General features: G+C 39.9%; 2 long non-coding RNA genes across 2 annotated transcripts in view; both read right to left on the reverse strand.

The window, feature by feature from the left end:
- The window catches only part of LOC129486433 (uncharacterized), a 10982-nt gene extending 8662 nt beyond the window's left edge, over positions 1–2320 (reverse strand). Inside the window, exon 1 of the long non-coding RNA XR_008658974.1 lies at positions 1768–2320. This is a non-coding gene — a long non-coding RNA (uncharacterized lncRNA). The remainder of the gene's footprint in view (positions 1–1767) is intronic.
- A 47752-nt stretch (positions 2321–50072) lies between these two features.
- LOC129486432 (uncharacterized) lies at positions 50073–60135 on the reverse strand. The gene is made up of 3 exons (XR_008658973.2): positions 59875–60135; positions 56767–56955; positions 50073–50852 (listed from the first exon to the last, which is right to left on the reverse strand). It is a non-coding gene; the product is annotated as an uncharacterized lncRNA (long non-coding RNA).
- Between the last annotated feature and the right edge of the window lie 11954 nt (positions 60136–72089).

The following is a 72089-nucleotide window of genomic DNA, read 5'->3' on the forward strand; positions in this document are numbered from 1 at the left end:
TCAGTCTTCTTACTAGTTATAGATCTGTTCAGATTTTCTATTTCTTCATAATTCAGTTTTGGTATAGTGTATGTTTCTAGGGATTAATACTTTCTTGTAGATTATCTAATGTGTTGATGTGACTGTTTGAAAGCTGAAACTCTCTTTCATGTAGTTATGTGTAATACTGTGGTTATTCAGTCGACCTCAGTAGGGTGGGGGTGCATCCGAAAATGTGCATGTGTATGTGGGGGGATTTATTAGTTGTCCTGATCACGAGAGGATTTTACTGGCATTTGATAAGTAGAGGCCATGTATTAAAAGTGAAGATGAGGCCAGGTTCAGTGGCTCACACCTGTAATCCCAGCACTTTGGGAGGCCAAAGCAGGTGGATCACGAGGTCAAGAGATCCAGACCATCCTGGCCAACATGGTGAAACCCTGTCTCTACTAAAAATACAAAAATTATCTGGGCATGTTGGCACACACCTCCAGTCCCAGCTACTCGGGAGGCTGAGACAGGAGAATCACTTGAACCCGAAGGCGGAGGTTGCAGTGAGCTGAGATTTCACCACTGCACTCCAGTCTGGTGACAGAGTGGGACTGTCTCAAAAAAAAAAAAAAAAAGTGAAGATGAGTTCCTTTCCCAAAATACCCAAGCATAACCTTTAATACTTACATGCCATAATCCTCAAACACCGAACACTCCAAGGTTGTAGATAAGCCAGAATTTAATGAGAGTAATGAGTATAGACAACAAGATACAACATAAAGAGCACAGGCAGATCCCTGATTTTGTCACTAACCAGGTGTGTGTATCTTAGACCAAATATCTCACATTAATCTCCATTTAATAGAATATAATGTGGATAGAAATACACAGCTAATAGAATCAAGCTGAAGAGTTAATAAGAGGGTGAATGTAAGTAAAACATAGGGTAAGCAATTGAAATTGTACATGCTATTCTCACTTTTTTTTTCTGACATAATTAGCCTTGAGTCATTTCTCCATAAACCTCTGCTCTTGTCCACTTCTCTAAGAACAGGGAAATGGCTCTCTTAAAAATCATATAGTATGTGCTTGAGCACAAAATGTATTTAGTCTGCTTGTTTCTTTCCACTCTGCTGGAAAACTAACAGTCACTTATTACTAATAAAAGTAGAAAGCTTTTGGATCAGGTTCACAAGTAGTGTAGCAAAAAATGAAAATCATAGTTATGATTTAGATAGGAAAATAAGTTCTCCAGCAGGAAGAGAGCTACATACTTGAGTTCCCAGAATGTAACATCATCAGATAAATGAGGCTTATAATGTTATTTCTGATTACCAAAAATAATATCAAATTATATCTTGTATTCAATATTTAACAGAAGCAAACAAGAATGTTGTGAGAAAATGTTAATGTTATCAATAATTTTTAGTGAATTTTTACTAGCAAAAGCTTTAAGCACTAGCTACCCTAGAGATTCCCCTGTGTTAATTACCTCATCTCTTGGCAGGAATACATTAAGGCAGCATTGTCTATATAGGCATACCTTGAATACACTGCAGGTTTAGATGCAGACTATTGCAATAAAAGAAATATTTCAATAAAGTAAGTACCAGAAAGTTTTTGGATTTTCAGTACGTTTATAGTTGTTTACTCTCTATTGTAGTCTATTAAGTGTGCAATAGCATGTCTTTAAAAGAGTGTACATGTCTTAATTGAAAACACTTTATTGTTAAAAAATGGTAATGATTATGTGAGACTTCAGCAAGTCGTAATCTTTTTGCTGATGGAGGGTCTTACCTTTATGTGGATGGCGGCTGACTGATCAGACTAGTGGTTGCAAAAAGTTAGGGTGGCAGTGGCAAATTCTTAAAATAAGACAACAATACAGTTTGCCACATGAATGAATTCTTCCTTTCGTGAGAGATTTCTCTGTAGCATGCAGTGCTTTTTGATAGCATTTTACTCAAAAACCTTCAAAATTAGAGTCAATTTTCTCAAACCCTGCTGTTGCTTTATCTACTAAGTTTATCTAATATTTGAAAGGCTTTGTTATCATTTCCACAATATTCACAACATCTTCACCAGGAATAAATTTCTTCTCAAAAAAAAAAACACTTCACATTTTTTACTCATCCACAAGAAGCAACTCCTCATCCATTAAATTTTTATCATGAAATTGCAGCAATTCAGTCACATCTTCAGAGTCCACTTTTAATTCCAGTTGTTCTGGTATGTCTACCACATATGCAGTTGCTTCCTCCACTGAAGTCTTCAATTTCTCAGTTATCCATGAGGGTTGGAATAAACTTTCTTCAAACTCCTGTTAATGTTGATATTTTCACCTCCTCCCATGAATCACAGATATTTTAAATAATATCTAAAGTGGTGAATCCTTTCTCAAAGATTTTCAATTTACTTTTCTGAGATCTATCAGAGGAATCATTACTATGCTGAACAGCCTTAAAAACATATTTCTTAAATAATGACTTGAAAGCCAAAATTACTTTTTAATCCATGGGCTGCTGGATTTTGTTAGCAGGCATGAAGAGAACATTAATCTCTTTGCACACCTCCATTGGTGATTTTGGGCGACTAGATGTACTCACGATGAGCATTAATATTTTCAAAAAAATCTCTTTTCTGAGCAGTAGGTCTCAACAGTGGGCTTAAAATATTTGCTAAGCCAGTTGGGTGGGGTGGCCTACACCTGTAATCCCAGCACTTCGGGAGGCCAAGGCGGGCAGATCATGAGGTCAGGAGATCGAGACATCCGGGCTTACACAGTGAAATCCCGTCTCCACTAAAAATACAAAAAAATTAGCTGGGTTTGGTGGTGGGGGCCTGTAGTCCTAGCTATTCAGGAGGCTGAGGCAGGAGAATGGTGTGAACCTGGGAGGTGGAGCTTGCAGTGAGCCAAGATCACACCACTGCACTCCAGCCTGGGCAACAGAGCAAAAGCCCATCTCAAAAAAAAAAAAAAAATTTGCTAAGCCATGCTATAAAGAGATGTGCTATAATCCGGGCCTTGTTCCATCTATAGAGCACAGGCAAAGTAGATGTAGCACAATTCTTAAGGGTTCTAGGATTTTCAAAATAACAAATAAGCATTGGTTTTAACATAAAGCCACCAGCTGCATTAGGCCCTAACAAGAGCGTCAGCTTGTCTTTTGAAAGTTTGAAGCCAGGCATTGACTTCTCAGCTATGAAAGTCGTCTTTCAATAAAAAGCTGTTTTCCAGGCAACCTACAGAATGGGAGAAAATTTTTGCAAACTATGCATCTGACAAAGATCTAACATTCAGCATCTATAAGGAACTTAAATGAATTTACAAGTTAAAAAACAAACAGCCCCATTAAAAAGTGGGCAAAGGACATAAACAGACACTTCAAAAGAATGCATACATGTGGCCAACAAGCATATGAAGAAAAGCTCAATATCACTGATGATTAGAGAAATGCAAGTCAAAACCACAATGAGATACCATCTCACACTAGTCAGAGTGGCCATTAATAAAAAGTCAAAAAATAACAGATACTGGCAAGGTTGTGGAGAAAAAGGAACACCTATACACTGTTAGTGAGAATGTAAACTAGTTCATTCATTGTGGAAAGCAGTGTGGTGATTCCTCAAAGAGCTAGAAACAGAACTGTCATTTGACCCAGCAATCCCATTACTGGGTATATACCAAAAGGACTGTAAATTGTTCTACCAGAAAGACACATGCACACAAATGTTCATCACAGGATTATTTGCAATAGCAAAGACTTGGAATCAACCTAAATGTCCATCAATGACAGATTGGACAAATAAAATGTGGCACATATATGCCATGTAATACTATGCAGCCATTAAAAAAAAGAGATCATACCATTTGTAGGATCATGGATGGAGTTGTGGCCATGATTAAACTATTACAAGAACAGAAAAACAAACACCACATGTTCTCACTTATAAGTGGGAGCTGAATGATGAGAACTCATGGACACAAAGAAGGAAACAATAGACACTGAGGCCTACTTGAGGATGGAGGGTAGGGGAAGCAGAAGATCAGAGAAAATAACTATTGAGTATTAGGCTTAGTACCTGGGTGATGAAATAATTTATACAACAACCCCCCGTGACGTGAGTTTACCTGTGTAACAAATCTGCATATGTATCCCTGAACCTAAAATAAAAGTTTTAAAAAGCTGTTTTGTCTGCATTGAAGACTTGTTGTTTACTGTAGCCACTGTCAATAGTCATCTTAGTTAAATATTCTGGATAGCTTGCTACAGTTTCTACATCAGCACTTGCTGCCCTACCTAGGCCTTTTATGTTTGGAGATGGCTTTTTTTTCTTAAATCACATGAAGCAATCTTCACTAACTTCAAACTCTTTTTCTGCAGCTTCCTAATCTCTCTCAGTCTTCATATGATTAAAGAGAATTAGAGTCTTTCTCTGGATTAAAATTTGGCTTAAAGGAATGTTGTGGCTGGTTTGATCTCTCCAGACCCGTAAAACTTTCTCCATGTCAGCTATAAAGCTATTTCTCTTTCTTATCATTTGTGTGCTCACTGGAGTAGCACATTTCATTTCCTTTAAGAACTTACTGTTTGCATTCACAACTTAGCTAACTGTTTGACACAAGTGGCCTTGCTTATGGCCTATCTCAGTTTTAGGCATGCCTTCCTTACTAAGCCTAATCATTTCTAGCTTTTGATTTAAAGTGAGAGACACGCAACTTTTCCCTTCACTTGAACACTTAGAGGTCATTGTAGAGTTATTAATTGACCTAATTTCAATGCTGTTGTGTTTCAGAGAATAGGGGGGCCAGGAGAGAGTGAGAAATAGAGATATGAAGGAATGGCTGGTCATTAGAGCACTGACACACAAGACATTTGTTAAGTTCACAGTCTTAGATGTACATGTACATCTACATGTATACAGGCTACATTGTATACATGGGTATACAACTGCAATGGTAACATCAAAGATCACTGGTCATGTATCACCATAACAGATGTAAGAACAATGAAAAAGGTTTAAATATTGCAATAATTACCAAAATAGGCACAAATACACCAAGTCAGCACAAGCTGTTGAAAAATTAGTGTTGATAGACTTGCTCAATGAGTTGCCACAATTCTTCAGTTTGTAAAAAACACAGTACCTGATAAGTGCAATAAAACAAATCACAATAAAATGAGTTATATTTGTATAATTCTCTTTCCATTAAAATTGAAAAGAGCTTACAATGTCAGAGAACTGTGCACTATGGTTAGTAGTTCTGTATGATGCATATACATGGTGAAGTTTAATAATACTGAGTAGCAAAAGCCCAAGGCATTATAAAATTAAGTCCAATTAAACCAAGTACACAATTAATAAAGATGACTGCTTATCCTGAAGGAATAAATAAATTACAAATGTGAATAAAGAATCTGAACCTTGACCCCCTCCCTCCCTTAGAAGCAAAGATGAAATGTGAAAAAAAAAAAAAAAAGATTTGAGCTGATGGTTTAAAAGGATTAGCTAGCCCTCAAAGTTTAATGCAGAAAAATATGAAGGATTACTTTTTTAGATATCAAGAATATATTGAGTATTTTAAAGAACTTTCTGACAAAATTAAATTTGTACTTAAACAAATATTAGTACAGAACCAGATACAGTCACTGACAAAATTCACCAAACATTTAAAGAAGAATTGATACCAACCCTTCTCAAACTTTTCCAAAATGTAGAAAAGGGAAAACTTTCTAGCTAATTTTATGAGGGCAACATTAGCCTGATACTAAATACAGACAAAACAAATCACAAGAAGCCACAAAACTACAGACTAATCTTCCTTAAGAATCTTGACATAAAAATCCACAACAAATTATAAAACCAAATCTAACAATACATTAAACACTATGACCAAGTGAGGTTTACACAGAAATGCAAGGTAAGAACATCAATTAATGTAATATATCACATTAATGGAATAAGGGGAAAAGCTACATGACTATCTCGATTGATACAGAAAAAGCATTTGAGAAAATCTAACATTCTTTCATGATAAAAAGACATTTATGAAAAACCCACAGCTAACATCAATTTCAATGGTAAAAAAAATTGAAAGCCTTCTCCTTAAAATCAGGAACAAGACAAGGATGCCTAGTTTTAGTGCCATTATTCAACATCTTACTGAAAGCTCTACCCAGAGCAACTAGACAAGAAAAATAAATAAAAATCATCCAAATTGTAAAAGAAGAAATGAAACTATCTCTATTCACATGACATGACTCTTAATATAGAAAATCCCCCAAAATTCACCAAACAAAAGATTCAAATGAATAAACAAATTCAGTAAAATAGCAGAATATAAGCTCAACACACAAAGATCTGTTGTATTTTTAAACAAAAGCAATAAACATGATAAAGGAGAAATTAAGAAAATAATTTTGTTTACAATAGCATTCAAAGGAATAAAATACTTAGGTGTGTGTTTAACCAAAAAGATTAAAGATTTGTACATTGAAAATTATGAAACATTGCTGAAAGGAATTAAATAAAACCTAAATAAATGGAAAGACATATATTTATGAACTGGAAAATTTAATATTGTTAAGATGGCAATAATATCCACAATTTTAAAAAGATGTAATACATTTCATATTACATTTTAATGGTCTTTTTGCAGATATGAAAAAAGGTGATCCTCAAATTCATATGGAATGTAAGTGTCCAGAATAATCAAAATGATATTGAAAAAGAACAGCCAATTTGGAAGTCTCACACTTCTCATTTTCAATACTTACTACAAAGTTACAGCAATCAAGAGAATGTGGTACCAACATGAGAAGAGTCATACAAATGAATGAAATGGAATTGAGAAGCCATAAAGAGATTCATACATCTATGGTCAATTTAATTTCGACAGGGGTGAAAAGACTGTTTAATAACGGTAAGAATAGTATCTTCAACAAATGACACTAAAACAAAAGGTCACTCTCATGTGAAATAATGAAGTTGCACTCATATATATCATATAAAAAAATTAACCAGAAATGGATCAGTGACATAAATATGAGGGCTAAAATTATAAATCTCATAGAAGAATACAGAGTACATCTCTATGATCTTATTTTGACCACGAATTCTTACAAATGACATAAAAAGCACAAGCAAGAAAAGAATAAGTAAATAAATTGGGCTTCATCAAAATTAATACTTTCTTTCATCAAAGGACATTATTAAGAAGGTAAAAAGATAACATACAGAATGGAAAAAAATTGTAAATCATATCTAATAAGAGCCTAATATCCAGAGAGGAACTTTTCAATTCAATAACAAAGTCTATCAAGTTCAATTTAAAAATGAACAAAGACTCAAATAGACATTTCTTCAAAGAAGATATATAAAAGGCCAACAAGTACATGAAAAAATGCTTAGCATCATTAGACTTTGGGAAAATATAAATCAAAATCACAACGAAATATCACTTCACATCCACTAGAATGGCCTTATTTTTACCAAAAAAAGTGAAAAATAACAAACATTGAAAATGTAGAAAAATTAGAATACTTGTACATCACTGGTGGAAATGTAAAATGGTTCAATTGCCGTGGAAAATATTTTGACCATTCCTCAAAAGGTTACACATTAAATTACCATATGACCTAGGTTTCCACTGCTAGGTGTATACCTAAAAGAAATGAAAACAGGCACTCAAACAAATACATGTACATGCATGTTCATAGAAGCACCATTTATCATAGCCCTAAATTAGAAGCAATACAAATGTCCATTAACTGATGAACAGGTAAATAAATTCTAATATGTATATATATACAATAGTTCAATGGTTTCAGTGTTTTTGTCCCTCCAAAATTCAGGTTGAAACCTAATCGCCTCTAAAATGCAGGTGAGGCCAATGTAATGATGTTAAAGGTGGAGGAGACTTTAAGAGGTCATTAGGCCATGAAGGCTTTTCTTTTGTTAATGGGATTAAGAGATTAAGGTCCTTATAAACGAGCCTTCACACAGTTTTGGGCTAGCTTACAAGCCTGACTTTTCACCTTATTCCATGTGATGACACAGTAAGAAGGTCCTTACCAGACCAAATGATGGCCCCTTTATCTTGGACTTCCAAGTCTCTAGAATTGTGAGAAACAAATTTCTGTTCTTTATAAGTTACCCATTTGGTGGTATTCTGTTAAAGCAGTGCAAACAAACTAAGGCAGAAATTGGTACCAGAGAAAAGGGGTATTTCTATAACAGATACTTAAAGATGTGGAAGCGGTTCTGAAACTTGGTAATGGATAGAAACTCAAACAGTTTTGAAGTGAATGATGGAAATAGCCTGTAATGCCATGAACAGGCTATTTAACGTGTAAACATTAAAGGCCATTCTGATGAGGCCTTGTTCCACACGGAAATGTGGAACAAGGTATTGGAAACCAGAGGAAAGACCAACCTTTTTACAAAGAAGCAAAGAACTTGGCTAAATTATGTTGTGTCCTAGAAAATTTATGGAAGGCAAATCTTAAGAGGATAAACTAGCTTTGGCAGAAGAAATGTCTAAGCAGCAAAGCATTCAGGCTGTGATGTGGCTTCTTTTGATTGATTGTAGTAAAATGCAAGAAGAAAGAAATAATTTAGAGACAGAATTTATGACTAAAAGGGAAGAAAGATGTAAAGCTGTGAAAAATTATCAGCCTAGCTGTGTAAACAATAAATATGTATAGGAGAGAAAGCCAAGAATGTGGCCATAAGGAGATTATTATGGATAGAAACAAGCCATATGGCTATTCATTAAGAAAATGAGTCAATGACACTGAAGATGTTTCAAAGACCTTTGAGGCTGGCCCTTTGATCACAAGTCCAGACTGTCAGATCCTTGAGGACAGAAAATCTTAAAGAGATGGGTGCAAGATACCTGTGAGAACACAGGGCTCTCTGCCTAGGGTCGCCTCAGGTCTCTGCTTCCCACATTCTAGTATAGTGTATTTTGGCCACCCAGCTGTGGCTCAAACAGGCCCAAGTTCAGTGAATTTTGGGAGCATCCATGTGGTGCTAATTCTACATGCACACAGAGTACAAGAGCTGTGAAGATATAGCTTCCTCCACCTAGATTTCCAAAGATGTTGCAGACAGCCTTGGAACCCAGGCAGAGACATGTTGCAGAGGCAGAATCACCACAGATAGCCTCATTAGGGCAATGCCCAGTGGAACTGTGGGGCTGGTGCCATCATAGTGAGTCCTCACTAGGGCAATGCCTAGTGGAACCATGAGAGTGGGGCTGCTCCTGAGACCCCAGAAATGTGGAGCCATCAGTATGCCACTCCAGTCTGGAAACACTACAGGCAAGCAACCTCAATGTGTGAGAATTGCAGCATGGGCTACACATGGCAAAGCCATGGGAATGAGGCTGCTTAAGGTCTTGGAAGCTGAACCGCTACTTCAGTGTGTCAGGCAGGACATGGAAGTCCAGATTATTCTCAAAACTTAAGATTTAATGTTGTTTGCCTTTTTGGGTTTTAGACTTACTTGGTGCCTGTTACCTCCTTTCTTTTTTCCTTTTTCTCCCTTTTGGAATAGAAATGTCGATTCTATGCCTATTGCATTGATAAAGTATGCCACAGCTGATAGACAAAATGGATTCTTCATGGCTACTGAGGTGCTTAAAGTTAAAACATAACCAGATGGCCATAGCTGGGTGAGGGAGTGAACATATACTCTGTGTTCTCAGAAAGATATTTTAAAAGTGTCATAGGACCTCCCTTTTCACAATCAAGCAAAATAAGTTCCTTTTGTTGATGCCAAGATAAACGGTGCCTAAAAAAGCCATCCCCCACTGGCTGTTTGAAAGGAACATCTGACAGAGACTTCTGGAACAAGTCTGAATCCTTCATTTGCATAAGTGAACCTGATTGAAAACTGGGGTGAAAACTTATTCTATATAAGCCAGACCCTCCCTTTTTCTTTTGCAGATCTCATGATCTGTTGTTGATATCACCATTGTATTTTGAAAGCACATAATTTGTTTAATTTCAAAGCTTCCATGGGAGAATTTGCATCAGGATGAAATATATATTGAGTCTCACCCATATGATGTTTAGATAAGACTGTACTTAGACTTTAAAGTTTATGCTGAAACTCATCAAGACTTTTGGTGCTATTAGGATGGAATCAATGTATTTTGCATGTGAAAAGACCATAAAAATTTGGGAGGACCAAGGGGTGAAATGCCAAGGTTTAAATATTTTTGTACCCTAAAAAATTCATGTTAAAACATAATCCTCTCTAAAATACAAGTATTGCCATTGTTATAGTGTTAAGAGGTCAGGACTTTAAGACATGATTAGGCCATAAGAGCTCCTTCCCCATTAATGGGATTGAAGTCCCTAAAGAAGCTTCATACAGTAGCATTTGACTAGCTCGCTAGCTTGTCCTTCCACACTCTGCCATGTGAGAATACTTCCTAACCCATTCTATAAGGCCAGCATTACCCTAATGCCAAAACCAGACAAAGACATTACGAGAAAAGAAAACTATGGATCAATATATCCATGAATGTGGATATAAAAATATCAATGAGATATTAGCAAATCAAATCCAACTGCATAAAAAGTCTTATATGCCAAAACCAAATGAAACTTATCCCAGGTCTAAAAGACTGATTCAATATTAGAAAATCAATTAATGTAATCCATCACAACAATTACTAAAGAAGAAAAAAACACACCATCTTATTAATAGATCCAGGAACAACATTTGACAAAACATAACATCTCGTTTTTGATTACAAACTCTCAGTAAACTAGAAATAGAAAAATAACTTTCTCAACTTGATAAAGAATATCTACAAAAATCTTACAGCTAACAAAGTTATTGGTGAGACATTTGAAGTATTTCTACTCAGATCAGGGACAAAGCAAGGATATATTACTCATTACTGATTTTAAACAGTGTAGTAAAAGTCCTAGATAACGTAGTAATAAAAGAAAAGGAAATAAGTTATTCAGATTGGGAAGGAAGAAATAAAACTGCCTTTGTTCACAGATGACATGATAATCTATGTAGAAAATCCAAAAGAATTGACAAAAATCTCCTGGAATCAATAAGCTAGGTTGCAGGATATAGATTAATATATAAAAGTTAATTGCTTTCCTATATACCAGTAATGGACAAGTAGAATTTGAAATTAAAAACACAGTGTCATTTATATTAACACCCTCAAAATGATATATCTAAGTATAAATCTATAATATATAAGATCTATAAAAGAAAAACTATTAAATTCTGATAAAAAATAAATTCTAAACTGAGATAAATTTTATGTTCATGCATAGGAAAACTCAATAATGTCAAGATGTCATTTCTTCCCAACTTGATCTATAGATTCATTCCAATCCCAACCAAAATCCCAGAACATTATTTTGTAGATATTGACAAACTGATTCTAAAGTTTATGTGGAGAAGCAGAAGACTCACAATAGCCAACAGAATATTGATGGAGAAGAACCAAGTTGAGAGATTGACACTACCTGATATGGTTTGGCTGTGTTCCCACCAAAATCTCATGTTGAATTGTAGCTCCCACATTCCCACCTGTTGTGGGAAGGACCCAGTGGGAGGTAGTTGAATCATGGGGGCAGCCCTTTCCCATGCTGTTCCGGTGACAGTGAATAAGTCTTACAAGATCCGATAGTTTTATAAAGAGGAGCTCCCCTGCACAAGATCTGTCTTCCCTGACACAATGTAAGATGTGACTTGCTCTTCCTTGCCTTCTGCCATGATTGTGAGGCCTCCCTAGCCATGTGAAACTGTGAGTCAATTAAATCTCTTTCCTTTATACTTACTCAGTCTCAAGTATGTCTTTATTAGCAGTGTGGAAACAGACTAATACACTACCCAATCTCAAGACTTACTATAAAGCTATAGTAATCAAATGAGCATAATATAGCTAAAAAATAGAAAAATAGATCAATAGAGCTGAATAGAGTCCATAAGTGGATGCATACACATACAATCAACTGATCTTTGATAAAGGAGCAAAGGCAATATAGTGGCTCAAAGACAGTCTTTTCAACAAATAATACTGGAACAACTGGATATCCACATGCAAAATAATAATACTAATGATAAATCTAGACATAGACCTTATATCCTTATAAAATTTCAATCAAAATAGATTTTATTCCTAAATTTTAAACACAAAGCTATAACATTTCTACACTATAACATAGGAGAAAACCTAAATATCTTAGGTATAGCAATGACTCTTAGATATAATACCAAAGGCACTATTCACAAAAGAAATGATAATCTGAGCTTCATTAATATTTAAAACTTCTACTCTGAAAAAGACAATGTCAAGGGAATGAGAAGACAAGCCACAGACTGGGAGAAAATATTTTTTGCAAAAGACGTATCAGGTAAGGAAGTGTTATCCCAAATATATAAAACTCTAAAATCCAAAAACTCTAAAAACTCAACAGTAAGTAAGCAGATTAGAAAGTGAGCCAAAAACCTTAACAGATACCCCACCAAAGATCTACAGATAGAAAACTAGCACATGAAAAAATACCATACATCTATCTCAGAGAAATGCAAATTAAAGTAAAAGTGAGATACTACTGACATCTATCAGAGGGCCAAAATTCATAACATAACATCAATAACACCAAATGATGGTGAGGATATGGAACAACAGAAACTGTAATTTATTGCTGGTGGGAATGCAAAGTGGGTTCAGCCACTTTTTAGGACATTTTAGTGGTTTCTTACAAAACTAAACATATTCTTACTATACAATCAAGCAATCATACTCCTTAATATTTACCCAAAGGAGTTTAATTCTTATGTTCACACACAAAAAAACTACACATGGATGTTTAAAGTAGGCCTATTTGTAATTGCTGAAACTTGGAATCAATCAAGATGTTCTTCAGCAGATGAATGGATAAATCAACTGGTATATCCAGACAATGGAATATTATTCAGCATTAAAAGAAATTAGTTATTAAGCCATGAAAATACATAAAAGAACCTTAAATGCATATCACTAAGTGAAAGAAGCCAATCTGAAAAGGCCACATACTATATGATCCCAACTATGTGACTTTCAGGAAAAGGCAAAAGCCATGTAGACAGTTAAAAAAAAAAAAAAAAGAGTAGTGTCAGACTGGGATGTGGAGGTGGGAGGAATGGATATGTAGAGGATTTTTAAGGCAGGGAAAATACTCGGTATGATGCTAATGATGGATATGTGTTGTTAAACATTTGTTCACCTCATAGAATGTACAACACCAAGAGTGAACCCTAATGAAAAACTATGGACTTTGGGTGATTATGATGTATCACTGTAGTTTCATTAGCTTTCAAAGATGTTCCACTCTGATGGGGTATGTTCCTAATCGGGAAGGCTATATGTGGGAGTTACTCAGGGCACATAAAGAAATCTCTATATTTTCTCTCAGTTTTGCTCTGAACCTAAAAGTGCTCTCAAAAAGTTGTGTGTGTGTGTGTGTGTGTGTGTGCTTCTATTTGCTCGTTGCAACAAAGTAACATAATCCCACATATGTTAAGGAAATGTAGAAGGAATGTTTCCTCACTTTAATAGTTTTAATTCAAGAATTCCAGACCTAAAATCTTAGTTTGAGAAAGAACTTCAGTGTCCACATATTGGCCCACCCATTCCACACTCCAATCCTGGCTGCTCCAGTCTTTCCATGTGAATCACTCAGACTCTGTTCTTGGACTCCAGCTGGGACTTGCTTCCTTGAGCCAGACCATTCCTTTTGAGTAGGTCTATTAGAAAGTTCTTTCATGTAATCAGCTAAGATAGGCCTCCCTGTGTCACGAATATCAGAAATAATGAACTTAATCTCCAGATACGAGTGGGGTCAGCCTGGTAACCCCCTGGGGTGGCACTGATGATACAGTGTGCAAGTACTGTTAACTGTGTCTGTTATTCAAAAGCAAGTTCACATTCAACAATAATCACTCTGACTTTTTTATCAGAGTTTGACAGATTGTATTATACATATTCAGGTCAACCAGTGATCAAATTAATTATTTGATAATTTATTTTTAACTTAAATTCTCAACAGTTGCTCTGAGGACTCTCACTTGGAAGCCAACTCCAGGCATCACCTCTGATCAAAGATGAGACTGGAAAAATAGAGGCATGAACCCTCACATTTGTAATGTGAACTATGAGTTAAGTGAACCAGCACACCAGATACAACAGTAATGAAAAAATTACAAAACCTCCAGTGAACACACACACTTTAACCTACACAAAGATACAAACAAATGCATTCTACTAAGTGCAGTACACATGCTATTTCATATAATCCTTTCAACAATCTCATGACGTAGATACTAGAATACTCCCATTTTATAGGTAAGGGAATTGAGGTAGATAGATTTAGGAATCTATCCAAGGTCATACACCTAGTAAGCAGCGAACTGTGACACAATTTAGAAGTAAGGATTTTCACTATTGTGATATCCTGCCCGGCCATGGAAAAGACAAAAATGAGGAGTTACAGACCCTAAATTCTAGTTTAGTTGCTGCTATTTGCTTTGTTTCCTTTGGATGAAATCACGTATTTGCTTCTTTGTGCCTCTCCTTCTCCCCTCCTTTCTTTCCTCCTCTGTCCCCTTCCCCTCTTCTCCCTGGCTCTTTCCCTTGTCCCCTCTCCTTCCACTACATTCTCCAGTTCCTTCTCCTCACCCTCCTCCTTCTCCTTCTCCCTCCTTTTACTCTAAAACAATAGAAGTGCATTAGACTATCTCTTTGGTCCAGCTTTAGCTGACATGTTCTGTGAATCCATGCTACAAATAAATACAAGAATATGTATGGGGCAGGTGTCCCTGAGAATATTCTTAGAAGTCTTCTTTCTTAGGGTGAAATTATATATATAAACTGAATTCTAATGGTTTACTGTTTTTATGCAAAGAGGAATGCAAAATTGCAAGAACTTGTGCCATCTTTGACATTCCCTGATATGTGATTCAATTACATTCCAATATGAGGGTAAAACAAGCAAGCAAATTGACTGAAAACAATATGCTGATGTTATTTTGGAAAGTAATTGTTTTAAATTCATCTCAAATAAGCTCTACTATTGATGGACATTGTCAGTTTCAGTTCCCATTGCATAGCTTCTTCTCAGGAACGTTACTGAATATTTTTGTCTCCTTTTCATGAGAAACAATTGTCCATCACACAAAATGAGCACCACCCTGACTCAGTGCTATGGCGGAGTGGTTGAGTCTTCAGTTCTCTTTCATAACTAATAACCACCATTATCATTTAATACCTATAGGGACGAGCCTCAAAATAAACATTCCTCCAGATTTCTCCATGAGCTATAATTATATTTCAAAATGAAAAATCACATTTTCATTTTGCAATATAATTGCCTTTGCTAAGATGTGAATAAATGATCAAAACACAGCTGTTTCTAAAAGCATATAAATGTATTTTCATACTTTTCTGTAGCAGTACTCTTTTTTCCACCTAACACATTTTTCAGTCACATCTCTTTAGTGTCCACAATGCCTTCTCATTGACACAGACACAAATTCCTCTGATTTGCAAAGAGAAAAGGCAAACTCTTCACAAAGTTCCTTTGCAACAAATATTGCTATTAATGTCTATCAAAAAAATCTGTGCACATAGTTAAAGCTGTAAAAGAATAAATTCCAAATCATATTTAAAAGCAAAGCACTAAATAAATTGTCTGTAATTGTTGAATGAAGATGGACACTGAGGGAGGAATTGTGTATATCTAGCAAATGCAGAGAACCAAAAAGATAATTCCAAACCTTTTAAACACCACCTTCAAATTGTCATTGAAGCACTTCCAAACTGCTTAATCATGCAGTGCTGTAGAAAGAATCAAGCTAGAAATTACACACAGGTGCAAAAAACAAGATAGAGGCAAGAAGCTGAGTAATGGTGTGACTACAGAGGACTAGGAAGACATTTTTTGTCTCCTCAAAATAACAGTATTATAAAAACACTGACCAGCTATTGCTTCTGCAACACAAAAGAGTATTTAGGTATTTATTGAATAAGTGATTGGCCAAATGTCAAAAGCTCAGTTTCCTTGTTATCAAATGGAGTAAAAATTTCAATCCTATTAGATTACTTTGAAATTAAATTAGGCAATAAATGTTTTTAAGAATACTTTGTAAATTATAACATGTCACAACAAATGTAAGGTGATGGAATTGTTAAGATGTTAAATTACACATTTTATAATGTATGTTATATTAGATATAAAATGATTGGCCAACACTACCTGGGATCCGTCTCCTCCATACCTTGAGCCAACGACGGATGAATAATATACACTGACACAGATATTATGCTTGTCAGTCCAGCTGAGAGCCCAGGCCACTTAGAGACTCCCAGGAGAGTACTGTAAAGAGTTGCAACCATGGCCCCAACTCGCTGGCCTTCCCGGCATTTATTCAGCACACATTAAATGACAAAAGTCTCAAGTAAACACCACTAGAAGCAAATCACCATTGCCGATCCCCTGAGTAGACAGCAATCATGCACCTGCAGGTGGTCAAAGGTTAGTCATAGGTCCACATGAGTAAACAAGCTATTTAGATAGACTCCTCTACATTCCTTTGTTAATTACCCTTGCTATAGCTCAAAGAGGATTAGGCTGCCTTTAGCCATAACTCTATCCTGAGGCTTTTGCAAAAACCTTCTGGCCTTCCAGGAAGGTTTATTTTACAATTTTTCCCACCATCCTGACTGAACCCCTCCATCTCCCCCTTTTCTGTTTTCCGCATCAGGCCTTATTGATTGGAGAGCACAGATGTATGCAGCAACAGGTTTGTCAGGCATGGTGGTCATTGCTCTTTTTCTGGCTTTGCATCCTAGAATTAGCAAATAATGTAAGACAATCACGAGTATAATTAGCTCTGGCTGACTACCACAGTTACTACTTGAGACTGTCATTACAGCAGTTACTACTGTTACTGCTTGAGACTGTCATTACAGAAGTTACTACTGTTACCACTTGAGACCATCATTATGACTGAATGAATGGACAAATGTAGAAATGAAAACCAAGGAAAAAAAAACTGTTTTAAAGGAAATGTAACATGGGGAGAAAAGAGCTCCCTGCTTCTAGAGAGCAAAGGCAGCCCCTGAGCTTCTACTGCCCTTTGTATTTATTGGGCAGAATGAGCTGGCAGGAGGAGGTAACAATTGGTCAGTTGCTTAATTGATCACAGGTTCATATTGTTACTGACAGGCTTTAATTATGCCTAATCATAAGAAACATTTGTGTGGCTTCCAACATCTCCTTTGTTTTTAAATTAATTGAGCAAGGCAATTGCAGACTGTGCAGCCCTTAATTGCCAGTTTGTGATCCAGCTTCATTTTTCTTATCCCTTATTGAAAATGGTGTCACTCTGGTTTGAATGCTTCTTACATATTTCCCCCTTCCCTTTTACAAGAAGGCCCTTAATCCTAAGGGTTGCAGAAGGATGAAGGTCTGTCTACTGCAACTTCTTCATGCTGAATAGGGGTGATGATATTTCCATGTAACTATTAGTGTCTCTTGTATTCAGGGTAGAGAGGAACTCAGAAAGCATTGGTCTCTTAATCATTGATTATACCTCTGAGTTCCAGCAAATGGTGAAACCCTGGCATTCCAGCAGTTGCTCAGCTTCCTGTGTGGTTTTCTTGATCTGTCCCCATGTTATGGGGGTTGACGTCAACATGACTCCAGTCTGTCCTTGTTCTGTCTTCACATTCAGATTCAACTGGCTCATAGCTTGTACTGGGGTAACAAGGCCTGTAGTTGGAATCCATGTGTCCCTTCAGTCTCCATGGTTGCAGATGTCTTTGAGGGCACCCACATGGCTTGTTCATCTCCTGCAAAAACCCCAGCATACCCTCATCCCCACATTAGTAAATCTACTGAAAAAAAGGAAAAGGCTCTTGCGGCTGTAGCCAGGAGGCATGCCATTGCTGAGCATTTGTTCTACAAGCTGTAACTCAGTTTCTGCCTCTTTGGTTAATTACCGTGGGGTAAAACTTTCCACTGATAATGAGAGACAGGCTCTTTCTGATTAACAGAAGACACAAAAAAAGCAAATTGAGGCTTATCCTTCTCACAAGCAATCCTCAAGATATATTACCACAAGAGACCCATCTCTTGCTCCTGTATCCATAAGCCCACAAAACTTTTCTTCAATATACACTGCACAAGTGAGTCTATGAGATGCTATGAGTTGTGATGGATAAATCTCCTATTCGTACTTCCAAATCCCTGACCTCCTCACTGCTTCTTACGTAGAAAAGGGTACAATTTACAGGGAACAAGCAATACTTGAGCAACATATTCTCCCAGTTTAAAAACCCAAAGATCTTGTGAAATTGCCACTACCTGAATTTCTCCTTCATAATCAAAATCAACAACTCCTGGGCCTGTACGTTAAGAGAGTTTTGCCCAAAATTAATCCCATGTATACTGTTGGCAAAAGTCTCTAAATACCACTGTGAATCTTGGTGAGTTTGTTTCTTCCAATTAACATAGCCTGTTCTCTAACTGGGAGATCTAATCCTGAGGTTCTAGGTGTTCCTGGGAAGAGGGAATCAATATGCCACCAGAAACCCACCCCTAAAATGGAGTTGTGGCCTGGACAGTGAATTCCCTCATAGTTTGAGGTGCTCAGGTCCAGGCTCCTTCTCGTTTCCAGACAGGGGTGTGCCATTTTGATGAAACTTTGAGTGGCATTGATTAGCTCAATGATTTCCTTTATTGCAACAAGGGCAAAGTCCTGGCATTTTTTCTGTTGAAAGGGGAACTGTGTTATAAGATCCCTTCTTCCCAGAGGTCTGATGGCATACAAACATCTAATTTTTCTACACTTATAACACTTTCCCACTTTAGGGCTTAACCCTTGGCTTCTTTTAGATCTGTCAGTTATCAAATTAGCCATTGCCTGAGTCAATACTGCAGAACAATGAAGCTCAGTTCTGACATCTTGACAAGCTTTGAGAAAACCTTCCAAGTTCTCTGTACAACTCACAGGTGCCAGTGCACGTTTACAATCCATGAAAGCCAAAGCTAAAGTTGGCCTTTCTGTAGCCACAAAAGATGGTACAAGCCAATTTTCATCTTCCCTTTCCTGTTCACCACCCTCAATAATTGCTCTAGGTAGGGCAAAAAATTTTCATAAACCCTGAAATAAAAAAATGGTATGTACCAAACTCTAAACAAAAAAGAGAAAAGAAATAATCAAACCCTTCCTCATGTTACCCTGATTCAAAAACTTCCCGTTCTTTGTACCTCTAGGGCACTGACCATTGCCTTTTTAGAGCGCTGACCTTATGATGCTGCCGGCAGACTTGTAACAGGGTTTCTTGTTCATCTGGTTGGCTTTAGTTTTTTCTGGGTTTTAGCTTTTTCTGTTCCAGCAGACCTTCCTCATTCAAGTCCCGATAGGACCCTATCTGTGCCTGTCTGTCCCTGCAAATCTCTGCTAGTCTTTGCTAGTTTCTACTTTTGTACCTCTTTAGGGCACTGACCAGTACCTCTTTAGGGCACTGACCTTATATTGCTAGTCTTTGCTAGTCTTTATCTATCCCTAACTGTCCCTATCTGTCCATATGGTACCCATTAGTTCCTGGAAGTCCCTGTCTTTCCCTACCTATTTCTATTTATCTCTCATTTATCTCTACTTGTCCCTGCAGGCCTCTTCAGGTCCTTTCAGGTCTCTTCAGGTCTCTGTTTGTCCCTGATTGTCCTTCATGTCCCTGTTTGGGCACCACCTGTGGCTGACTGCCACAGTTACTACTTGAGACCATCATTAGAGCATTTACTATTATTACTGCCTAAGACCATCATTACAGCAGTTACTACTGTTACTGCTTAAGACAGTCATTACCACAGTTACTACTGTTACCACTTGAGACCGTCATTACTGTAGCAGGATGAGCCACAGACAAAACTCCTCAGACACTGAGTTAAAGAAGGAAGTGGTTTATTCAGCCGGGAGCATCGGGCAAGACTTCTGTCTCAAGAGCCAAGCTCCCTGAGTGAGCAATTCCTGTCCCTTTTAAGGGCTCACAACTCTAAAGGGGTCTGCATGAGATAATCATGATCAATTGAGCAAGCAGGAGGTACGTGATAGGGACTGCATGCACTGGTGGTCAGAGTGAAACAGAACAGGCTGGGAAGTTTCACAATGTCTTTTCTATACAATATCTGGAATCTATAGATAACATAACCAGTTAGGTTAGGGGTCGATCTTTAACTACCAGGCTTCTTAGGTCAGGCAGGCCCAGGCCTGGTTTCAGGTCTGGTTCCTAGGCACTGGGCTACCTGCCTTTTGTTTCGCTTTTCTTTTCTGAGTATAAAACAATATGAGAGGGTCTGTCTCTCTTCTCTCATTTCCCCCCTTTGAGACTCTCACTTTTTATTAGTGGGAGTTCTCATTCTTATTTTCACTACTTATGTCTTCCTGTGCAATAGATTGATAATGATTCATATAGTACGCTTATGCTAATACATAACGTGAAGTGACATTGACAGACTGTGCTATATGCTCGGCTAATTGCAAAAACAAATTTCTTGTTTTTCCAGGAATTTCTGGTACTGGCACATTCAGTTCATCATAGAAGGTTTGAAATACTAGCTCAGGAGAGTGTTTATAAACTTTTTCTCAAGCCATGATATTTATTTGAAGATCCAATCCAGCTCTATCAATTCTTAAGGTTATACGTTCCCTTTTTTCTAGCAAGGATTAAGGGGGTTGGTTATTACCAGTTCTAAGGGGTTACACTGACCACTGGTATAGGAAGGGCCACTTTTCCTTTGCTGAAGGTGGACAAATTTTTTCATTTTTTTTAGTCAACTAGCCTAAATGACAGAAGACCAGTATCTACATTTATTTTTACACAGTCTTAATTTATGGTAAATGTACTTATTTTCTGTCATATAGCCTTTTTTTAATTAAGAGAACTACATCCTATTTTTAACTTATTATTATTAATGACAGCACAGGCATCAAATTTTAAGGTGGCTTGTTTGGGCACCTCTTTTTTTTTGTTTTATTTTGGCTAACACTTTACTTGTATCATTTATGAGCCTTCACCAGTCTTCAGTTCTTAAACTTATTTTAAAAACTGTGGTCATGGGAAGCTCAGATGGGTCAAAACACACATCAGGTTGGTGATTTCCTGGGCTACATATCTTGTATAGAGTAACATTATACAAACAAGTTTTTTTATAGTTCTAGTACACTTATAATAACCATAAAATTATAGGACCGTAGCAACCTTTTGTCCTACCTCGGTGACTTGATGTATACACTGGGAACAGCCCTCAGTCTGAGGAAGGTTGGTTGAAGTCCTTACTGTACAAGTCCAAATTTTAAGGAAAATGAGTCCTGCGATGAGTTTCCTCATGTTTTGGCCATGCATGGACCAGTCAGCTTCTGGGTGTGACTGGAGCAGGGCTTGTCATCTTCTTCAGAGTCACTTGGCAGGGGTTGGTGAAGGCACTCCTATCCACATAAAGCTCCCAGTCTACTGATGTTTAAGGATGGTCTCAGAGGTTGGGCCTTCTAGAATAAACTGAGTCCAATATCTCTACATAATTGTGTTTAACTGTGCTGATACCAGGAGCAAGGTGGCAGGGTTTAGGGTGTTGTAAACTTCAATGGTTATAAGGGGATTTTCACAGAGCAAGATTTGGTATCTAGTTAGTCTAGCATTCGTTAGCTAATGACATCCTTTGGTATTTATTAAAGTCACCACAGCATGAGGGGACTTTGTGTTTAGGTTTTGCCTAAGAGTTAGCTTATCTGCTTGTGCTAACAGGGCCATTGCTGCTAGGGCCCTTAGACATGGGGGCCAGCCTTTGGAAACCCTGTCTAGTTGTTTTGAGAGATAGGCCACTGGCCTTGTCCAGGGCCCTACAGTCTGGGTTAAAACTCCAACTGCCATTTTTTTTCTTTCTGACACATGGGGTGTAAAGGGTTTTGTCAGGTAAGGTAGCCCCAGGGCTGGGGCTGACATGAGTTTTTCTTTTAACTCATGAAAAGCTTGTTGCTGTTGGTTGTAATAGATGTAGTTTATATAATCTACATTTTTATGAACTGTCACCTACTAAAATATTGACTTAAATCCTGTAGCTATTTGATTTCAAGCTTTAAATTGATCTGGTATTCCTTGTGGGTCTCTAATTGCATCTAAATAGATGTGAAAGTTGAAAGACCTATAAGGGGCTTCTCTTGCTTTACGATGTCCTATTTTTTTTTCTCTCCAGTTGATGAAATGCCAGGGTGAAAGGGATAGCCACATGGACTAAAGCACAAGTGCTACTCTATAGTTATTCAGCAGACTGCCTAGTAAAGGTCCACCACAATACCACCACACATCCGTTCGGGGATGAACAAGGGCTGACTGATTGATAAGCTCTTGAAAGTTCTTAAGCTCATCGCATCCCTTCAGGTCTCCAAGGAATGCTAAGTTTCCTCCCTGTCATGAGAGACACGAAGTGAACTTAGTGTTGGGAGACAGAAGCTGGCTGGCCCTCAGGAGGCTGACCTGCAGGGTGCCGGACTTCGGGATATAACAGAGGGAGCTGGGTATGACTTATTACTCCAGGCTGTAGAATCCTGGAAAAGAGCTACCACGCAGCCTACACCTGGTCGACTGGAGGACCACCTTAGTGGAAAGGGGATAATGTGGGCCTCTGGCCTGCCATGTGCACAAGCATAACAATTGCTTTTGTTTAACATGCAGATGGAATATTTGATCCATTTTAACCAGGCATTTGCATCTTGGTATCCTGTCTTAATTGCTAAAGTTTAAGTCTTTAACCTCTATGATCCTCTAGTAAAATGAGTGTATGATTTTAGGAAATTACAAAAACCGGTTGGGGCAGTCCATCCTTGCTCTGTAGTGGTCCACAGAATGTTGGACCAACTATGGCATGAAAGCTTTATATTGGGGGGCAAGACTCCTGGTTGGCACTGGGGTCTTTATCAAAATCTCCCCAGATTAAATGGTCCTAGTTTACTAATGCCTAGTCTGAGGAGAGTCAGGAGGGACGGAGGTACTTTTCTGAAGTAGAAAGCTGTCTTTGACTAGGCAAGTCTCCACAGGGTATAACATCCCCCCTTTTTTTCCTTATTTTATTTTTATTTTTTTGAAGATGATTAACATTCTTTTCTAAAGCAAACTTCTTTTATGTCTGTGGGCTAGACTGTCTAAGGTCACAAGAATAGATGTTAGTATGATACATGTTACACTGTTAACTTTTAGCAAACCTTACTTTTGTTGAAAACCTTGTAAGTTTGGGATTTTAAATATCCTTTGCTATTAATAAGACCTTATTTTGTCCAAATTAATTTAGAATTGTACAGATGGCCTTTTTTTTCCCAACAGAATAGCCTCATACTTTAAGATTTTTGAGTTAGTAAGCTACTTTTTTTTTGCTTTTTTGATTTAGGATAGTTCTGAACTGAACTAGTGAGGTGTGCTCACAATGAGGTTTCCTCTGAAAGTTTTTTTTTTTTTTTTTTTTTTGCTTTTTTTCAGTTAACAAAGCAGTTGCTGCTACAGATTGAATGCATTTGGGCCATCCGCGGGTTACTGGGTTAAGGACTTTTGATAGGAAGGCCTCAGTGCTTTCAGGATACACCCTTTTTTACACTGACAACAAAGTGGTATTGGAGCATTTTAGGGTTACAGAGAATACTTTCAATTATCAATTACAGGTTTTAAATTTACTTTAGCTTTTAAAGGAAAGGGATTCACTTTTTTTTCTTAACTACTTGTATATATCTCTTTTTCTCTCTTTCTTTCTCTCTTTGACTTTGTCTCTCTCTCTTTGACTTTCCTTTTGCCTCTCTCTCTTCTCGCTTAGGCTGCAGTTTTCTCAATCACTGTGGAGAGATCTAAAACCAGCTATAACCAAGTGTCTATGTACAGAAACTGGCCTGGGTGCCCTGGCTTTACAGGTTACCTTGTGCCATACCTTTGAAACAAGGGACCTGTCCAGGCTTCCTTCTGATGGCCAACCTACCTCTAATGCTGGCCAGTCTATCTTACACAAAGTTTTAAGCTTTCCTGGTGTCATAGTACTCCATAGTCTCCTTTAAATCCTTTCTTGAAATTTTTCAACATAGTTCCTAGTAGGGTGGGCTTATTTGTGCCTGACCTATGCTTCTTCAAGAAAAAACACCACGCTCACACCACATGCACACCACAAAACAAAGAACAGATAAAAAGGGCACACACACACTTTTTCAGTTTACACCAAACCAAAATCAAAACCAAAATCAGAGTATCCAGAAATCCAAGCCAGGTCAAAACCAAAACCAAAGTATCAAGCAATCCAAGTCAAGTCAAAAACAAAAACCATATTGCTGGTACAGTCATACCATGGGTGATCAGGCCATGCTTCCACTCGAATGGAGTGGGCAAGTTCCCAAGACCAGTCCTTTCAAGCAATTCAAACTGAGTCAAAATCAAAATCAAAACCAAAACCAAAGTGCCGATAAAGGCATGCCATGGGTGATCAGGCCACACTTCCACTCAAATGGAGTGGGCAAGTTCCAAGACTGGTCCTGTCAAGCAATTCAAACCAAATCAAAACTAAAACCAAAACCAAACCAAAGTGCCAATAAAGGTACACTGTGGTTGGTCAGGCCACGCTTCCACTCAAACAGAGTAGGCAAGTTCTAAAGACTAGCCTTACCAAGTTTCAGATGTCTGGACTCCAAGTACCAGTTCCTTCCCGGTGTTCAGCCACCACGTTGATCCTTCATGGGGGCCTTCCACACACTGCTCTGGTGAGGCATCGCACTGGGGCAAATGCCTACCTGGGAGCTCTCTCAGGATCTGCATCGCTCAGGCTGGTCAGAGTCCCCTGCAGGGATGTTCCACAGGGCAGGCTTAAGCCACCTAAGGAGCTGCCTCGACCATCTACCAATCACCTCGCTTCCTGGTCAGGGAACCAAAAAATGTAGCAGGAGGAGCCACAGACAAAACTCCTCAGACACCAAGTTAAAGAAGGAAGTGGTTTATTCAGCCAGGAGCACCAAGCAAGACTTCTGTCTCAAGAGCCAAGCTCCCCGAGTGAGCAATTTCTGTCCCTTTTAAGGGCTTACAACTCTAAGGGGGTCCACGTGAGAGGGTCATGATCGATTGAGCAAGCAGAAGGTACGTGACAGGGGCTGCATGCACTGGTGGTCAGAGTGAAACAGAACAGGCTGGGAAGTTTCACTATGTCTTTTCTATACAATATCTGGAATCTATAGTTAAAATAACCAATTAGGTCAGGGGTCGATCTTTAACCACCAGGCTTAGGTCAGGCAGGCCCAGGCCTGGTTTTGGGTCTAGTTCCTAGGCACTGGGCTGCCTGCCTTTTGCTTTTCTTTTCTGAGTATAAAACAGTATGAGAGCATCAGTCTCTCTTCTCTCATTATGACTAAATGAATGGATGAACTTAGAAATGAAAACCAAGGAAAAAAGAAACCATTTTAAAGAAAAGGTAACGTGGGGAGAAGAGAGCTCCCTGCTTCTAGAGAGCAAAGCCAGCCCCTGAGCTTCTACAGCCCTTTGTATTTATTGGGTAGAATGAGTAGGCAGGAGGAGGTAACGATTGGCCAGTTGCTTAATTGATCACAGGTTCATATTGTTACTGAGAGGCTTCAATTATGCCTAATCATAAGGAACATTTGTGCAACCTCCAACAATTAGCAACATTTTTTCCAGTCAAAGAGTGACCCCCCAGGAGTAGGGATCTAACCAGGAGAGATGATCTTGCACGCCCTTCTATATGGCTGTTTTTTGGGTGTGTAGATCTATAGTGCGAAGGGATTCTAAAATTTTAGTTTTAAATTGCTTTACATCTGCTGTTAAATTGTCATGAAAGGTTTCCTAGAGGTGTTGTTTCACATCATCCTGATTATGTATTGATTGATTCCATGGTAGAGAAGTGACACAGATACGTTTATGCTCCCAGTTGCAGTTTAATTGCTGTCAGAATGCCAGTGCATCTTGTCGCTCCCCAACATATTCCAAAGCAGCCTCGAGGGCTTGCAGACATGCAAGAATTTTTTGATCCGTACTCTGCTATCTATCTATGGCATTTGCAGGTCCCTACTTGTCCTGTAGGGTCAGTTCCTTCATCTCTGGTACCGGGTTGGGTCCCAGCCACACCATGGTATGGTTTGATGTGTCATGCTGGAATCCAAAGAGGACCTAAGGGGGTGTGAACACGTGCATACCCTCTTCCCCAGTTAGACACATTTTTGGCCAGATTATCTACAAAGGCAGCTGTTTGTACTGACTCAGTAGTAGCTGCAACAGCAACACTAGCAGTTGCCGGGATGACTATGGCTGAGATTATAAAGGCCATAAGTGTAACTATGAATCTTTTATGTCTGACCTGGGACAGGGCATGTTCTCAGGTGGCAAGGGCAGAGGAACCTTGCCAATCACGTGTCAAATTGACTGGTAGGAATGCCTCAGATTTTCTCCTTAATACCATGACACTAGTAATGTTTAGATCAGATACATTGTAATTAGGATACATGAGGCAAACCAAGCCTGTCACTGCACCTAGGTCACAAAGGCAGAGTTTTGGGGTGAAATAGAAATATTGGTTCCCATAAGGAAAACATATGGATGGGTAGTGCAAATTAGGCACTGATCAGTGTGATTATGAATAATGGTTATGGTATTGTTGTTAGTGGAATTATGATATGTCCCATGCCAGGTGTCAAGGGAGGTGCCAAGATGTCCTAGGCACCTAGGTGTCTTCAAGTGGCATGGATTTTACTTGGGGTCTGGGATATTCCATCCCCCCATCAGCCCAAATCATAGGGAAATGGGACGGGGCTATGAAACTGTAATTGATGCCATGACGGATGAGGACATTACTAAGGCTGCCCTGCAAATGGCCATGCAGGCTCCAGTCTAAGATGTTATAATTGTCTAACCGGAGGCTATGGTCTTGTCACCTGTGACAGACCTCCCAGCTAACATAAAATCCATTACTTTCCAGGCTTTGTTCTTTGTCACAGGAATGATTGTTTGGGAAATCGGCATTGATTGCATCACCTGGTTTGAGGCCATCTGCAGCTAAGGCTGTTAAGGCATTTCCTTTGCCATGATGTAGCCATAATTGTGTTTGGGAAGATACAGAGTAAGGGTTAGAACCTTTGTAAATTACACACAGTGGGAGGATAGTGAATTGATATGTAGTGTTACTTGGCACGTTAATCCAATGTGTGCCGTTAGTGACAGACCCCACTAGGGGTAAATCTATCCCTCCCAGCCAAGCAGTTACATTATTATAGGCTGGGAAGGGGGTGTCTGCCCAGGTGACAGGGCAAAAGAAAGGCAGATCTAAGATATGAGCCCAGTAGAGTGTAGCAGGTACAGTTGCAGACAAAGCAAGAGCATAAAAAGAATCAATACCCTACATGATTTGCAATGTACAACAGAAAGCATAGCAAGGAACAAATTATATGGAGTAAATGGTGTCTGTGTCCAGAGCAGGATTTGTTCAGTCTCCTGAGTTGACCTCTTCAGCATCACCCAGGTAACGTCTGGGGCTTGTGTCATCCATGGAAGCCACAATGTCTGGGCCTGCAGGTCCTGTAGGGTCAGTTCCTTCATCTCTGGTACCGGGTTGGGTCCCAGCCATGCCATGGTATGGTTTGACCCATCATGCTGGAATCCAAGGAGGACCTAAGGGGGTGTGAACAGAAGCATACCCTCTTCCCCAAGTTCCTAATTCATTTGGACCACACCATTCATTACTGTTTACATCTTTCCATAAAATTGCAGGTTTTATGCCTTCAGAGGTTTTAGCAAAGTGCTTTTCTACAGCTGATTGAAATTTGTCATCTAAATTTAGAAAATTAAGGCTAAAAAAGGCTTATGCCAATAATGTTGCAGGGTCTTTACCCATACTCCCACTTTTCTGGTTTTTGAGCATATTTTTAAGGGTGGAGTGGGCATGTTCTACTATGGCCTGTCCTTGGGGGTTATATAGGGTGCATGTGGAATGTTGGATATTGTATGTGTGACAAAATTATTGAAATTGTGAGCTGGCATAAGCTGGACCATTATCAGTTTTAATTTTTGTGGGCCACCCCATAAACGCAAAAGTTAAAAGATGTTTAATGACATATCGGGTTGATTCTCCAGGCAAAGCATGGACACTAATTGAGAATTGGTATTAATGGATACATGTATAGATCTAAGTTTTCTAAATTTAGGGATGTGTGTAACATCTGTTTGTCATAACTGATTTGGTTCTAGTCCTCTAGGGTTAACACCTATGGAAGGAGGAGACGTGACTGTGAGCTGGCAATCTGGGCATTGTAGGATAATTTGTTTAGCCAGTCTCTGGGTAAGTGGAAATTGTTTAGATAAGTTTCTCCAATTTTGGTGGAAAAAATTGATGCGATTGAGTGGTTTGGTCAAGCAGTGATGTCATAACCTGAAGGTCTGCGTGTTCATTGCCATAAGCCAATGGGCCAGGCAGAGAGCTGTGGGCTCAAATGTGTGTGATAAAAAATAGGATGTGTATGTTGATCTAGCAGTTGCTGAAGTTGAAGAAAAAGAGAACACAGGGTGGACTCTAGAGGGGACTTAATTAAGGCTGTTTCAAGGTTCTGCAATAAATAAAGGAAGTAAGGCAATTCACTCACAATATTTATGGGCTGAGTGAAAAAAGTTTCCAAGGCCAATATCAGGGCCCCAGTCTCAGCTCTCTGAGTGCTAGTAAACCCAGATCAAGTGATTGAATTATGTGGTCTCCAGCAGACTGCCCTTTTCCATGTTTACCAGAACCATCAGTAAACAGTGTTAAAGCATTAGGTATGGGGGAGTAAACTGTTTTTTGTGGGCAAGATTATTGGAGTATGAGATAAGAAATGAAGGAGTTTATCAGTAGGGAGGATATGCTCTATTTGTCCTGTGTAATCAGAGAAAGCTATTTGCAGATCGATAGATAGTGGCAATACTGCTTCAAATTGCTTTTTACTTAAAGGAATCCTGACGACATCAGGGTCATAATCTATCAACTGATTGCATCATATGTGGCATGAATAGATGACTTTAGTAATTAACTGAATATAGGGAGATAGTGTTTTAGTCTCAGCATATGAGCAAAAAACCCATTCTAGGAAGGGTAGCCTGGGGGCCATGTGTCCTATTAATCCTGTAGGGGACTGTTTAGTGGGAAAAATAAACAATTGAATTGAATACCGTGGATCAATGCGATTTAGCTGCCTCTGAGAGATAGCTTGCTCTATTTCCTCGATTTCCTTTTTGCCACAGGGGTTAAACATCTGGGAGAAGCCAGGGCTGTATTGCCCTTTAAGATGGAAAACAGGTTTTACAGCTTATCAGTAGATATGCCTAAAGTGAGGCAGAGCCAAGTAATATCACCTAGTAATTTCTGATCATCATTTAAGGTGTGTAAGTTGCTAGTATTTAATTTAACCTTCTGAGGTCTTACTGACTGGGAAGTTAGTATGTGCCCAAGATATCTCTAAGAAGACATTTGTACTTTCTCAGATGCAATGATTAAACCTCTTAGCTGTGTATTCTTTATGACGGGGGGTATAAATTTAAAAGTATTGGCTCTCTTGGGGCTACTAGTAGAATATCATCCAGAAAATGAATAATCTTGCAATCAGGAAATTCCTTTCTACTGGGGAGCAAAGCTTGATTTACCAGATACTGACACATAGGACTATTTAGCATTCCTTGAGGAATCACTTTCCAATGAAATTGACAAGCTGGCTTTTCATTATTGATAGCTAGTATTGTAAAGGCAAATTTTTCTCTGTCTTCTTCTGCTAGGGGAATCATATAAAAACAGTCTTTTAAGTCAATAATGATTATAGGCACCTACTTCTCAGAGTAATTGTAAGGATTAAATGAGATGAAATGGCCTGTGCCATTCGGTGGTTTATTCAGGCCATTTGACTTAGTATCTTCCGATTCTCCGAAATAGTTTTGCCTGGGTGCCTATCCTTTCATATAAGCAGCCTTTAGAAAGAACACAGAGAGCTGTCCTTTGAACCTGCCAGGCACACTTCTGTCCCATGACCTTTGTGTTAGAGTCCCCTCAGTTCAGATACACTATCCCCAGATTTTCTCATGGCTCTCTGCCTTGCTTCCTTTGCACTCTGCTCCAATGTCACCTTATAAAAAGGCCTTCCTGACTACTATTTGAAAGAGTCCCTTGGCATCTTTATATGTGACATCGAGAGCATCATCCAAACTGGAAACAACTCAAACATTCACCAACAGGTGTCTGCCTAAAAAAATGATAGTGTATCCATATGATGGAACAGTATATGGCAAGAAAAAGAACTACTGGCACACACAACTACATGAATGAATCTCAAATTAATTATGCTCAGTCTCAAAATATTTATGCAAGAAATCCGATGAAAAGGAGTACAATTGGATGATTCCATATACTCTATATAAAATTCTAGAAAATGCAGAGTTCTGTGGTGGCAAAGCAGATCAGTGATTGCTAGGGATTGGGGTTAAGGAGCTGGGTTTGCAAATAGGGCTCAAAGAAATATCTGGGGTAACAGAGTACATTCACAATCTGGATTTTAGTTTCATAGGTGTATCCGTGTGTTATAATGTATCAGGGCATATGCTTTAAATGTGTATGGCTTATTGTATGTCAATTACACTTCAATAAAGCTGCTTAAAACTATTAAAAAACCATTTGTTGAAAGTGTTACTGTCCAATAGAACTTTTTGCATTGATGGAAATGGGATATATCTGCTTTGTTAAATATAATAAATCTCTAGACACATGTGATTATTGCACTTGAAATGTGGCTAGAGCAACTGAGGAACTCAGTTTTTAAATTTATTAAAGTTTAATCCATTTAAGCGTGAAGAGGTGCATGTAGTTAACATCTATCCTATGGGACATCACTGGTCCAATGCCTACTTTTCACCTTTTAGCACATCAACACTGCCTCACACACGTCCTAGGCCTTGGACTCCCGGTTCCTGGAGGCAGCTGGAAGCTTTCAGCACTAGAAGGCTGTTTCACACTTGCGTATCATTGTTAATACTGAAATATCTGCTAAGAATACCCATAACTGAAACGAGTCTTTCTGCAACTGTCCAATCTTTGACAAGCTGTCCCCTGGCCTGTGCAGAAGGTGAAGAGGTGGATTGCTTTCTTTGAAACTTTGAGTTTTCCTAATTAACTCTATGATCAGGCAGCATTGCTCAAGTCAACAAGAAAATTTCAAAGCATCATCTTTTCTACCTCTCAAGTTCCTCATAAATTGGGCATATTCTAGTAAATGGCATGATACAGTAAGATCCTTTGGTCATGTTTTATGTTATATACTGAAAAAAAGTTTTTTCAGAAAAAGCTGATTATCCTTGAAGCAAATTGAACTCTGTTAAGGGTTTTGGAGGCAAGCCCTGAGAAGACCTACTTTTTCTAGAACTGTGAGCCTGGAGCTTGAAAGATTCTGCCCAGTGACTTCTGCCTGCTCCTGAAAAATAGCTATGATGTAAAAATTCTGTCTAGCTTCAGGCTTCTAGATGGATCCCTTTGGGCAAGGTCATTTGGCAAAGCAGACTTACTCACTGCCTAAGTCAAAGAGAAGGCAGCACCGCAGCTCCCTGGGGTGGGACTGCCTACCACACTTTGGATGGATCAGCATCTGGTGACCAGTGGCCAGAGAGCAGGGGAGAGGGTGACCTGTGAACTGGGAGGTGGAGAAGGTAAGTGACAGAGCTACAGGCAAGGGATTTTAAGGCTGAAAAAAAATTAGGAAGGAGAATGTGAAGAGATGACTGTTTGGAAGGCTCTATTTCCCCCTCTGTGTCTTCCCGTCTATCTGTGTTTGCTAATCAGCTGTAACATTAGCTTAATGATTTTGTTCTTTATATCTAATAGCCTTGTTTGCTGCCTGCCCCACTGACTGAATCATTTTATTTCTACTTGGGAGATCATAAAATTTAGACTATTTATCCCATCAGACATACCCGAGTGAACTGAGGAAAAGCAAAGACAGCAAGAAAGAGTGTGGGGGAAAGGGAGAACTGTTATTTGAAATGATTGCCTGGGCCGGGCAATCACTCACAGCCACACTCCCATACAATCACTCAACCATCATTCACACACATACACATAATCACTCACACCCCCACTCACACAATAATACACAATCATATCCACACTCACACACAATCACACCCTCACAATCACAAATTCATTCACACACACTCATACCCACAATCACATACCCACACATACACCCTGACACACAATCACACTTACATCCTCTCACACAATCTCCACACCGTCACTCACACACACAATTACACACAGCTTCACTTACACAATGAGCCACACCATTACCCATGTACACACACTCACATACACAATCACTCATACGTTTACTCACACACATCCTCCATCATGTGCATTCACTCATACTCAGGCACACAACTACACACAGTCACTTACCCCTTTACACACCCTCACACCCTTATACTTAAATACACACACACACACACACACACAGTCATACACAATCACATGTACCTACCCTTCCTACTTCAATGACACAAACTCATTTCTTTCCTCATTTGCAACCAGCATTCATATGTATGACTTCACAGCAGACAGAAGACTTTGCCTTTTTTCCCCCTACTAGGAGCTTGCTGTGGAGGCTTGGGGCCTGGGAATCCAGAGTTCTGACCCCAGCACAGCCTTAGCACGTGGATTGGAGCCACGATTGAGAGTCAGAAGTGGATGTTTCCTTTTATTCCAGAATGTGATTCTGTAATTGAGTGTTTTGAAATATTTTTTTCTTCGTTGTAGTGGTTGTCTTTTCACAGTCTTCATAGTGTAACAATATAAGAGCATTACTGTGAAAAATATACAGATATAGACTTTTCATTAGATCTATATTTGTCTTGTAAGATCAAATCATTAGAAAGAATGTAAGGCTGAACAAGGCAATCGTACATGTGACGGCCAGATTTTAAGTGAAGGTTAATCATTATCAATTGTTCTCTCTAACATCCTTGCTGTCCTTACTGTAGATTAACAAATAAGTCAAATAATAATATATTTTTTTCAATTAGGAATATCAATATAATCTCCTTCCCTTTGGACAGCTTGCTAAATGGGGACCAGAAATGAGTAAAATGTGTATAACGTTGACACCGTGACACAGGGAGCACATTTCATACCATGTAGAATCACAGTAAGTTGGTCCCCCAGGGCAGCGGCTATGCCAACATGTTCTTATTGGGAAGACAAAATGGCTTTTTGCTATCTTCGCTTCCTTTGACTTGCCATCCTGGGACCACCTTTTATTCAGAATTGTGGTACTTTTGGCCTTTCTGGCTGTCCTGTTGATTCAACAAACATGGTGGTGAGGGGAGGAGAATGGGAGGGGAAAAAACCCTGCTATTTTGGAAACAGTAGAGTTCTGGTCTCTCTTAGTTGGGCAGAGAAACCTGTGGCAGAAGTCTGGTTTTCTAGCTGGCATGTCACAAATTTACCACTGGGAAAAGATACTAGCAAGGATTTATTTTCCTGCTGGAAAGATCACAGTTGTAAGGCATGAGCTGACTTCAGAGTCATTTTTCTGTCCTTCAGAGGATGTTGGCTGTTTAGGACATGCCTCGCCACTATAAACATGTAGGCCGGGAGCTGCTTCAGTGAGAAGCAGACAGGGCTGGATGGGCATTTGCTGAGCAGTGTGCTGTTTCTAAACATTGTCGGCCCCGACAGGTGTGCATCATGAAAGGGACATGATTGTGGCTACGTTCTTGGGAGACTCTAGTCCTTCGGTTCTGCACTTGATTCCAGAGTCACATCCGGATGACTGGAAACCCAGTCTGACCCATCTCGGGGACCTCTACAGAACCTCTCAGGATCTCCTTCACAGAGTGTGCCAGGAGAGAGCTGTTAGGACACATTTCCCGTCAAGCCTTCAGGGGCCTGGGGAACAGATCAGTGGAGTTAGCCCAACACAAGGGAGGGAAGGCACCCCAGGCAGAGAAAAGATGCAGGCACGCACATGGGAGCAGTAACCAGCAATGCATGCCAGGCTGCCAGGGTGCAGGAGGGGCCAGTTCATGCAGGACCTTGTATGCCAGGCTGTGGCACTTGGGCCTTACGTAAGGTTATTGAAAACATAGAAAGCAACAACATAGAACAACATAGAACAACAGAGCCAAAACAGAAAGCAACAACAAAAAGATTTCTCTCTCCCCAAAGAACCCCTTTGAAGGGAGCATAAATAGGTGAGGACTATTTGATAGAATTTCTAGTGGTTCAGTAGTTATTTAAGCCAGGCTTTACCAGAGCATATGAAGTCCTGAATTTCAGACAGAAGAGCAGTAGGAGACCCCAAGAGGATGTAGGTGACGTTTACTTTCCTGTCGTTGGACTTAAAGCAGGGTTATATGTGTTGAGATTCATCAGGTAAAAAGTTAGCATTCCTTTCTTGTAGAGGGACTGACTGAAATATTTGTAGAGTAAATGTTGCCTTTCAGGGTTTACTTTCAGATTAAACCCAGGACAGGGAATAGGGTACAGGTGACACACGGTGGTCATAACTGGGTGAAGGCACCTTGCTATTGTGTGCATTTAGTATATTCTATTATAAATATATATATTTATATAAGAGAAGGCAAGGAAATACCACCACTAATCTACTTAAAAGCCTGTACTCTGGGTTATTTTTCATAGGATTACATACATCATTTATTTCAGAAATTAATGCTCCTTTCAGGACTAGGCTAGGGATAAGTAAGTTTAGCTTGGACAGAAGTGAATTATTAGTCCTGCCTAATGTATTACCCTCTGTTTAAAGAATCTGAAAAGGCCTTTTGATAAAGCTTAGAAGGAGTATGAAACAAAAATATGTTCTCATTTTTAAAAATATGTATAGATAATTTGATACTTCAATTTTAAGCCAAGCTTTTATTACTTAAAGGGATTTTCTAAACGAGCCTTAATCCAGAATTTTTGTCAACCATATTACTGTGGTTTGTTTTGATGACAGCTATGTTCAGTGATGCTATATTACTTTAACCAGTTTTTTCCTGCTCCTTTTTCTATAATGTCATAGTGGTTATAGGATGTTATTTTCAGGGAAGTTCATTGGAAGAAGTTAAGGCCAGCACTCTCATGAGTTATTTCTTTCTGTTTTTGTTATTAAACACTTTCTCCATTTCATTACTGGTTTTGAAAGCAGGGCAATTTTCAGACTTCACTTTCCAGGTGACTTGTGAAAAACATTTAGTTTCGTATATGTGTTTCTCTGAATTACCAGTTCTCTTGGTTTTAAAAAGAACCTGTTCAACACTCACCTCCTTCAGCTTCAACTGCCGAAAAAGATTCTGAAAAATGGGTAGCTGATTCTTAGATGTGAACCACAGTTTCTACTAAAGACAAGATTCTATTGGTTGAATTCAGAAAGGTGTAACTTTCCCGATCACAGTTTCTCATCCCTAGAGTGGAGTTTAGCTAGAAGGAATTGATTAAGCAAATGACTGTAGGGAAATAGCGGCTTCAATTATTTTAAATACCGGAAAAATATGAAATATATTTAAATGTCTCATGTCTATTTTGTAATCTCTGTGCCTTGGGTAATGTAGTGTGTTCTGATTGGAAAAAGAAACTTTCATATGAAGCCACCTAGTAAAGTAAAAGGTGTTAAGAGGAAAGTCATTTCAAGTCCAGCTACAAGTATTTCACTGGGTTGATTGAGTTTTTTTGTTTTGTTTTGTTTTGTTTTGTTTTTTTTTTTGACACAGAGTCTCGCTTTGTCGCCCAGGCTGGAGTGCAGTGGCGTGATCTCGGCTCACTGCCAGCTCCGCCTTCCGGGTTCACGCCATTCTCCTGCCTCAGCCTCCCGGGTAGCTGGGACTACAGGCACCCACCACCAAACCCGGCTAATTTTTTGTATTTTTAGTAGAGATGGGGTTTTACCGTGTTAGCCAGGATGATCTCGATCTCCTGACCTCGTGATCCGCCCACCTTGGCATGGGATTACAGGCATGAGCCACCGCGCCCGGCCTGTTTGAGTTTTTAAAAACTAGCCCTGGGTATCTTTTCAATGGTGAAGGATCACAGAACTCAAACTGCTGAACACCAAACCTTTGATACTTACTGCATCCATAGAAATCTTAAACTTCCACACCTGAGTTTGCTTGGCCCCTGAGTTCTGGAGTTTCATTAATACTGTACATTCATATGGAAGTATAAGCAGAGTGTTCTACTGGAGAAGCTTGCAGGTCCCTTTAGCCCAAGGAGGCCTTCATCCACTATTTCTGGCCAGTCAGCCTCCTTGATATGTGTGCCAGTTGGTGAAATAAATGGGAAGGGATCAGCATATTCTTACTTTGCAGATGGAAAACCAAGACTCAGTGGTTTGCTGCTGGTCAACTAGCAAGTGTAATTGAGCCAGAGTCAGGAAGTGGGTTTCCTGACTTCCATTTAGCCACACTTGCTGCCTGTCTCCATGCCTGAGAGGAAATTTTTCTGAGTGTGACTAAACCAGTGGCAGAAAGGGGATTCTAAAGAAGACTGCCTGAGAAAGTCCTCTGTTTCTGAAAGGAAAAGGTTTGAAATGAGAATAACATCAAATTCTGAAAAATTGAAACACACTTAGGTAGGGCAGGGGAAGAATTCCTCACAAAATCCCAGAATTTAGGAGAAGGGAGCGGCACTCTTTAAACTTGAAGCAATTATAGGATAAATAAAGGAAATAATTATTTACCTATTAATGTGAGAAATTCATTTATTCCAAGAGGTTTTGTGATGTGTAATAACTAAGGTTTAAGATGTCTTTAAAATTCCTGGGCAATAGTCCCATGCCTGATTATTAAGAGAAATGATCTGTCTGAACTGTGTCTTGCCTTTGAGGTGTTGCAGTGCCTTGGAGTTATGTAATTCCAGTCCCAGGGACCTCAGAAATCCTCTAGTCATGCTCCCGCTCAGATGCATAAAGTCATTAAACAATATCCCTCCCAAAGTGTCTTCTGAGTTTTTATATCTTCTGAGTGTTTATATTTTCACCCACTCACTCGTTCAAATTGTTGAGAACCTACTGTGTGTCCTACACTGTGCTCCACAGTAAAGAACAAAAAAATTACACTTGCCTCTTCTTAAACACTCTAGTCCTCCTCCCTGCAATGACAAGGAGCCCTCTGGAACCGCAAGTAACCATTTCATCACTGAACACTGTTTAAAGAAAATGCTGCCATGTTTTCCAGTGTCTACATTGAGGCTCTTTAGAAAGTGCCTCTTCGTCTTCATAACAACCCTTCATATTTTTTGAGTAATTTTTATTGGTTTTGTTTAGTCTCGTTTTCTCCAGAATAAAAATTCATAGTTATTTCAAGCCTTCCTTAGCAGACATGATGATTTAGCTTCTTTTTACTATGGTTGCTCTTCTTTGGATGTGCTCCAGTTGGTCAGTTTTACCCTGAACTGCACACTCAACATTTAGGTAATACATTTCAGGCATGAGATAAATGTGGAAGGGATAATTAAGTTGACAGCATGGAAAGGTGGTTGTTGTTTTTTTTTCTCTCCTACAGTGATGAGCAGGGTCATAGCTCAAGTCAGAGAACTGGCATGAATTCCCTCAGTGAGGAGGTGAAGACAGGGATTTAGGAAGAAGTCCAGGGAGACAAATGGTGGGTATGAAAGAGTCAGACAGTGCCCTTGGGATACTCAGAAGGCAGGCAGGCAGGCTCTGAATGCTGGAGCTGAAGGAGCTTTCTGGGCCATGTGCAGACTTTCCACCACACTTTCATGTGACCCAGATGTGACTCAAAGTAGGCACTTAGGAAGTACTTTTTGAGTAAGTAGTGAGAAGGCCAGGCTTGACATTTTCATGACACCCATTTTCCTTTGAAGGGATTTAAGAGGGTTCCTGTGCTGAAATGTGTATTGAGCGTTGGTCTCAGCAGACTGGGTACTGGCATGACTCCAGTAGAGTTTCATGCCAAGAGGCATCTTGATTTATCCTTGCTTTCACACTTGGAACTAAGATAGAAAAGGAGAAAAAGGAACACATCAGGCTCCATGGGATGATCTGGACTAAAATAAGCAGGATGGAAATTGCTGAAGAGATGGAAAAGGAGACGCACTTCTTCCAGCTACAGATGTACCAGGTAAGTTGCTGGCAAAAAGCAGGTCCCATCAGCCCTCACCTGTGGGAGAACCCCAGGGAGGCAGCTGCCTCAGCAAGCATCCTCTTCTCACTAATATCAGCAGCTTCCAAGAAAATGACAAATACATTTTTGGGCTCCTTTTGTCCCTGTGTTGACATTTATTTTACTAGGGGAGTCTTAGCCTCCTGGTGGGTGGAATTAGGTTAATCTAACACTAACCTTTGCTTAAAATTAGGGAATTAAAAGAATAGTCTTTCTAGCCTCACAGGTGTTCTCTCTCAAACTCACCTTTCATTGGCACTTACCTAAAATCCTTACTCCTGGGGTGTTTTCCAAGTAAGAAATCTGAGGTTCCCTTGTCCCAGTGGAGTCAGTGACTGGCTTGGGGGAGGATGAGAAGTCAGCTAGGAAAAACATACAGCATAAGAGATAACAGACCATGTCCTGTGTCCATGTGAAGTGGATGGGAAGCCATGTCACCTATCTGGAGCACTTCCACTTAGACCTCACCTGCTCAGGTGGGGAACTCATCCAGCCAAGAGGCCCATGTGGCCTGTGCAACACATCTCTGCTCCACTCCATCCTGCAGCCTCAACCCTTGCCTTAGGGAGGAGAAGACAGCAAGATAAAAACACTCTCAAGAGTATTTTTCTGAGATCAGAGACCATCAATCATAAAGGTCTTTGCTCACAGCCTTTTTATTTTTGTGCCTTGCTTGCAAGTGCATGCATACAAATGGCATATGGAAGCAATTCCCACTTCCGCCTGAGGATTGGCTACTCCTGGAAGCTGCCTCATACTACAAGGAATTTGTTTCCCTCTCAAAGTGGTACAAACTTAGGATTTAAATGTACAAAATGTGTGGGTAATACTTCTGACAGGTACTGAAACTGGTTTTGGCCAGTTCGTGATTCCCTGTAAGCAATCAACAGCAAGCTAATCCAGAAGGCACTTTTTTTATTATATATTTTTTTATTTTTATTTTATTTTATTTTATTATTATTATACTTTAAATTTTAGGGTACATGTGCACAATGTGCAGGTTTCTTACATATGTATACATGTGCCATGTTGGTGTGCTGCACCCATTAACTCGTCATTTAGCATTAGGTATATCTCCTAATGCTATCCCTCCCCCCACCCCACGACAGTCCTCGGTGTGTTCCCCTTCCTGTGTCCAGGTGTTCTCATTGTTCAATTCCCACCTATGAGTGAGAACATACACTGTTTGGTTTTTACTCCTTGCAATAATTTGCTGAGAATGATGGTTTCCTGTTTCATCCATGTCCCTACAAAGGACATGAACTCATCATATTTTATGGCTGCATAGTATTCCATGGTGTATATGTGCCACATTTTCTTAATCCAGTCTATCGTTGTTGGACATTTAGGTTGGTTCCAAGTCCTTGCTATCATGAATTAGTGCTGCTATAAACATATGTGTGCATGTGTCTCTATAGCAGCATGATTTATAAACCTTTGGGTATATACCCAGTATTTTATTGAGGGTTTTTGCATCAATGTTCATCAAGGATATTGGTCTAAAATTCTCTTTTTTGGTTGTGTGTCTGCCAGGCTTTGGTATCAGGATGATGTTGGCCTCATAAAATGAGTTAGGGAGGATTCCCTCTTTTTCTATCGATTGGAATAGTTTCAGAAGGAATGGTACCAGTTCCTCCTTGTACCTCTGGTAGAATTCGGCTGTGAATCCATCAGGTCCTGGACTCTTTTTGGTTGGTAAGCTATTGACTTTTGCCACAATTTCAGAGCCTGTTACTGGTCTATTCAGAGATTCAACTTCTTCCTGGTTTAGTCTTGGGAGGGTGTATGTGTCGAGGAATTTATCCATTTCTTTTAGATTTTCTAGTTTATTTGCATAGAGGTGTTTGTAGTATTCTCTGATGGTAGTTTATATTTCTGTGGGATCGGTGGTGATATCCCCTTTATCATTTTTTATTGTGTCTATTTGATTCTTCTCTCTTTTCTTCTTTATTAGTCTTGCTAGCGTTCTATCAATTTTGTTTATCCTTTCAAAAAACCAGCTCCTGGATTCATTAATTTTTTGAAGGGTTTTTTGTGTCTCTATTTCCTTCAGTTCTGCTCTGATTTTAGTTATTTCTTGCCTTCTGCTAGCTTTTGAATGTGCTTGCTCTTGCTTTTCTAGTTCTTTCAATTGTGATGTTAGGGTGTCAGTTTTGGATCTTTCCTGCTTTCTCTTGTGGGCATTTAGTGCTATAAATTTCCCTCTACACACTGCTTTGAATGTGTCCCAGAGATGCTGGTATGTTGTGTCTTTGTTCTCATTGGTTTCAAAGAACATCTTTATTTCTGCCTTCATTTCATTATGTACCCAGTAGTCATTCAGGAGTAGGTTGTTCAGTTTCCATATAGTTGAGCAGTTTTGAGTGAGTTTCTTAATCCTGAGATCTAGTTTGATTGCACTGTGGTCTGAGAGACAGTTTGTCATAATTTCTGTTCTTTTACATTTGCTGAGGAGAGCTTTACTTCCAACTATGTGGTAAATTTTGGAGTAGGTGTGGTGCGGTGCTGAAAAGAATGTATATTCTGTTGATTTGGGGTGGAGAGTTCTGTAGATGTCTATTAGGTCCTCTTGGTGCAGAGCTGAGTTCAATTCCTGGGTATCCTTGTTAACTTTCTGTCTCGTGGATCTGTCTCATATTGACAGTGGGGTGTTAAAGTCTCCCATTATTATTTTGTGGGAGTCTAAGTCTCTTTGTAGGTCACTAAGGACTTGCTTTATGAATCTGGGTGCTCCTGTATTGGGTGCATATATATTTAGGATAGTTAGCTCTTCTTGTTGAATTGATCCCTTTACCATTATGTAATGGCCTTCTTTGTCTCTTTTGATCTTTGTTGGTTTAAAGTCTGTTTTATCAGAGACTAGAATTGCAACCCCTGCCTTTTTTTGTTTTCCATTTGCTTGGTAGATCTTCCTTCATCCTTTTATTTTGAGCCTATGTGTGTCTCTGCACATGAGATGGGTTTCCTGAATACAGCACACTGATGGGTCTTGGCTCTTTATCCAATTTGCCTGTCTGTGTCTTTTAATTGGAGCATTTAGTCCATTTACATTTAAAGTTAATATTGTTATGTGTGAATTTGATCCTGTCCTTATGATGTTAGCTGGTTATTTTGCTCATTAATTGATGCAGTTTCTTCCTAGCCTCGATGGTCTTTATAATTTGGCATGATCTTGCAGTGGCTGGTATCAGTTGTTCCTTTCCATGTTTAGTCCTTCCTTCAGGAGCTCTTTTAGGGCAGGCCTGGTGGTGACAAAATCTCTCAGCATTTGCTTGTCTGTAAAGTATTTTATTTTTCCTTCACTTATGAAGCTTAGTTTGGCAGGATATGAAATTCTGGGTTGAAAATTCTTTAAGAATGTTCAATATTGGCCCCCACTCTCTTCTGGCTTGTAGAGTTTCTGCCAAGAGATCCACTGTTCGTCTGATGGGCTTCCCTTTGTGGGTAACCTGACCTTTCTCTCTGACTGCCCTTAACATTTTTTCCTTCATTTCAACTTTGGTGAATCTGACAATTATGTGTCTTGGAGTTGCTCTTCTCGAGGAGTATCTTTGTGGCGTTCTCTGTATTTCCTGAATCTGAATGTTGGCCTGCCTTGCTAGATTGGGGAAGTTCTCCTGGATAATATCCTGCAGAGTGTTTTCCAACTTGGTTCCTTTCTCCCTGTCACTTTCAGGTACACCAATCAGACGTAGATTTGGTCTTTTCACATAGTCCCATATTTCTTGGAGGCTTTGTTCATTTCTTTTTATTCTTTTTTCTCTAAACTTCCCTTCTCGCTTCATTTCATTCATTTCATCTTCCATCACTGATACCCTTTCTTCCAGTTGATCACATTGGCTCCTGAGGCTTCTGCATTGTTCACGTAGTTCTCGAGCCTTGGCTCTCAGCTCCATCAGCTCCTTTAAGCACTTCTCTGTATTGGTTATTCTAGTGATACATTCATCTACATTTTTTTCAAAGTTTTTAACTTCTTTGCCTTTGGTTTGAATTTCCTCCTATAGCTTGAAGTAGTTTGATTGTCTGAAGCCTTCTTCTCTCAACTCGTCAAAGTCATTCTCCGTCCAGCTTTGTTCCATTGCTGGTGAGGAACTGTGTTCCTTTCGAGGAGGAGAGGCACTCTGCTTTTTAGAGTTTCCAGTTTTTCTGCTGTGTTTTTTTCCCCATCTTTGTGGTTTTATCTACTTTTGGTCTTTGATGATGGTGATGTACAGATGGGTTTTTGGTGTGGATGTCCTTTCTGTTTGTTAGTTTTCCTTCTAACAGACAGGACCCTCAGCTACAGGTCTGTTGGAGTTTTCTAGAGGTCCACTCCAGACCCTGTTTGCCTGGATATCAGCAGCGGTGGCTGCAGAACAGCGGATTTTCGTGAACCGTGAATGCCGTTGTCTGATCATTCCTCTGGAAGTTTTGTCTCAGAGGAGTACCCAGCCCTGTGAGGCATCAGTCTGCCCCTACTGGGGGTGTGCCTCCCAGTTAGGCTGCTTGGGGGTCAGGGGTCAGGGACCCACTGGAGGAGACACTCTGCCCATTCTCAGATCTCCAGCTGCATGCTGGAAGAACCACTGCTCTCTTCAAAGCTGTCAGACAGGGACATTTAAGTCTGCAGAGGTTACTGCTGTCTTTTTGTTTGTCTGTGCCCTGCCCCCAGAGGTGGAGCCTACAGAGGCAGGCAGGCCTCCCTGAGCTGTGGTGGGCTCCACCCAGTTCGAGCTTCCTGGCTGCTTTGCTTACCTAAGCAAGCCTGGGCAATTGTGGGCGTCCCTCCCCCAGCCTTGCTGCCACCTTGCAGTTTGATCTCAGACTGCTGTGCTAGCAATCAGCAAGACTCTGTGGGCGTAGGACCATCCGAGTCAGGTGCGGGATATAATCTCCTGGTGTGCTGTTTTTTAAGCCTGTCGGGAAAGCGCAGTATTAGGGTGGGAGTGACCTGATTTTCCAGGTGCCATCTGTCACCCCTTTCTTTGACTAGGAAAGGGAACTCCCTGACCCCTTGCACTTCCCGAGTGAGGCAGTGCCTCGCCCTGCTTCGGCTCGTGCATGGTGCACTGCACCCACAGTCCTGGGCCCACTGTCTGGCACTCCCTAGTGAGATGAACCCGGTACCTCAGATGGAAATGCAGAAATCACCCATCCTCTGAGTCGCTCATGCTGGGAGCTGTAGACTGGAGCTCTTCCTATTCAGCCATCTTGGCTCCACCTCCAGAAGGCACTTTCTGATTTTGGAATGTTTGTTAATTCCAGCAGGAGCTTAGCCTTTATAAAGATAGATGATAGATAGATAGATAGATAGATAGATAGATAGATAGATAGATAGACAGATAGATAGATATAGATCAATAGAATCTCTATTTATCTATCTTAGAAATATATTTAAATGAGTTTTTATTCCCAGAGAAAACTCTTTAAGTGGTCTTCAGAGCAGAATCAGTGCCAGGGATCAGGGTGGTAGTTGAAAATTAAGTCTATTTTGTCTGACGTTAGTATATATACTTACCTTAGTCTCTTTTCTGTTGCTATAACTGAATACCTGAGACTATTTTATAAATTACTCACAAGCGATAGCCAAATTGGCTTTTTTAAGAGGTCCACTTTTGTCACAAGTGACCCACTCCCTCATTAACCCATGAATGGATTAATTCACTCATGAGGACTTTGCCACCCAAAGGTTCTACCTCTCAAAAGTTCTACTGGTCACCTCCCAGAGGTTCTACCTCTCAACACTGCTGCATTGGAGACCAAGTTTTCAACACAAGAAATTTTAGAGGACACACTCAAACCATATTACTACTTCAGCTCTCTTAGCTACTATTTGCACCTTTTATATTCAGTCCGTGTATATCTTTGAATCTAATGTGTATCTCTTATAAATAACACAGTTGGATCATGGTTTTCTTATCAGTCTGACAATCTCTACCTTTAGATTGCATTTTTTAATCCATGCACGTTTAATGTTACTGTTGAGATGATTGAATTTATTTGTTTTACTTTTTATATTTCATGTGATTTTTGTTCTTCTTTTCCTCCTTTACTGCTTTGTTTTTCATCAAGTGAATATTTAGAAAGTTAACTTGAAGGCCCTGCGCACGGTGGCTCACGCCTATAATCCCAGCACTTGGGGAGGATGAGGTGGGCGGATCATGAGGTCAGCAGATTGAGATCATCCTGCTAACACGGTGAAGCCCAGTCTCTACTAAAAATACAAAAAAATTAGCCAGGCATGGTGGTGGGCACCTGTGGTCCCAGCTACTCAGGAGACTGAGGCAGGAGAATGGCATGAACCTGGGAGGCAGAGCTTGCAGTGAGCCGACATGGCACCACTGTACTCCAGTCTAGGGAACAGAGCAAGACTCCATCTCAAAAAAAAAAAAGCAGAGGTGGGCTTACCTAACAGCAAACTTGGAGTTCACAGAAGAGAAAACATCTGATGTACAATGTAGAAGTTGGCCAAATAGTCATGGCCTATTAAGAGCTTTGCGTAGATTGAGAAAGTACCTTTGAAAAGCAGTTACTTGAGAATTCAACTCTAAAGTGAGTTAGATTGCCTTCACTAAAATCATTTTAAAAGGCCAATGTAGTGACTCATGCCTGCAATTTCAGCACTTGGGGAGGCTGAGATGGGAGGATCACTTACTTGAGGCCAGGAGTTCAAGACCAGCCTGGGCAACATGCTAAGGTCGCAAATTTACCAAAAAAAAAAAAAAAAAAAAAAATCATTTTAAAATCGTTTAACCATTCAGATATCAAGGGTGGAAACAAAAATTGTTCAACCATTTTTCTTAAATTGAAGTTCTCAAGCTTTAAGCGCTTGGTATTGTTTAGGTGTTTAAAATTTTAGTTGCCCAGGATCTAATCTGAAAGAGTGGTTTTTAGGCCTTTATTTTAAAGCTGTGGAAACTTTTATCCAGTATTAATTTTAGAAAAAAATTCACTATGTGAAATAGGTAATACAGAAGAATGGAGAAGGTATGAGAGCTCCTCTCTTGCTGTTTTATGATTATAAAAATAGTATCTACTTTTTAAGAAAACTGGTCAATATAAGAAAATATATTAAAAAATTTAAATTGCCCCCAAATTTTACTTAAGCGAAGATCATTATTTTGACATTAACCAAATACATTTTATATACCCCATGTATACACTCAAAAAATTAATTTGTACAAATAGACCTATCTCTGATGATGCTTTATAACCCTGTTATTGTCACTCTGTTATGTCAATGTCCATGTCAGAAATTTTGGGCTTCACTGGCTTACTCGCTGCACAGTATTTTTGTATGGATGCACCATATATTAGTTCTCCATTCATGACATTTGGGCTGTTGCTATTTTTCACTTTTACAAATAAGGCTGCAGTGATTCTTCTTTTCTATTCATCTTTGTAAACTTTTCTGACTATCTTCTTAGGAGAAATTCCTGGGAGCAGAATTTCTAGGTCAAAAGGGACACACATTTAAAAATTTGATACATTGCCAAATAACTTATTTAATAATAAATATCAAAAGGTTCACATGTTGACTCAGTTTATGCAGGCACATTTTGCTTTTCTGTGTTGTTTTACACTAATTAGAAAGAACAAAAACTTGAGTGGCTAAAATACTTGAAAAACAAACTTTTACCTTTAATAAATTTAAATATTTATCATAAATGCATAAAAGAAAGCTACACTCTCTAATACTTCTTTAAAAACATTAATATTTAAATTAACATATTAGTTACTTCAGAATATTTTCATTCACAGAAAAGCATGCTTGAGCTTCCAAATATGAAAAACTGACCCTAACGTATGTCAGTGTTAAAGCAAATGGATTTCAAATGTTTTGAAAATAATGTTGGTTGCTCTCTACTCCATTTTTCACTTAGATGTTTGTGTTGTGTGAAAGCAGTTTTGCCACCGTTGACATAGTCTCACTACAGACAGCACAGTGGAGGGCAGTTTTTCTGTTGATATCTGTAATATCTGGATAGGCACGAAAGTCCAGCAGAATAGTTGCATAAACATCTTCTTGGCATTGTATAGCCTGTCAGTATTAGACCAAGAAATACATTGTAAATTCTAGAAAATACAAATAAATATTCCATAGGTTTCACAAATTAGTTATATTTCAATGAAATAAATTCATTTTTATTCTATGCACTTAAACCGTATCCATCTCATGCTGAAATAACTGGCTACTACGTATCTTCATCAGAGGTGTCCTGTTTTCACTGGCACAGACGTTAAGCTGGCACTTTCTGTGCACCAGCAAAGTTACCACTTCTGGATAGCCATTGACACGGGCCAAATGTAGAGCCATCCTATGAGATTGAGATAAATTTTTAGAAAGTTTCAGTCCACTATCTCAAAACATAGAGTAATTCATGTAATAGTAAACATTCAATAGCATGCTCTTCCTCTACCTTCAAAACAAATAATTTTCTCCTGAAAAAAGTACAATATTTTTTAGCTCTTATTACTCACTACAATAACAAAAGAGTGGCCTGTTTGAATAGAAAAAAGCTTGGCCTTTGGGTTCAGTTCAACTTGGGCTTGAATTCTACTTTAAGGCCTTTCACTTACAAGCTGTTACATAGCCTTCCTGTGCCTCAATTTTCTCATCGATAAAGTGGAGATAAATATAGTAGCTATCTCACAGGACATCATTGTGATGCCTAAGTGAGGACTTACACAAAATATTTAGAACAGATTCTAACGCAAATAACAGCTGTTTCTTGGGCACAGAGTTTCTGTTTGGCATGATGGAAAAGTTCCGGAAATGGATGGTGGTGATGAGTGCACAACACTGTGAATTTAGTTAATGCCACTGTATGCTTTACCAAAAAACAAACACTAAAACAAAAAACACCCTGCTTAGGCATCCCAGTCAGAAAGATGATGTGATTGGTTTGAGCCAGGGCCTAAGCCTCACCATCAGCAGGCGACCTGTGCCCCAAGCTTTCCTCTCCAGAACTGCTCCAAGGTCCCTCTCGGTTCCACTTAGGCCTGATTACTTCATAGAGCCCCATGCATAAAAGCCACCTCTTTTGCTGTCTCTTCTCACTCCAGTCCTCTCCCTCCAGCCTCCCCTAGCTACACATTATGAGAAAGTCAAGATGACTAAAAATTTTCTGATGATTTATATGATCAAATAATCTCAAGGACTATTGCTTACTTAACCCATATGACTCCCACAACCTACGTGGAATTCTGATGAGGTGAAGGATCCCTAAAATTCTACCACCTAGTCAGAAATTTAGGTGTCAGTAATTTATTTGTGATACAAGCAGGGGTGGGGAAAGAGAAATGAACAGACCTGGAAGCTTCTCTGAGGCCCTAGAAAAGACCTCTGGGCTTCTAATGCCAGAGGCCAGGAGCAGTGAGGGAAGCTGATGACTCTTCACTCTTACTTTATTCCCTACTTTTCTGTTTCTCCCCTTTACTCATTGCATCTTTCCCAGGTCCTGGATCCCGGGCCATCCTCCCATCACATCACCTCCTTTCTACCTCCTTTAATAAAGAAGCATGGGTTAAGTGATCATGGTGATTTGCATTAAACTACATTAATTCAGAAATCATGTTTAGTTCCACACAAGAAAAAGAATGTGGATCTCTTTCACTGAAAAAGAAAAGTCACTATGTGTCATCTTAATCATGTTTTCCTAGGATATAATCTATACATGATGTCTATGTAAGCTTTCATTGCAACTGGATACATGGTTTGCTTTCCTCTTGTGTAAAATAGAGTGTTGAACTAAACAGGTCTGGGCCATAATCCAGAAAGACACAATCCTGAATGCCATTATCCCAAATGTTGAACTCCAAAAAGATATACATCTCTACAGTCTAAAATCCTAAAATTACAATCCCCAAAAACCCCAAAATTCTAAAACTATAAATCTGGAAAAAATGATTTAAAAGGCATTTATTGACATTTTTAGGAGAGGACAACATACATATGTTTGCAAGCATAAACAGATATATTAATCAGAGTCACACGGGTATAACATTTATGAGCAGATGAATCATATAAAAAATAGGTCAAAAAGCAAAATGCATAAATGAATGGTTAGTAGTTGTGTGCATCCAGTGTTATAACAGGTCATCTGAAATACTGTGACAGACTACCTAGGTCTTTAGACCAGACTGATCAAAAGCTGTCACAGATCATCACCGAATATGCAGTCAAAGTCAAAGAGATTCTCAGAAATTTTCTCTTTCACAAATGCGGATATGCAAAAAGATTATCTCATCTTTTGAGAAAGTTTTAATATTTTTAGGTTTACAAACAATGCTTACACATAAAGTCAACGTGATAATGCACTTTTGTGGAGTCAAAGTTGCAAAAAAAATGCATAAAGCAAATTAGAACTTTCTAAAACTCTTTACACAGTTTATACCTTCAGTATTGGAAATGATGCTAAGATGAAATACATAGCATAGCAAGTTGTAAATAAATAATGCTGACAATTTAAAATAGTGGAACAAACTTAAAAATAAAACTAAAAAGAAAACTGACATACAAAAATACATTACAGGGATAGATTATTGGCAACTACACAGACTTCGTAATAGCTAGTTGACTTTTATGATTATTAACTGTATTTTGAAGTCTTGCATCACAATAAATAGCTGCCTTTGACATGACTTTCCTCAGAGAATATGTTCACATCTCAGAGAATATGTTCACATTCATTTTGTGTCACACTGCTCACTCTGAAATTCTCCTGTAATTCAATATACACTGAGATGAACACTTCCTATTATGTTTTTCAATCTTGTACGCCATGCTTCTATATTGTTTTGAGTATGTGGAAATCTACTTTGCATGCACTAATCTACAGGCCACAAATTTGGCAGAAACAATACTGTTGATTGGACAGCAACACCATTGCCTAAATGACTTTTTTTTTTAATGAGACAGATTCTCACTCTGTTGCCCAGGCTGGAGTGCAGTGGCATGACCTCGGCTCACTGCAACCTCCCCCTCTTGGGTTCAAGGGATCCTCCTGCCTCAGCCTTCCGAGTAGCTGAGATTACAGGTGTGTGCCACCACACTCAGATAATTTTTGTATTTTTAGTAGAGACAAGGTATCACCATGTTGGCCAGGCTGGTCTTGAACTTCTGACTTCAAGTGATTCACCCACCTTTGCCTCCCTAAGTCCTGGGATTACAGGCATAAGCTACCATGCCTGGCCCTAAATGACTTCTTATCCTACCTTGCACATAATTATTTTTAAACCTGTAAGTAACCTTGCTGGCTTCTTTAGGAAAATGTGGTTTAATTCATTAAAAGCTCCTGGAATTTCATCAGGTGGAAGAAATGCCACTATGGATAAATGATGCATTTTTAAACTAAAATTTTCATCACTGCCATATGGGCTTGGCCACTAAACTCATCTGAATTTTCCACCAAATGAATTGGACTAAATGGAAAAACTAACTTTACTGGTAACACCTTGCAATTCACTTTCAGAAGCCTTTGTCACACCTAGTTCCAAACCTGTCATTTTAATTTGGGGATGCAATTGAAATCTATTTTCTTCTGCAAAGTCCACCAAATCTTCAAATAAACATTTATAAAATGCCTCACTTTTTCCAGCCAGTAATACATAAACAGTATATTAAATTATAGAATTTTGGAATCCAATAGACGCATAAATTGTATAAAGTTGGTAAAAACAAACAAAGAAACAGCAGGGATGGTTTTGAAAGTGACATTCATTAGCCAAAGTAAAACATGCATTTTTTATGTTAGATTTAGTGGTAAATAAATATGTCTATCTTCTTTCACAGTCAAATCTTTAATCAAGAATAGTTCATAACTTAATGTGTCTTGTAGCCCTGAAGGAACCTCTGTGCTAGCAAGTATCTGGTTCAGAAGGCCGCCAAGCTTGTTGAACTCTTTTCATTCTCTGACAAAGGGCATTTTGTGAAGGCAAGTGGCAGAAGTTGTACATCAATAATAGTTTGGCAGGAAAGATTCTGTGCATTTTTTACCTTCATTTTCACTTTTTCTATATTCCAGACATTGACAGATCTTTCCCACCTAGTCCACTCAGACCTACACATTAATCTTTTCTGAGAACACCCTCGAGGCATACCCAAAATAATGCTTTACCAAGTTTCCAGACATTCCTTAACCCAGCCAAGTTGACACCTAAAATTAAGTCCACGGGTCCACCCCTTGTTGACTTGGCACCTATACATACCTTCTTAGCCATGCTTAATTTCCAAATAAAGAGTAAACAAGGAAATAATTACATTTAACATGATGCAATACCATGGTGCAACTGTCCTGTGATAGTGATTTTCTGGATTTTAGATGATAAGGATTTTGGACTTTAGGGATTTTGATGTTTCAGGATTTCAACATTCAGGATTATAGTGTTTAGGATCGGGTGTTTTTGGATTAAGAATGACAAGGAGGCTTAACAACCTCTCAGCTCTCTTGAAACTATAATGGTACTCTTCTTTGACAGAGTTCCTTTTTCACCCAATGCCTCCTGAGTCTAGTCTCTTTCTTTGGCTTGGCTAAGCCTGCCTTCTTCTTTCCTATCTATCTACTTTCTTCCCTCTGGTTAATCCAATGTAAAATTTGACTCTTTTTATTCAAACAATTCCAGCTTCTATCATATATCTTCTTTTGTGAATCTGGCATCTATAATATTTCTGTTGAAAATAATAAAATATAGACAGATTATATATAGTTAAACTATGTCTTGTATTTATTCAGTAGTAACACTCTGATAAGGAATTAAAAATGTTTCTTCTAAAATCATAATTTAATCACCGGGCAAAGCAGATAAAGAAAAATGAATTTCAGATCCTTACATCAGTCAAATGTAGACACTGGTTTTTATTGAGGACTTTCTTATTTTTGTCACTAGTTGACTCTGATACTTCTTGGCCCAAATGGAATACAGGATGGAATTGACAAATGGGATGTCATAAGTGCAGTGCTCTAACGGAGCTGAAAATTAAATACTCAGAAATTTTGTGATGTGTTTGTCAAACCATCGGTCGAAATATTCACACAATGGAAATCAGCAAATGCCACAAATCTGGGCTTTTTTTCCCTTCCCCCAACCAGGTTTACCAGTGCACCACTTTTATTTCTCTTGTAAACATTCAGAAAATCTATAAATATTCAGACTCTTCTATACTCCATGTGTCATTCAGACTAAGCCAACGTTCTTAAAGATAATGAAGCTGTAAGTGAGTTGACTCAACTAAATCTCTCTCTCTCACCTGTCTCCTCCTACCCTTCTGACTCCCAGTCTTGCTCTACTTCATGCCACTGGGCTAGACATGCTCCTGATCAGGGCGTGTACCCTGCTGTCTGCCTTTTCTTCCTGGAGTGCTCTCCCCCAGGTATCTGCAAAGCTGGTGCTCTAACCTCCTTGGAGTCTTTGTTCGAATGTTATCTTCTCAGAAAGACTTTCTATATTTGTTTCTTGACTACTGGAATAAATTAGCATACATTTAGTTGCTAAAAAGAACATGCTTCTCCCCTATAATCCTCTAGGGGAGAATTCATTTTCTTGCCTTCACCAGCTTTGAGAGGAAGCACACATCCCATGGCTCATGGCTTTCTTCCAGCCAGCAACTACATCATTCTGACCTCTGTCACCACATCTCTTGCCTCTGACTTTCTTGCCTCCTTCTTTTGCTTATAATCACTCTTGTGATTACACTGAGTTCACCTGGCTAATCCAGAATAATCTCCTCATCTCACGATCCATAACTTAATCACACCCACAAGTCTCTTTGCCATATAAAGATACAGACGTAGGAAACTATTATTCTGTCTACTACACCTTCCTTGAGCATTTGATATGTCTTTACTTCTACCCACTTCCAGTGTTGCATATCCCCCTTCCATGCTTAATTTTTCTCTGTACCATTATCACTTTTTGGAACATTATGTATTTTATATAGTTATTTTGTTAATAGTCTGTCTTCCCTCACGTGAATGTAATCTGTATGACGGTAAGCATTTTTGTTTTATATCCTTGCTGTATTATCATTACATAGGACAGTGGCCAACTCACAATAAAGATTCAATAGATAAATATTTTTTGATAGAATAAATTAGGTTAAAAAGTTTGAGGGAAAATCTGACATGATATGGTGGCTTCCAAGTGATGGGAAAAGGCCACGTAGTGGGGCCTATAGAGAAAGCCAGGATGTTCCAGAGATACCCCAAGGCAGAGCTGCTTTGCTCACATTGAACTCTTTGCCCAAGCTCTGATTTCTAATGTTTTCTCTCATATTTGCTTTTGCTTTCTTTTTAAAATAATTTTTAAAAGTTTTTTCATAGAGACAAGGTCTCACTATGTTGCCCAGGCTGGTCTTGAACTCCTGAGCTCAAGCAATCCTCTCACTTTGGCCTCCCAAAATGCTAGGATTTCAGCTGTGAGCCACCACACCTGGCATACTTTTGCTCTTTCTATACTCAAAATTTTTATATTAGTTTCTGACTACAGATTGTAAGCTCCTAAAACAAAATAACTGTTTTGTTCTCCATATTTCTTTAAATCTTCTACTCTGCATGGTTCTAGATATTGAATATGTAGATGCCAAATATTTGCTTTTCTGATTTATTATCTTTTCTTTCTTAAAAATCAGCCCGACCATGTTGTAAAGAGGGATGATTTTCTTCTGTAGATTTGAAAAACTGCACATGCTCAATTCTTACATTGTATGGTTCGATGTCACTACAGCTTTTTTGTTTTTGGCAGGCTTTTGATACTCTTTTAAAACTTATTTGTAGTTAGCATACAAGGAACAAAATAAAGCTTTGAAAAAATTTTAACATAACAAAATGCACTGACATTTAAAAAATATATAGTCTGGCTTTTACTTGCATATGCACATACTCCGAATTGTCCTACTAGGCTGACCATGTATCACCTCTTTAGCTTGGATCCTATTGTGGATTTATTTACAAACATGAATTGCCTTTAAGCCAATTCTTTTTGCTGTATGTTTTGCAGTTTACAGTGTGGTTGGGGAGAAGAGATAGGAGAAAGCTAATAAGAGACTTTGCCAAGATTGTAATCTTCTTGGTTCCTTTTAAGAATGTGCTGCCTTTCTACTATGACAGCAGAACAGCATTTTGTTACTGACTGCCTAAAACTACTTAATCCCAGATGAAAGTGTCACTTGCCAAACGTTTGGAATGCTATTTGTGTTTTGTTGCACTGTTATTTTTGTTTATTTGGTTGGCTTTTTGGAGAGGGAAATTTGGAAATGGGACATACACGAAAGTCATAGCCCATCCACATTCCCTTTTCATTATTACAAGAAGCAGCTAGAAGAGCTAAGAATGGAGTAAAGAAGGGCAGATGGCAAGCACCAGCAAAGAGTTAAGGGCTGTTGCTCTTTAAAGATTATTATTTTTATTATTACCTTAAAAGTATGAAAGTTTTCCAGTCACCGGGGAAAGGAGAAAAAACATACTTAGTTTTATACAGTTACTTAATTACATCCAAAACACATGTTGGTAATCATTTTTGCTGGCGCAAAGTATTTTAATGAGCAGGAATACATATAGCAAGGTTATGACTAGAGAGCTCAATTTATACATTTGCTATCTTCCTCAAACCCAGGTTTATTTCAAAAGTATATAACTTCAAAATTACAAATACCAAAGTTTGCTCCAATAACTATTTTGTACTTCTGTCTTTCTTAAATGAAATTAATTTTTATTACCTAAAGAAATGTTCACTAAACATAATCATTCACTTTGAGTATATGTAGGTAAAACAGGAAAAGGAATCACACAGTAAATTATAGTTTATATTAGAGATAATATTCAACTGGCTCAAATAAACGTATCAGCATTCATAAGATTACAACATTCCCCAAGGTACTAACTGTAACAATGTCTTTTTTTAAAAGGAATTTAGCTCTGATGTTTTTAATGAAAACCATCAACTCTGATGTTGCAACACGTGTGAAATGGGCGTTACATCTATCCTAGCCTTAACCTCACAATTAATAAAGTGGCTGAAAATAATGTTAAAATAATTAGTCTAAGAGAGAAAAGATCAGTGCTCTAAATTCTCTCTCTGTGTGTGTGTGTGTGTGTGTGTGTGTGTGCGTGTGTGTGTGTGTTTCGGGTGGATTGGGAGGAGGCCTTTACTCTTAGAAGAAACCTTCTTTGTACAGGAAGCATATTTCAGTTTGGATACAATTATAAGGAAGCTTAATTTTATAATCTATAAAACCAAATACCTTCAGAAATGGTTTTTCCATTTGTGATTTATATGAATGGTATTCTGATTAATGTAAAATTATAGGTTTGGATGTCTGTATCTACACCCATTGAAGCCTCAGAGCTTCATGTACTGCTATAACTTTTGTGTTAACTCTGGGTAAAATTAGAATGGTGGTAAGAAGAATAATTTTCATTTCAAATTTTACAATTTGTTTATCTGAAGGACAAAAAGATCTACTTTCCAGTTATATGTATTTTAAGGTGTCAAGAGACTTTTCCTGATGCTATTTTACGATTATGGAGAAAATAGAATTCGTATTAGAAATCTCAACTCCAAGTTGAGAATAGATGTTTTGATACTCGTACTGCTATGGCCTGAAACTCTGAATCATTGAAAGAGAGCTTGCTGGCTGGGCACGAGGGTGACACGTGTAATCCTAGCACTTTGGGAGGCCAAGGTGGGTGGATCACTGGAGCTTAGGAGTTCAAGACAAACCTGGCCAACGTGGCAAAATCCTGTGTCTACAAAAAATACAAAAATTAGCCAGGCTTGGTGGCACATGCCTATAATCCCAGATACTCAAAAGACTGAGGTGGGAGGATCACTTGAGCCCAGGTGAGCTAATATGTACTTCAGGAGAAGGTTGCAGTGAGCCAAGGTTGTGCCACTACACTCCAGGTGGGCAACAAAGCCGACCCTGTACCAAAACAAAAAATAAAAATTTTAAAAAAGACCTTGCTATCTACAGATTAGGAAACACAAATAAGCATCAACCTAAAACCTTCAATGGCATTTTTGGTAGTTATATTTCCTTATTGCAGAGCAAAATTAATATATAAGAAATGGAATATTTTCTGTTGATATCTAGGGTAAAATGACAAAACCCTTCCTCAGGAAAGTAATAGTGTGTTATGAGGACACTAGATACAATACTCTTCACCTTCAAGGCATTGCAAACAACTTGAATCAATCCAGTAACCTTATTAAGTACAAGCAACTAGTAAAAATGAAAGTCGTTTATCTAAAACAGCAAGCCGAGAACTTCACTGATAACACTTTGAAGGTGGCTCAATAACCCTGTCAAAGCTTTGCTCCATCAGATCACAGCATAAGTATCTCATTGGCCCAATAATCAAGGCCTTTAGAGTTTCACAGTGTTTTATCTCTAATAGCTAATACATGGAGTATTGCTGAAATTCTGACTATAGTTACCCAGAAAGAAATCAAACTTGCCTTGATATAATATAAAAACATTAAAATGAATCTTTGCTGTAGAAAACAAAGTTCAACTATGGGCTCTATACAAAACCACTTAAGGTGGGAGGGAGTTGATTTTAGGTAACAGAAACAAACTTCTTTATTGGATTTCTCTGGGAAAAAAGTAAAGAAAATCCCAACATCATCTGTTCTGATCAACACGTGTAAGGCTCAGTCCTGTTTTATTTCTCCCCTTCCCTTTCAAATCCTTTTTCCTTACACTTGAAACTATGTATTGAGAAAAGTTCCAGTGCATCTAAAGGAGTATGTAACCCTAAGAATTTATCAACTTATTCCCATGATGCAACAATTGCTCAGACAGCATTTGGGAATGCTTCTATTCAGAGCTATTGATAAGCCTCAAGAGGAAGTCAGTCTTATCGGTTTACAGTTGCATTTTAGGCTCATGTATAGGAGGGCTAACATAGACTTCAGTCTTACAGGTGTTTGAAATCTAGGCTCCACTTTTAGTACATGTGAAGTTTTGATAAGTTACTCAATCTCTTTAAGCCTCAGTTTTCTGAGTACAGTGGCACACACCTTACAGGACTGTTGTATGGATGAGTTATAATGATATATATAAATCTATTACAATGTCTTTATTCCCTCCTTCTTTCCTCCCTGACCCTGATTTCCCAGAAAAGCACACTTCTGAGGTCTGACTTCTGAGAAGTTACAGACACAATCAAGCTTGTTGCTTGCCAGGAAATGAGGGGCTAGACTTGAGCATTAGGGAACCAGGGAATGACATCTATCACCCATCCCATAAGACCTAGGAGGAAAGTGAGGCAGGGCAAGAGAGTGGGAAGTGATGCTCTTGAAGCCTACTATTAGGTAGTCACTGGGGTCTCTGCTCAAGGCACTGTTAGTGCTTATTTAGGGGCACATATAAGAGATGGATGGCAGTAATTGTCTAGTCAGGAGTTTAGCAATTTCTATTTCATTTCAAACCTCATTTAATCCCACCCATTCTAGACAAATTCAGTCAATTAAACTTCCTCCTGCATCTGTGACTGGGCCTCTTTATCATTTCTCCTCTGCAAGAGTATCTTCTTTGGGCATGTGGAAAGGTCTCAGTGCATCTTCGGTGTTTAGGGACTTACCTAGTCCTCTTTCCTCTTCGTTGTCAAACTCATAAGTAACCAAGGTCACAACAGAGTCTGATTATGATATGTTGGCAATCATCACCTCTCATTTCTGAATAAATATATTTTTATGCAGTTTGATGTTCCACTGACTTCACTTATTCATTTGTTCATTCATTCAACACATTTATTTGTGGAGCATTTGGCCTAGGAAAAAGAAACCTTCCTTAGCATTGAGGGGGAAGAAGACAGAATGCACAAATATACAGGGTTGGTTTTGTATGGCTTTTGATGTTTCTAAAATAAAATACGATCTAACTTGAAGAGTGAAGACCTATCATTGAGATATTTAAAAATTCTAAAAAGTCAGTTCCAAAAGAACTTTCAAAATGTTTTAAACAATGATTATTTACATTGGAATGGCTATGTAGCATTCCAAGATTTTAGTGCTCAACCAGCACTTCAAGTGCCTGCTGGGTACATGGTGAAGGACAATTGTAGTGGGAGTTAGACAATGAGTTGGAAAATCCCTGCCCAAAAGTCCTGTTACTGTCAAAACATAGAGAGCACCCTGTAGAAAGTGTCATGTGTTCTGAGCAAGAGGATACAGTCAATCAGCAAGTATATTTGGTGGGTAGAACAGGAAAGTTGTTACAGAGGAGGTGCTATTTCAGGTGGTTATGAAAAACGACTATAAGTTTATGAGGCAGAGATGAGAGGCATTTAAACAATGTTAAACAATGTTAAACTTAAACAAATGTTAAAGTCGCATCTCCTACCCAGGCACTTGTTTGAAATTTCTGTTTTATTTGCTCTTTGGAGATTACTTCTTGGTATACCTACATTGTCTATGTCAAGATAAAAAGAGAGAAGTGATAGTGTGCGTCTGTCTGTGTGTGTGTGAGTGTGTAGTATTTTCACAGAATTTGTGTTTCCAAGCTTACTTGTAACTGAGGCTTGTCAGAGTTCTCATAACAAATACATGATTAAACCAAATTACAATCTGTCACCTCCAATGTCAAAGTTTTATGGTACCTCAATGCTTCCAGGGAGGATGGTCTACCTTCATGATTTATTTACAGACCAAACCATAATCAAAAATAATTCCTAGGCTTATACCTATGATCAGGGGGTAAGAAATAGTTTAAACCCACTTGCATGAACAAATGTAGTCTAACATTTGTAAAAAACAACTTGAAATGATCTTTCCCTTTAGAATACAATGTTTTTTTAAATTTCTTGATGTATATTTTTATATACTGTGAGTTATATATTTTATATACAGTTGGGCACATTAGTGTCTTTGTGATATAGTAAGATTTTATACAGATTTTTAATCTATCAAAGACAAAGCTATATAAGTAAGCGGAGTCTCATTTGTCTCATAGACCATTATTTTAGGATGATTTGAGACCACAGGAAATACTGACTCACTTTTTCTAAAGAGACAACTGATTTTCTTGTACTTTAAAGTTTAAATTGATCCTCTCTCCTTTTGATTAATTGAAACAATGGGTTTTCATAAATCTTAACAGAAAGATTCTTATTATTTATCTAACCAGAAGGGAAATGTAAAATATTTGGCTCTCTTGGGCCTGTTTTCTATCTCAACATCACAAAACATTGTTGTTACTTCCATAATGCTCAGCTTCAATTTTTTTTGCTTCATCAATCAAAATGAATTACCAAATTTTTTTCCTCTTCCTGTCTAAAATGGAACCCCATTCATCCTCCTACCCACAGCCCTGGGACGGTTTCTTTTATTCCTGTAGTTTCTAATATCCTTAATTTCGGGTTAAAAGACTGAGTATCTCATGCCCCCTCATCCAAGTCCTGCGGAGCCTGTCTTCTGAAGTCTCTTAAGTCTTCTTAAATCTTCTCTTAAGAATTCTCATTCAGAATCAACTGCTCGCTGTTTAACATGGTCTAAATAGTCCTTCAGATTCTGACTACAAGTTATTTTCTTAGCCTCAAAAAAGTACCTCACTCTCCTAATATATCAAATAGCTTGCACCCTCCTGTCTCCTGCTCACATCGTCATTCCTTTCACTCTACCTGAATGGCCCTTCCCTCAGCTACCCCTCCTGGTGTAAGCTTCAGTGGATTGACTCGTGCTTGAGTATTTTATTGCAATTTGGACATCTCACCTCTCACTCCTGGCTTCTGTCTATCTACCCGTCTTGACCTGCCACTTGTGCTGCCTCTGGCTTATCTCCCTACTTCTGATTCACAGTGCTATTTGTTAGCTTCACATCTACTTGTTCTCTCAATTATTGCTCAGCCTCCCCAGGCCAGGCTTTTTGTCCTGTATTTATAAACTGCTATTGGCTTGAGAGTGACTGTGCATTTCTAATCAAAGTACTGTGTATAGACTGATAGCTAAAATGGTACAGTAGAAAAAAATGGATCTACCTTTGAGTGTATTACATTATCTAGTGACCCATAAATATTTTCTTCTTATTTTTATCATTATTGTTATTTTTAAATGGGAGGATCAAGGAAGGCAGAGTCTAGGCCACCAATCTGAACTTAGGCTTTCATCTTTATTAAGATATTTGGGATCACTGCAAATATTCTGAATTTTAAATGCTATTCAGTGACCCAGTAAAATAAAAATTGTGTTTTACCATGAACTGAGTAGGGTTTCAGCACTAGGCTATTGTGTCATCATTTCTACAAATGCAAACTGTCAAAGAAACATTCATCTTTTCACATGGGAGTATCCCAGGCCTCAGTCCTCAGCCCTTTTTCTATGTGCACTCATCCCTATGGGATCTCACGAAGCCTAATGGTATTAAATTCCATCTATATGCACAAGATACATAAATGTATATTTCCTCTGAAGTCTAGACTCCTATATAATTGCCTGCTAATCATTGCCACTAGGAAGATTAATAAACAGTGAAAACAGCACACTTCCACAAGGAAATTCTTGATCCTCCACTCTCAACCCCTGGACCCTCCACTCATCAGTCTTCCCCATCTCATTAAAGAATCTCTCTAGTGTACCGGCTACTAGGCCAGAAAACTCACCCTGACTCCTTCTTGTTTCTTACACCTCATATCAGCATGCACTGTTGAGCTCTATTCAGAATCTAATCTCCTTACCATACCCATCATGTGCACCTTGCGTTACTTTATGTTGTCATTGTCATGGATTACTGAAGTAGCATCTTAACTGCTCTCCCATGTATTCTCTCATGTTCCCTGTAGTTTATTCTTCACTGAGCAACCAGGGTAAGCCTTAAAAGCATAAGACAATTAATGTTTTTTGTCTGCTTAAAACTTTCCAATGATTTTGCAGATTAAAATAAAAGCCAATATCCTGTCATGGCAAACAAGATCTTAAATAAACTTGTCCCCTAACACTTCTCTGATCTGCAGTCCAGTCATTCTCCCCTTGCTTACTGCAATCTTCGAAGACACCAGGCGTGTGTGCTTCTATCCGAGGGCCTTTGCATGTGTAGTGCTCTTTTTCTGGAGTGCTTTTTTTTTTTTTAAATCAGACAACAGTATGGTTTATTTCCTCTTTTATCCAGGCCTTTGCTTATTACCCTGTCATAAGAGGAGTATTTTGTGACCATTTGACTTCAAAGAGTACCTACTTCATTCTCTAATCTCTTCTATTTTTTAAAGCACTTTTTATCACCTCATCTATTTTATATACACGTTTTCCAGTTTGTTCACTGGTTGCTCCCACTCTCCCCACTATGTAAGATCTATAAGAGGAGAGGCTTTATTTTGTTCCTTGCTGTATCTCTAGTTCTTCCAATACTGCTTAGCAGACGGTAGGCATGCAGGTTAGTATTGCATGCATGAATGAGTATTCAAGAGATACAGTAAATCATATTAAAGGTTGTTTCAGTGGATGAGATGCTGAATATTCATTTGTTAAAAAAAAGGAAACAAACACATAATAAGGGCCTCAACTTCTTTCTAAAATTTTCTCTCAAATTTAAGCTACTCTATTATCCTTAATTTTTTTGGTTTCTTGATCACTAATGACTCACTTACCGTATCTCGGTCCCATTTAAAGGCATACACTGAAAATATTTCAAGCTAAGTTCCAGACCAATGACGCAAAGCAAACATCACAATACAGTGAGTCACACAAATTTGTTGGTTTTCCAGTGCATAACGGTGATGTTTACACTACGCTGTATGTAGTCTATTAGGACAATAGGCTATTAAGTGTCCAATACAATGTTTCTTCTGCCAAACATTTCATCCTATCATATGTTCTGGTTAGTCAAACATAAACAGGGCACGAGGGGGCCCCCCAACCAAAAATGTAAGGTGATCAGGAGGTGATGATCAGGTGGTTGTAAACTGCATCTCTGAAATATTTACTGTTTGCAGCCAGTGCCAGCTGGTGCCAGGGTAAAATGGTCCCTGCCACAGACAGAAACACCAGATAGTGTTCATCAGCTTCCTGATAAGCTCAAAGGAGTTCAGCTAGTGGGCTCACGCATGGTAGTCGGTGTAGTTTAAGAGCTCTAGTACCTTTCTCTGGCAACATTTGACTGGTTCGGGAGGAACACATCAAGTGAGCATGCATACAACTCCAGTAACCATACTGCACATTCAGCCCCTACCAAGTGCTGAGGGACCACTCTGCATGTGGACAACCTGCCCCAAGAGAAGCATCAGTGAGAAGAAACGCAATCCCAGAAGCCTGCTAACCTATAAGACCCCAAGTCAAAAATCAAACCATGCACTTGATCTCTCAGGTCACCCGCTTGGCCCACTTCCAGATGTACTTTATTATCTTTGGCTCTTATTCTGATGCTGTTTAATAAACTTTCACTCCTGTTTTAAAACTTTCCTTGGTCTCTCCCTCTGGTTTACTCCCTTCAGTCAAATTCTTTCTTCTTAGAAGACAAGAATTGAGGTTGCTGCAGACCCATACAGATCTGCTGCCACTGATACAGGAGGTAGAAATAAATGATTTAGGATGCTAGTAGATGCGCCAATAGAAAAGGGCTAACTGGGAGCCAGGCATGTCTAACACAGAGGCTCCATCTTCCCTTTTATTGTTACTATGTTTACAGTAAAAAAGAAAAAAAAAGAAAAAAGGGCAATATGACACTGGCCAGGCAGAAAAGCCATCTGCATAATAAAAGGTTATGGTGGGAGCAGCCAGCTTTTCATGCCCTATGCAAATGGCACACCTGGTCGAACCAATCTTTTGTGTCTTACGTAAATCAGACACCCCCACTTCAAGCTCATCTATAAAGCCCCTTGCACTTCACTGCCAAACCAGCAACCCATTTCTCTGGGACCCTTCTCTGTAGCAAGAGAACTTTTCTCTTTCTTTCACCTATTAAACTTCTGCTCTGAGCCTCACTCTGAGTATCTGTGGCCTAGTTTTCCAGGTCTGTGAGACAACGAATCTCAGATATTTACCGCAGACAATAATGCCATTTCATTGTGGGGGCTGGTTGGGGATCCAAGATAGATTCGTCGGAAAGGTGAGTAGAGGAGTGGACCCTAAACCTTTACTTTGATTTTGAGGCTTTCTGCCCTCAACTTTAAAATTATAAACTAAAAACTGGGCAACTGATAGCAAATTAAAAAAACCTTTAGGGTGGCAACCATTCTCAATACTAAGACAACAGAGAAAACTTAGTGAATCCCCCAGGGCCCTCAAAGTGCTGGGAATGTTGACTCTGTTTTGAACCAGTTTTCTTTCACAGACAGCCTAGGTGTCATGTGGGTCTGGAAGAGGTCCAGAGGCAACTAATGCTTCCTTCCCAGGACCACAACCCACTGTTACCCAAAGGCTTCTGGACTAACTCCACCTTCCGACTGCCCGATGGGCATCAGCAACAGGATCTTGGAGCCTTTCCTATTGCAATTTTCCTCCTTTCCTGTCTAAGACAACCATGTCTCTTATCTACTCTGTGTGTGCAATGCTGCAGAAATTTTTAAAGCTCCTGTTAGGCAAGATTTGGAAATGTTCTGGTAACTGGGAATATAGATCAAGGGAGTGCCATTTTTGTGATTTTCTAGAAACAGAGGGTCTCACCCATCCCACCCAGTGAACGACTCTCTCTCTCTCTGCCCTTGGTCTGTAAAGCACATGGTATTTCAAGGTCAACAGCACCACCTAGTGCAATTAGAATCCTCTCCATGAGACACCTTGTCAGCCCTTTGCTGAAACATTCTAGTTTCTGAATTCTCACTTTTGCACTCTCTACTAGAGACCAGGCTTTATGCTGCTTCTGTGAATGGGAAAACTCAACAATGAGGAGGAAAATGTCCTCCAAAATGACGTTTTAGCCCCAGTACTGTCCCATGAGCAGGAAAACCACCTTTCATTCCTTACATTATTTTAAGGCACCTATTCTGCCTCCAATTAACATGTTAAACAGTAACATTTTATGTCTGAAAGTTAACCAGAATCACTGCCTAAGAATAAATACACAACTCGAGGCCATAATAGCAAAATGTAGAGCTCAACTCAGTACACTGTCTCCATTAAAGGGGCCTTGCCCAAATACAACTATTACGTACTACTTTCCAAGATCCATCTATTGAGGAACCATACAGGTCACACAGGTTTGCAAAGTCAAAAAAAAACAATCACCAGTGGAGAACCAAAGGTTACTAGACCTTTGTAAGCATTGCACAATCAACAGAGCTCTTTTAACAGTCATATCAGGCAGGCCCAAAGGAAATAACTCCCCAACACTAGCGAAACAAATTCTGGGAAAAACATCTAAGGCAGTTATTGAGTGTTCAGGCCCCTCTTAGTACCCCTTATTCAGGGCCCCTTCCAAATGCAATGTCAGCCCCTCCAGTGTCATCACTCCTCATTCCACAGTCTGACACGTACCACTGCAGGAAATGCCTAATGGAGACAATGTCACTAAGGTTCCAGTTCCCTTCTCATTGCAGAACCACAGGCAGATAAAGAGAATTAGGCTGGTTTTCGAACGACCCTGATAGGTATAAAGAAGCTTTCCAAAATTTAACTCAGGTGTCGGACCTCACATGGAGGGATGTTATACTTCTCCTCAGACAAACCCTAACTGCAGCTGAAAAACGAAGATCTGCAGGCAGCTGAGAAGTTCAGAGACAAGCAATATGTGTCCTACAGTGCGACAAAAAAAATGCATAAAAATAAATAAATAAATAAAAATACAAGACAAAATAAGGAAAGAAAAGAAACAAGGGAAACTCCATTACCAAAAGGAAGAGAGGCAGTACATATTGACAACCCTGATTGGAACCCCAATGACTCAAGAGCTTAATAGAAATACTGAATACTTTTAATATTCAATATTGGACATTTTTAATATTGAAAGGCCTATAAAGAACTAGGGCCAAGCGTTTAAAATTAGTCCGTTTTAAAACTGCTGACAAAAACATACCTGAGAGAGGGTAATTTAAATGGAAAAAAGATTAATGGACCCACAGTTCCACATGGCTGGGGACACTTCACAATCATGACAGAAGGTGAAAGGCATGTCTCACATAACAGATCAAAATGGGCAAGGTTTAGCAGCTCCATCATCTTTCTCTGAGAACACTCGACCGGTGGAGTAAGAATGCCTCAAGTAAGCATGTGTAAGATTCCAGACATCGCACTGTGTATGCCACACACCCTGCCCAAAGAGCTCACTGGCCGCTGCACTGGTGAACAGCCCCACCCGAGGGAAGGATCAGGGCAGAGGCAACGATGCCAACTCAGAAGCACGCCAACGAAGGAAAACTCAAGTCAAAAATAATACCATGAACTCGATTCATCAAGTCACCCACTACACCCTCCTCCAACTGTATCTTGCTTCCATTCCTTCCTGCTCCAAAGTGTTGAAGAAGCTATCACTCCTACTCTTAATCTAATTGTCCTGTTACGCCCTAGCAACAACTTCTCAGAAGGCTTTTGGGGCAGTCTGAACAGCTGTCTGGATAGAGCCTAGTACTGTGGCCCTTTAAAGACCCCACCTACTTGCTCGTTTCCAGTCATTGCCCCTCTGGGAAGAGGGAAGATTCTTCCTTCACCCAGGGTGAGTTTTCGCCCTAACCACAAGTGCTCCAGAGTTTACTACCTTATGTAAACAAGGCATTAAATGTAAATCTCTCATTTCCACTGTCCGCCATGACGTCATCTCAGGTGTTCCCCCCACCCACCAGGCAATCTCCCGAAGCACTCCTTCTGCTGTCCATGCAATGTTCTTAAGTCTTCTTTCTGCCCAGTGTGCAATCTTCCTGGATGGTCCTTCTGTCACACGTTCACATCTGACAGAGGTTTCTTCTGCCAAACACTGAATCTTCTCAGATGTTCGTCTGCCAAATGTGCAATCCTGTCAGACATTCCAGTCACTCTAGGTAGCTGGTCTGACATAAGCAGGGTACGAGGGGCTTCCCCCACCACCACAAGAAATGTCAGACAACGATTAGATGACGGTCAGGCAGTTGTTGAAATGTTTCTATGGAAGAAAACCGTTCACAGCCTGCCGGTGCCAAAAAAGGGCACCCTCCCAAAGAACAAAAGAGCCGGAAGGTGGACATCAGCAGCTTCCCAGTAAAATCCCAGGAATCAGGTGCGTGGGCTCATGCAGGACACTTAACAGCCAGAAGGGCTGGGTTTAGCAGCTCCATACCCTTCCTCTAAGAACACTCAATGGGTAAGAAAAGAGCACATGCCTAAGACTCCAGGAACCACACTGCACGTGTGACACCCAAAAACCATGGGCTGACAGGCCGTGGCACCGGTGGACAGACCCACACAAAGGAAGGATCAGGGGAGAGGCAAAAACACTACCCTGAAAGCCTGCCAACAAATGACACCCTGAGTCAAACCCTGCACTTGTTAACTCAGGTCTCGAAAGAGAAATGATCATTTTAAGCACATCACAGGAATCACATGGCCTTCCCCAGTGATGGGTTTAGCAATAGGCATGTGCTGTAACACAGACCATATGATGTTTCTGGAAGGTCACTATGAGCTGCAGACTTGACTGCCTGTTGAAAAGACACCTGGGAAGAAGAGCAACCCATCCATACTTCAGATAGTGCCTTCAGACAACATGCCAACTGCAGCTGTTGCTACTCAGTCCACCGGAAAAGCACACATGAACTAAAAACTGCCCACAGCATGGCTGGAAGGGAAATGTGAGCGTGACACGACGATGCCAACACAACTCTGGTGCCTATGGCTTCAGCTGCTGTTATTTGGGTCATCTACTATTTAAAGCCACGAGCATCTTGAGAATGTGGCCGTGGCCCACAAAATATATCCTCTACCCCTCCTGCTCTGGACTGCTCAAAAATCTTCCCTAAGCTCGCTTTTCTAGACATTCAAATCATGCCCAACCACGTCAGTACCACACTTTTTATAATAGCAACAATGTACGGTTCCTAAAACGTAAAGAGTTCATGTGAGTCTCTGACCTTTGGAACTTGACGTTCCTTCGGAAAACAGGGAATCTTCTACAAATGTTCCTTCTGCAAATCGCGTGAGCTTCTCAGACGTTCTTTCTGCCATACATTCCACCTTTAAGAGGTTTCAATGACGAAACTTTCAGTCTTCTCACATGTCTACTCTGCCAAACCAGGGATCCGATCACACGGCTCTTCTGCGAAACATTCGACCTCATCAGAAGTGTCTTCCACCAACCATTCCATCCTGCCAGATGTTTCCGTGTTACTGTGGATGGCTGGACACACAGGAGTAGCGCATGAGAGGGTCTAGCCCACACCCCACCAGATACGTCAGGTGACCAGGAAGTGACGGGGCAGACCATCGTTAAATTGCCTTTCTCAAATAAGAAATGATGGCTGCGAGGGGGCGCCAGGGACAGCAGTGCCCCCAACAGACAGAAATCCCAGAAGGTGGTGATGAGAGTTCCCCAAGAAGGTATCAGGAGGCGGGCGAAGGAGCTCACACACACCTCCTCACAGGCACACCGGCCAGGTTTCACTACCTTATGACCTTCCCCGGGCAACAGCCTACTGCCGAAAAAGACACTCCTCAAGTGAGAGCGCCTGCAACTGCAGGAAAAACGCCATGTCTACGGCCCCTCCCAGCTGTCAACAGGACACAGCCAATGTGGACAGCACACCACGTGAAAAGGACGGCTCTTTTGGAGAGCGCAGCAAGATCTTCCATGAGTCTTCCTCTCTCGCTTCCTCCTGCCTCAGCCTGTAGCCTCTGTTTCTCTACTGACAGCCACGCCCTTCTCCAGATGCTTCCAGGCCTTCCCGGTCCTATTTTAAGGGAGAAATGTCCAGCCCCCTTGCGGCAGCTAGCTGAAAAACAGGCTCCTCGTCTACTGTGAGAACCTGGGAAGCGGGAATCAGACAGCAGAGATCATCATTGTCTTGCTGGAATGCTCTCACCCACAGTCACTCTCACGTCAAAGAGACAAGGACAGAGGCCGGACCAAGGCCGCAGGCGCAACAGACCCGTAGCACTCAGACCAAGGCTGATCCCAGGCTAACACACGGCCGTTAGAGCAGGGAGGAAGGCAAGGGCAGGGGCACATGGTAACACTGGTTCATTCCGGGACCCCAGGGATGAACGTGGCTTCCCCGAACTGGTTCACTCCAGCACCTCCTCTCTTCTCCAGTGGGTGATCGTGATGAGATGGCACCGGGGTTGGCAGGGACAAAGACCGAGACATCCCAGAGCCGTAAGGACAAATAGGGGATGCCCTATTCAGGATCCTGGGAAAGATAAGAGAGCCCAAGCACGTTGGACACAGTCCTTGTAAGCCGCCAGAAACATTCCTGAAACAGGACCCGGGAAAGAAACGCCGTGCAGTTTGAAAGGTTGTTAGGTTTGTTAAATGCTTCTGGAATTGATGCTTTACCGGAGGCCAGTCAAGACCGTTTGCTTACGTGTCATCTCTGACTGCTTCCACACTGCTACGGCAGGCTTCAGCAGATATGACGGCGACCACAGGGCCTACAAGCGTTTCCCACCTGGCCCTTTACAGGAAGAGCTGGCCAAACCCTGCATCATGCCATGATTGGAATGCCCTAATACTCACCGCTCATCTTCTGACTCCCCTGCTCAAAAGCTTCCCGTGAATCTCTGCAGGAAACCTGGCTGGCTCCCTATCCACGGAATTTCTTTCTTCTTTCTCTCTGGAGAAACACAAGGTTGTCGGGATCTTTATCGTTCCCTCAACCCACCCCAGCTCCTGAAGGAGGAATGATCATTCTAAGCTCATCACAGCAATCACATGGTCTTCCCCAGTGACCAGCTTAGCAGTGGGCTTGTGCTGTAACCCAGCCCATATGATGTTGCCAGAAGGTCACTGCAAACTGCTGACTTGACTGCCTCTTCAAAAGACACCTGGGAAGAAGAGCAACCCCTCCACCCTTCAGATACTGCCTTCAGAGAACACACTGACTGCAGCTGTTGCTACTCAGCCCGCCGGGAAAGCAGACATGAACTAAATACTGCCCACAGCACAGCTGGAAGGGAAAACGTGAGCATGACACGACGATGCTGACATAACTCTGGTGCGTATGGCTTCAGCCACTCTTACTTGGGTCATCTACTATTTACAGCCACGAGCATCCCGAGAATGTGGCCGTGGCCCACAGAATATATCCTCTATCCCTCCTGCTCTGGACCGTGCAAAAATCTACCCTCAGCTCGCCTTTTCTAGACATTCAAACCACGCCCAACCACTCCCGTACCACACTCTTGCCACCAGCAACACTGAGCTGTTCCTGAACCCGACAGAGTTCACGCGAGCCTCTGACCTTTGGAACTTGCAGTTCCTTCAGGCAAACAGGCAATCTTCTCCCGATGCTCCTTCTGCGAATCCTGTTATTTGGGTCATCTACTATTTAAAGCCATGAGCATCCTGAGAATGTGGCTGTGGCCCACAAAATATATCCTCTACCCCTCCTGCTCTGGACTGCTCAAAAATCTTCCCTAAGCTCGCTTTTCTAGACATTCAAATCATGCCCAACCACGTCAGTACCACACTCTTTACAATAGCAGCCCACAGGCTGACAGGCCGCGGCGCCAGTCAACAGCCCCGCCCAAGGGAAGGATCAGTGGAGAGGCAACAATGCCACCCCCAAAGCCTGCCAATGGAGGAGACTCCAAGTCGAAGGTCAAACCCTGCACTCCATCCCTTAGGTTGCCTGCTTCGCCCTCTTCCAACTGTATCTTGCTTACTTTCCTTCCTGCTCCAAAGTGTTGAAGCAGCTTTCAGTCCTGCTCTTCACCCTGCCTTCCTCTTACTCCCCAGGGCCAACTTCTCAGGGGGCTTTTGGGGCAATCTGTCCTGCCGCCTGCATAGGGCCTCATTCTGTGGCCCTTTGGGACCCCATCTACTTGCTCATTTCCAGTCAGCGCCCCTCTGGGAAGAGCAAAGATTCTTCCTTCACACCAGGCGCATTTTCACCCCAAGCCACAGGTGCTCCAGAGGTTACTACCTTTCTTCAGGTAGGCATTAAACATGGCCCTCTCGAGTGTGAGGGCAGCTGTTTTGGCAGCGCAACAACGCTTTCCGTGAGTCTTCCTCTCTCGCTTCCTCCTGCTTCAGCCTGTAGCCTGTTTCTCTACTCACAGCCACGCCCTTCTCCAGATGCTTCCAGGCCTTCTAGGTCCTATCTGAAGGGAGAAATTTCCAGCCCCCTTGCAGCAGCTAGCTGAAAAACAGGCTCCCCATCTAGTGTGAGAATCTAGGAAACAGGAATCAGACAGCGGAGATCATCATTGTCTTGCTGGAATGCTCTCAGCCACAGTCACTCTCATGTCACGGAGACAAGGACAGAGACCAGACCAAGGCCGCAGGTGCAACAGATCCATAGCACTGAGACAAAGGCTGATCCCAGGCTAACACACGACCGTTAGAACAAGGATGTAGGCAAGGCTGGGGTACACGGTAACACCGGTTCGTTCTGGGCTCCCAGGGATGAACGGGCCTCCCCTGACCCCATTCACTCCAGTACCTCCTCTCTTCTCCAGTGAGTGATCATGACAAGATGGGACTGGGGTTAGTGGGGACACAGTAAGGCCGATACTTCCCGGAGCCCTAAGGCCAATACTTCCCGGAGACCTAAGGCCAAACTGGGGATGCCATATTCAGGATCCTAGGAAAGGATCCAAGCACGTTGGAGATGGTCCTTGTAAGCCACCAGAAACATTCTCCAAAGGGGACCCGAGAAAGAAATGTCATGCAGTTTGAAAGGTTAAGTCTGTTAAATGCTTACAGAATGGACGCTTTACCAGAGGCCAGTCAGGACTATTTGCTCATGTGTCATCTCTGACTGCTTTCACGCTGCTATGGCAGGCTTCAGCAGACACAATGGCGACCACGATACCTATGAGCATTTTCCATCTGGCCCTTTACAGGAATAGCTAGCCAATCCCTGCATCACGCCATGACCAGAATGCCCTAATACTGACTGCTCATCTTCTGACTCTCCTGCTCAAAAGCTTCCCATGAATCTCTGCAGGAAACCTGGCTGGCTCCCTATCCACGGCCATTGTTTCTTCTCACTGGAGAAACACAATTTTATTTGGATCTTTATCATTTCCCCAGATCCAAAAGTAGAAATAATCATTCTAAGCTCATCACAGGAATCATAATGTATTCACAAACCTCATTCGTTATAACATGCCTGTAGAGGACAAATGTAACTCACTTACTTAAAATTGTTATTTATTCAAAAATATTTTTTAAAATTGTAGGCAACAAAATTCAATAAAGGATTGTTTTTAAGACAATAGGTTTTGAGATTATAAACTATCTACAACTAAATTCTTAACTGTGAATACTAAACTATTCAAAGAAAAAATTTTATATAAATACAAACATATTCACACACACATGCACAGCCACACAGACATACCACTGACACACTAAATTTCTTTTTTGTGATCGAGACTCCATAATCTTATGCTAGCACCACCAAGAGTAGCTTAGTATTAAAAGTCTTACCTGGATTGCTGTTTTGAGGACTTTCAGGTATCTTTATTTCAGATTCTAAACATTCTTGGTAAATGCTATGTATTAAATATGTAATAAATTGAAGTATTATTTCAACACTGATATTAAAAATTTACCCACTGTGTTAAATTCCTAGGGTATTTCAGACAGTGTCAGGGTAATATCAGAATTCTACTTATTCCAAGGACTTCTAATTTATTAGCTCTATGCGCTTATTAAGCTTCAAATTAAAGAAGAAAGTTAAGTGAAATACTCATGAATTCAGGGCAGTATAGCTCAGGAAATTAACTAGAGTTAGCTTGACATAATGGAAAATGTCCTGATCTTGTAAGTTCCTGTTCTGTAACCAACACCTATTTGTTCTTCAACAAGTTGCTTCTCTTAAGCTCAATGTCTTCTTCTAAAATGAGGGTTTTAGTGCCTTATTTCAGAAGGATATTACAAAGTTTTAACAATGTAACATTTGAAAAACTGCTCAAAGAAATAGTAATGGAATACTTAATCTTGAACCTTATAGCTGAAACTATTTTAAAATCCCAAATAAAACCCAATGTGTTAGCCAGGTGCAGTGACTCGCCTGTGATACCAGCATTTTGGGAGGCTGAGACAGGAGGATCACTTGGGCTCAATACTTCAAGACCAGCCTAGGCAACACAGGGAGACCCTGTAACTACAAAAAAAAAAAAGATAAATTATAAAACACCAATGTGTGTTCTTCATAGGATCTAATATTCAAATGTTATAGTTTTCAGAAACTTATTAAGTCCTACTTTTGATTATTAGATGTTCCATTTTTTTGTAGCTTGTGATTCAGGACATCTAGGCTATTTGATAATTTGTAATAAAATTTATTTATAAATTAATTCATCAAATTAGATAACATGATTAACCCCTATTTCTGAGCTCATCAATCACACCCAGGGCAGAAAACTAATAGATGTCAAGACCTGGCTTGGACTCCTACTTTTCTTTACTGATCTCCTCGAACTCTGAACCAACAAATCTTTGTTACAATGATGCTTAAACCCCAGTTATTTTAAAATATTTTCACTCAGGGAGCTTGAGCTTCCAAATATGAAAAACTGACCCTTACATATGTCAATGTTAAAACAAATGGATTTCAAATATTTTGAAAATAACATTGGTTGATCTCTACCTTGTTTTTCACTTCGATGTCTGGGTTGTGTGAAAGCAGTTTTGCTACAATTTGTATATTCTCACTATAGACAGCGTCGTGGAGAGTAGTGTTGCAACAGACATCTACAACATTTGGATCAGGCCGGGTGCAGTGGCTCACGCCTGTAATCCCAGCACTTTGGGAGGCCGAGGCGGGCGGATCACGAGGTCAGGAGATCGAGAACATCCTGGCTAACACAGTGAAACCCCGTCTCTACTAAAAATACAAAAAATTAG

Source organism: Symphalangus syndactylus, chromosome 7, assembly GCF_028878055.3.
Source record: "Symphalangus syndactylus isolate Jambi chromosome 7, NHGRI_mSymSyn1-v2.1_pri, whole genome shotgun sequence".
Lineage (NCBI taxonomy): Eukaryota > Metazoa > Chordata > Mammalia > Primates > Hylobatidae > Symphalangus > Symphalangus syndactylus.